Source organism: Coregonus clupeaformis, unplaced genomic scaffold, assembly GCF_020615455.1.
Source record: "Coregonus clupeaformis isolate EN_2021a unplaced genomic scaffold, ASM2061545v1 scaf2717, whole genome shotgun sequence".
NCBI classification, from domain to species: Eukaryota; Metazoa; Chordata; class Actinopteri; order Salmoniformes; family Salmonidae; genus Coregonus; species Coregonus clupeaformis.
Window position 1 is genome coordinate 1 of NW_025536171.1, and position 66,900 is coordinate 66,900.

The 66,900-nt window shown below is 46.7% G+C and overlaps 2 protein-coding genes, 2 long non-coding RNA genes and 1 pseudogene across 6 annotated transcripts; 1 reads left to right on the forward strand and 4 right to left on the reverse strand.

Annotated features, from left to right (window-relative positions):
• Positions 1-211: 211 nt before the first annotated feature.
• LOC123489048 (vasoactive intestinal polypeptide receptor-like) lies at positions 212-8,485 on the forward strand. Its single transcript, XM_045219763.1, has 10 exons — positions 212-255; positions 427-536; positions 745-877; positions 2,826-2,979; positions 3,122-3,182; positions 3,286-3,355; positions 7,275-7,366; positions 7,614-7,752; positions 7,826-7,867; positions 8,016-8,485. Exons 2-10 carry the CDS (start codon positions 442-444, stop codon positions 8,166-8,168), a joined length of 939 nt encoding a protein of 312 aa, XP_045075698.1. The 5' UTR covers positions 212-255; positions 427-441; the 3' UTR covers positions 8,169-8,485.
• A 15,639-nt stretch (positions 8,486-24,124) lies between these two features.
• Positions 24,125-31,607, reverse strand: LOC121565592 (annotated as a pseudogene).
• Positions 31,608-42,351: 10,744 nt separating this feature from the next.
• LOC123481100 lies at positions 42,352-43,420 on the reverse strand. Its single transcript, XM_045219764.1, has 3 exons — positions 43,018-43,420; positions 42,641-42,760; positions 42,352-42,446 (listed from the first exon to the last, which is right to left on the reverse strand). Exons 1-3 carry the CDS (start codon positions 43,403-43,405, stop codon positions 42,352-42,354), a joined length of 603 nt encoding a protein of 200 aa, XP_045075699.1. The 5' UTR covers positions 43,406-43,420.
• Positions 43,421-57,206: 13,786 nt separating this feature from the next.
• Positions 57,207-59,943, reverse strand: LOC123489050. 2 transcript variants are annotated; one of them, XR_006660396.1, is made up of 4 exons: positions 59,659-59,943; positions 59,450-59,502; positions 58,990-59,061; positions 57,207-57,452 (listed from the first exon to the last, which is right to left on the reverse strand). It is a non-coding gene; the product is annotated as an uncharacterized LOC123489050 (long non-coding RNA). The 2 variants fall into 2 exon arrangements; XR_006660395.1 differs by lacking the exon at positions 58,990-59,061.
• Positions 59,944-61,456: 1,513 nt separating this feature from the next.
• On the reverse strand, positions 61,457-62,794 carry LOC123489049. Of its 2 annotated transcripts, XR_006660394.1 has the most exons (4): positions 62,426-62,794; positions 62,105-62,324; positions 61,715-61,829; positions 61,496-61,531 (listed from the first exon to the last, which is right to left on the reverse strand). It is a non-coding gene; the product is annotated as an uncharacterized LOC123489049 (long non-coding RNA). The 2 variants fall into 2 exon arrangements; XR_006660393.1 differs by having other exon boundaries at positions 61,457-61,829.
• Between the last annotated feature and the right edge of the window lie 4,106 nt (positions 62,795-66,900).

The following is a 66,900-nucleotide window of genomic DNA, read 5'->3' on the forward strand; positions in this document are numbered from 1 at the left end:
ATGTAGGTCTGTGTGTCTAATAAAATATTTGGTCTGTTCCACGTTGCTCTGCATGGTCAAGTTTTTTTACTCTGATGCCGACTATTTTGATGGCCATAATTCATTTATTTGAACAGAACAGTAAGTAAGTATTGATGAGACTGTATGATTTTCCAGGTAAAGTGTACCGGAACTGCACAGACACGGGCTGGATCGGACCCATTCTCTCCTTACGAGCATGCATGTTTCAACGAAACCTTACACTTACTTGGAGAGGTGGGTACATGTGCAATCTTAGTATATGCTACATCAATGGTTTTGTCTTTGATTCAGGACAAATACATAAAAATAAGGAAAGCCATAGAAGTGTTGAGCAGTGATTTAAAAATACATGGACAATTTTCATAAAAATATATTCTTACACCAGGCCACTTTTTCCTCCCCTAGTCACATGACTCCCACATGTACTTCCCCTACGTGAAGACCATGTACACTGCAGGCTACACTCTCTCTCTAATCTCTCTCACCATCGCCATCACCATCCTCTGTCTCTTTAGGTGAGAAACAGAGAATCAAGTCTAAGAATTATTATGATAAAAATATATGATAATCCATTTGGATACCCAATAAACCAGACTGTAACCAACATGCTTATCTTAATATTGTGTCTCAGTGGGGGATTAAACATATTGCAACATTGGGTGTCAAAAGCATGTTGGTCAAGGAGGACATTTACAGCTGCTTTACACTTTTCCTGTTGTCTAGGAAACTGCACTGCACCAGAAACTACATCCACATCCAACTCTTTGTCTCCTTCATCCTGCGTGCTTCCTTCATCTTCATCAAAGACTCTGTGCTCTTCACCGATGAAGACTTCTACCATTGTGACGACTACCCAGTACGTATCTACTGTACTTTGTAGTGACTGTCAATGCATGTGTAAATGGATGAACAGATTGATAGAGAGAAATTAGTAATTTAGTGTGTGAAAGCAGAATAACTCACTTTTCTAACTCTTCAAAAAATCCTGGTTTTGATAGTTATTAATCTTTCAACATGATATGAACATACTAAAATACCCCTCTACTTTCCAGTGCATTCGGAAAGTATTCGGACCCCCTTGACTTTTCCAAATTTTGTTACGTTACAGCCTTATTCTAAAATGGATTACATTGTTTTTTTCCCTCATCAATCTACACACAATACCCCATAATGACAAAGCAAAAACAGGTTTTTAGAAATGTTTGCAAATGTATGAAACATAAAAAAACGGAAATATCACATTTACATAAGTATTCAGACCCTTCACTCAATAGTTTGTTGAAGCACCTTTGGCAGCGATTACAGCCTCAAGTCTTCTTGGGTATGACGCTAGGAAGCGTGGCACACCTGTATTTGGGAATTTCTCCCATTCTTCTCTGCAGATCCTCTCAAGCTCTGTCAGGTTGGATGGGGAGCATTGCTGCACACCTATTTTCAAGTCTCTCCAGAGATGTTCGATGGGGTTCAAGTCCAGGCTCTGGCTGGGCCACTCAAGGACATTCAGAGACTTGTCCCGAAGCCACTCCTGCGTTGTCTTGGCTGTGTGCTTAGGGTCGTTGTCCTGTTGGAAGGTGAACCTTCGCCTAAGTCTAAGGTCCTGAGCGCACTGGAGCAGGTTTTCATCAAGGATCTCTCTGTACTTTGCTCTGTTCATATTTCCCTAAATCCTGACTAGTCTCCCAGTCCCTGCCGTTGAAAAACATCCCCACAGCATGATGCTGCCACCACCATGCTTCACCGTAGGGATGGTGCCAGGTTTCATCAGACCAGAGAATCTTGTTTCTCATGGTCTGAGAGTCCTTTAGCCAAACTCCAAGCGGGCTGTCACGTGCCTTTTACTGAGGAGTGGCTTCTCGTCTGGCCACTTTACTATAAAGGCCTGATTGGTGGAGTGCTGCAGAGATGGTTGTCCTTCTGGAAGGTTCTCCCATCTCCACAGAGGAACTCTGAAGCTCTGTCAGAGTGACCATCGGGTTCTTGGTCAACTCCCTGACCAAGGCCCTTCTCCCCCGATTGCTAAGTTTGGCCGGGCAGCCAGCTCTAGGAAGAGTCTTGGTGGTTCCAAACCAAACTTCTTCCGTTTAAGAATGATGGAGCCCACTGTGTTCTTGGGGACCTTCAATGCTGCAGACATTGCTGTACCCTTCCCCAGATCTGTGCCTCAACACAATCCTGTCTCGGAGCTCTACGGACAATTCCTTCGACCTCATGGCTTGGTTTTTCCTCTGACATGCACTGTCAACTGTGGTACCTTATATAGACAGGTGTGTGCCTTTCCAAATCATGTCCAATCAATTGAATTTACCACTGGTGGACTCCAATCAAGTTGTAGAAACATCTCAAGGATGAACAATGGAAACAGGATGCACCTGAGCTCAATTTCGAGTCTCATAGCAAAGGGTCTGAATACTTATGTAAATAAGGTGTTTTTAGTTTTCGCTTTGTCATTATGGGGTATTGTGTGTAGATTGATGAGTAAATATAACTTGACTGGCCTGCACAGATCCCTGACCTCAACCCCATCGAACACCTTTGGGATAAATTGGACCGCCGACTGCGAGCCAGGCCTAATCGCCCAACATCAGTGCCCGACCTCACTTATACTCGTGGCTGAATGGAAGCAAGTCCCCGCGGCAATGTTCCAACATCTAGTGGAAAGACTTCCCAGAAGTGGAGGCTGTTATAGCAGCAAAGGGGGGACAAACTCCATATGAATGCCCATGATTTTGGAATGAGACGTTTGACAAGCAGGTGTCCACATACTTTTGGTCATGTAGTGTATCTTTTCTCATCATATCCTGTAGGTGGTGTGTAAGTTAGTGGTGATGTTCTCCAACTACTGCATCATGGCTAACTACAGCTGGCTGCTGGTGGAGGGACACTACCTCCACACCCTGGTCAGCGTCTCCTTCTTCTCCAAGAAGAAACCCCTGTGGTGGTACATCATCCAGGGCTGGGGTACGGACACCTGTCCCCTCTACATTACAACAACACTACACATGCCATGTCATTGATGTCATCTAGCAATGTCATGTCATAGTGAACTGTTCACTGAAAAGAGGGATTGAATTTAACTAAACAGTTTTTGTTTTTCACATAGGTTTGCCAATGATTGTCATTGTATCCTGGGGCTTGGCAAAATACTTCTATGAGGATGAAGGGTAAGATACAGATGAATGGGATGTCATAGACCATTTTAAACAGATGACAATTGCATCATCATCATAGTTCACATACATTAATAGGTTTCTCTTTCTCCTCAAGCTGCTGGGAGACAAGGGTACATGACTGGGTTTGGTGGATTCTCAGAGTACCAGTCCTACTCTTCATAGTTGTAAGTGCATCAATCTCTGTTGATAACTAATGATTAGGCCTATGCATTGTTCAAGATTCTTCAAGACAGAATACCAGGGCACATTCTCAGAGCATGCGCAGACCAGCTGGCAAGTGTCTTCACGGACATGTTCAATCTCTCCTTGTACCAGATTGTAATCCCTAACATGTTTCAAGCTGACCACCATTGTACCTGTTCCCAAGAACTCCAAGGTAAACTGCCTAAATGACTATCGCCCTGTAGCACTCGCATCTTTAATTATTAAGTGCTTTGGAAGGCTGGTCAAGTCACACATCAACACCATTATCCCAGACACCCTGGAACCACTCCCAATTCACATACTGCCCCAACAGATCCACAGATGATGCTATCTCAATTGCATTTCACACCGCCCTCTCCCACCTGGACAAGAGGGGAAATCACTATGTGAGATTGCTGTTCATAGACTACAGCGCAGCATTCAACACCATATTCCCCTCCAAGCTCCTCACCAAGCTCGGGACCCTGGGACTGAACCTCTGTAACTGGATCCTGGACTTCCTGACGGGCCGGCCCCAGATGGTGAGGGTAGGCAACAACACCTCCGCCACGCTGACCATCAACACAGGGGCCCCTCAGGGTGTGTGCCTAGTCCCCTCCTGTACTCCCTGTTCACCCACGACTCCAGCACCATCAAGTTTGCTGACGACAACGGTGGTAGGCCTGATCACTGATGGTGATGAGACAGCCTACAGGGAGGAGGTCAGAGACTTGGCAGTGTGGTGGCAGGACATCAGCCTCTCCTCAACATCAGTAAGACCAAGGAGCTGAGTGTGGACTACAGGAGAAAGAGGGGGAGAGCATGTCCCGATCCACATCGATGGGGCTGTAGTGGAGCAGGTCGAAAGCTTCAAGTTCCTCGGCGTCCACATCACTAAGGACTTAACATGGTGTACACACACCCGCACAGTCGTGAAGAGGGCACGAAAGTGTCTCTTCCCCTCAGGGCCGAAAAGATTTGGCATGGGCCCTTGGATCGTCAAAAAGTTACACAGCTGCATCGAGAGCATTTTGATTGGGTGCATCACCGCTTGGTATGGAAAATGCACCGCCCTCGACCGCAAAGCGCTACAGTGCTGCCATCCAGGACCTCTATATCAGGCAATGTCAGAGGAAGGCCTGAAAATGTGTCAAAGACACCCACCCAAGTTCACTGTTCACTCTGCTACCGTCCGGCAAATGGTACCGGAGCATCAGCTCTCGGCCCAACAGGTTCCGAGACAGCTTCTACCCCCAAGCCGTAAGACTGCTAATAGCCATAAATAGTTAATTAAATGGTTACCCGGACTATCTGCATTGACCCTATCTTGCACTGACTAGCCCTCTCTATACATTTTATATATATATATATATATATATATATATATATATATATATATATATATATACAGTGGGGAAAAAAAGTATTTAGTCAGCCACCAATTGTGCAAGTTCTCCCACTTAAAAAAGATGAGAGAGGCCTGTAATTTTCATCATAGGTACACGTCAACTATGACAGACAAAATTAGAAAAAAAAATCCAGAAAATCACATTGTAGGATTTTTAATGAATTTATTGGCAAATAATGGTGGAAAATAAGTATTTGGTCAATAACAAAAGTTTCTCAATACTTTGTTATATACCCTTTGTTGGCAATGACACAGGTCAAACGTTTTCTGTAAGTCTTCACAAGGTTTTCACACACTGTTGCTGGTATTTTGGCCCATTCCTCCATGCAGATCTCCTCTAGAGCAGTAATGTTTTGGGGCTGTCGCTGGGCAACACAGACTTTCAACTCCCTCCAAAGATTTTCTATGGGGTTGAGATCTGGAGACTGGCTAGGCCACTCCAGGACCGTGAAATGCTTCTTACGAAGCCACTCCTTCGTTGCCCGGGCGGTGTGTTTGGGATCATTGTCATGCGGAAAGACCCAGCCACGAATTCATCTTCAATGCCCTTGCTGATGGAAGGAGGGTTTCACTCAAAATCTCACGATACATGGCCCCCTTTCATTCTTTCCTTTACACGGATCAGTCGTCCTGGTCCCTTTGCAGAAAAACAGCCCCAAAGCATGATGTTTCCACCCCCATGCTTCACAGTAGGTATGGTGTTCTTTGGATGCAACTCAGCATTCTTTGTCCTCCAAACATGACGAGTTGAGTTTTTACCAAAAAGTTATATTTTGGTTTCATCTATGACATTCTCCCAATCCTCTTCTGGATCATCCAAATGCGACTTCAGACGGGCCTGGACATGTACTGGCTTAAGCAGGGGGACACGTCTCGCACTGCAGGATTTGAGTCCCGGCGGCGTAGTGTGTTACTGATGGTTGGCTTTGTTACTTTGGTCCCAGCTCTCTGCAGGTCATTCACTAGGTCCCCCCGTGTGGCTCTGGGATTTTTGCTCACCGTTCTTGTGATCATTTTGACCCCATGGGGTGAGATCTTGTGTGGAGCCCCAGATCGGAGGGAGATTATCAGTGGTCTTGTATGTCTTCCATTTCCTAATAATTGCTCCCACAGTTGATTTCTTCAAACCAAGCTGCTTACCTATTGCAGATTCAGTCTTCCCAGCCTGGTGCAGGTCTACAATTTTGTTTTGGTGTCCTTTGACAGCTCTTTGGTCTTGGCCATTGTGAAGTTTGGAGTGTGACTGTTTGAGGTTGTGGACAGGTGTATTTTATACTGATAACAAGTTCAAACAGGTGCCATTAATACAGGTAACGAGTGGAGGACAGAGGAGCCTCTTAAAGAAGAAGTTACAGGTCTGTGAGAGCCAGAAATCTTGCTTGTTTGTAGGTGACCAAATACTTATTTTCCACCATAATTTGCAAATAAATTCATTAAAAATCCTACAATGGGATTTTCTGGATTTTTTTTCCTCAATTTGTCTGTCATAGTTGGCGTGTACCTATGATGAAAATTACAGGCCTCTCTCATCTTTTTAAGTGGGAGAACTTGCACAATTGGTGGCTGACTAAATACTTTTTTTCCCCACTGTATATACACACATACATACACACACACACACACTGAGTGTACAAAACATTACGAACACCTTCCTAATATTGAGTTGCACCCCCTTTTGCCCTCAGAATAGCCTCAATTCATCAGGGCATGGACTACAAGGTGTCGAAAGCGTTCCACAGGGATGCTGGCCCACGTTGACTTCAATGCTTCCCACAGTTGTGTCAAGTTGGCTGGATGTCCTTTGGGTGGTGGAGCATTCTTGATACACACAGGAAACTGTTGAGCGTGAAAAACCCAGCAGCGTTGCATTTCTTGAAACATTCAAACCGGTGTACCTGGCACCTACTACCATTCCCTATTCAAAAGCACTTAAATCTTTTGTCTTTCCCATTCACCCTCTGAATGGCACACACACACAATCCATGTCTCAAGGATTAAACATCCTTCTTTAACCTGTCTCCTCCCCTTCATCTACACTGATTGGAGTAGATTTAACAGGTGACATCAATAAGGGACCATAGCTTTCACCTGGTCAGTCTGTCATGGAAAGAGCAGGTGTTCTTAATGTTTTGTATACAAAAAAGAAACACACACATGCTGCTGCTGCTACTCTGTGCTTTATTTTACTTATATTTTTATCTATCCTGATGCCTAGTCCCTTTACCCTGACTTCATGTACTTATCTACCTCAAATAGTGTACCCCATACCCATGCACATTGATCTGGTACTCCCTGTATACAGCTTCATTCTTGTATATATGTTTTTACTGCATTGTTGTAAAGGGCTCGTAAGCAAGCGTTTCACTGTCAGTTAACACCCTTTGTATTCGGTGTATGTGACAAATACAATTTGATGTTTGTTTTTATATAACTGAGAATGTAAATATTTGTTTTACTCCCTACGGTAATCATTTGTTGCCATTTCATTGCAGATTAATTTTATATTTTTTCGGAGTATCATACGAATTCTGGTGGGGAAACTGCGGATGCCAGACATGCATGGAACTGAATTCAGCCAATACAAGTGAGTTGTCAAAATCACCAGAATATACTATTACCAAAGCATTTCAAGGATGTTTATTCTGTAGGGTATAAAAAAAAACTTAAAACAGTGTTACAGTACCTGTGCTAACTTTCTGTAAGCGTTGCCCAGTCAAACCTGAAAGACCAGCACAACGGCAAACTAATGGAATCTCTCCAAACATGTGTACAGTATTGATTTATGTATTTTGTGTATTGTAAAATTGCATATTTTCCTTGTATCTTTTCAGGAGACTTACCAAATCTACTTTTCTTTTGGTGACCCTCTTTGGTTTGTACTACATCCTCTTTGCCTTCTTACCCATCAAAGTCAGTGGTTTAACTTACAAAATATGGACCTTTGTTGAGCTGGCTCTTCCATCAACACAGGTAATTTTGATTTTTACTTTTTACTTTGCAGGAATACTATTTGATGTCTAAATTCCCCTTTCTTCCTTTCCAGGGCTTTGGAGTTGCTGTTCTTTACTGTTTTCTAAATGGGGAGGTAGGTTTTTTGTCCATTTCTCAAAACTATGATGTAAAATGAAGTTGAAATAAGTGGTATAAATGTGCTATTGCTAATATTAGGCAGCTAGCCCTGATTAACTAGTGCTCGATGATACACTTTCTCCATCCCCTCCCCCCACACACAGGTACAGTACGAGGTACAGAGGAGATGGCGAAGGTGGAGGCTGAAGCAGCATCTACACGGGGCGCCAAGACACCATGGCTCCATGAGCCAAAGCGGCTCTCCCCTTACCCAGGTCTCCTTGCTTCCCTGTTCCGGACCGGCCAGCCTGGCATGACCTTTGACCCCACCCACCAACCAACCCACCAACCAACCAATCACTGGAGATCTCCTAGACATGCCAGATAAAAACACTCATACAGAGGGACTCTCTCAAGACATCAAGGGTACTTAAGTTACATAACTTTCTTTAACTTGAGGAATGGTCCACAGAATCACTTGGCCACTCTTGAAGACTTGGACATTGCATGGGAAACAGCACTGTTATTTTGTGTCATTCCCTCAAGCAACATTTCTACGACTATGGACCAGGCCTGAAGATCTAGGACATTTTAGGTTCAGTGGAAATCCTAAGAAACAGGAAGATATTCAAAAAACAAGAAGTAGGCCTCAGCTCTTCATCATCAACATGTGAAAGATAAATCCTGGAAAGGGGTCTGGTTATGGCCAGCCTCTTGTCCAGAGAATGTATCGACATGATTGAAAATTCTCACTTTTTATTATACTTCAAAGACATATCTTTTAAGAAACATAATTTACTGTTCTTTTGCATCAATGTACTGTATTTTCTCACAATTTGACATTTTCTGAAATAAATACCCAGATCAAAAGGCTGCACTTTTTCAAGAGGATAACAAATTGCTGGTGAGTTGTCTAATAAACGGTCATCTTGGTTGTCTCAACACTTCACCCATGTAAAATGACAGATTTGGTCCCTTTTCTTCTTGCTCATGGTAATTTATTATAAACTGGATGGTTCAAGCCCTGAATGCGGATTTGGCTGACAGCCGTGGTATATCAGACCTTATACCACGGGTATGACAAAACATTTATTTTTACTGATCTAATGACATTGGTAACCAGTTTATAATAGCAATAAGGCACCTCTGGGATTTGTGGTAGATGGTCAATATACCATGGCTAAGGGCTGTTCTTAGGCACGCACGACGCAAAGCAGAGTGCCTTGATACAGCCCTTAACCGTGGTATATTGGCCATATACCACACCCCTCGTGCCTTATTGCTTTATTATAAAATGGTTCTTAGAAAAAATATGTGCACTAATGTCCTAAAGATAACCTCTACATTGGATACTTTGCTTTCATTTCTTCCACAAAGGCAATATATTATTTTATGGCATCTTCTTTGGACTTTCCTATTGGATTGAAAATAGAAACAGGACACATTGAAGATTTGTGTTACATTCAAAACAGAGAGAGTGGAAAGGCAGAATAATACATTGTCCAAAATACTTACCTTCCTGTGCTTTCCAACCATCCCATTTAGATTTTCCTTACATTTTACATTACATTTTAGTCATTTAGCAGACGCTCTTATCCAGAGCGACTTACAGTTAGTGAATACATTTTTATACTGGCCCCCCGTGGGAATCAAACCCACAACCCTGGCGTTGCAAACGCCATGCTCTATCAACTGAGCTACATCCCTACCGGCCATTCCCTCCCCTACCCTGGACGACGCTGGGCCAATTGTGCACCGCCCATGAGTCTCCCGGTCGCGGCCGGCTGCGACAGAGCCTGGATTCGAACCAGGATCTCTAGTGGCACAGTTAGCACTGCGATGCAGTGCCTTAGACCACTGCGCCACTCCTTGGAAGTCAAATATTCCCGGACGCTCTGTGGACACAACACATACATTTTCAAAGTTACTCTTACATCAACAAAAATATTACTTTAACTGGCAGGTATTGACAAAGTCTGAATACACTTGCCCATCGGGTAAGTCAGGATTATTTTTTGGTTACCCGAAGATTATGATCGCTTTCCCGATAATGTAAAAATAAACTACACTGAACCAAAATATAAAACGCAACATGCAACAATTTTACAGTTCATATAAATAAATACATTAGGCCCTAATCTATGGATCTCACATGACTGGGAATACAGATTTGCCTCATGCAGCCCGACATCTTCGCATTGAGTTGATCAGGCTGTTGATTGTGGCCTGTGGAATGTTGTCTCACTCCTCTTCGATGGCTGTGTGAAGTTGCTGGATATTGGCGGGAACTGGAACACGCTGTCGGAAACATCAATCCAGAGCATCCCAAACATGTTCAATGGTTGACATGTCTAGGTATGCAGGCCATCGAAGAACTGGGACATTTTCAGCTTCCAGGAATGGTGTACAGATCCTTGCGACATCGGGCCGTGCATTATCATACTGAAACATGAGGTGATGGTGGCGGATGAATGGCACAACAATGGGCCTCAGGGTATCGTCACTGTATCTCTGTGCATTCAAATTGACATCAATAAAATGCAACTGTGTTCGTTGTCCATAACTTCTGCCTGCACTACCATAACCCCACAGCCACCATGGGGCACTCTATTCACAACGTTAAGATCAGCAAATCGCTCACCCACATGACATCATACACGCTGTCTGCCATCTGCCCAGTACAGTTGAAACCAGAACTCATCCATGAAGAGCATACTTCTCCAGTGTGCCAGTGGCCATCGAAGGTGAGCATTTGCCCACTGAAGTCCATTATAACGTCGAACTGCAGTCAGGTCAAGATCCTGTTGAGGACAATGAGCACACAGATGACATTCCCTGAGATGGTTTCTGACAGTTTGTGCAGAAATTCTTCAGTTGTGCATACCCACAGTTTCATCAGCTGTCCGGGTGGCTTGTCTCAGACCATCCTGCAGGTGAAGATGCCAGATGTGGAGGTCCTGGGCTGGCATGGTTACACGTGGTCTGCGGTTGTGAGGCCAGTTGGACGTACTGCCAAATTCTCTAAAACGTTCAGTTCTGGCAACAGCTCTGGTGGACATTCCTGCAGTCAGCATGCAAATTGCACACACCCTCAACTTGAGGGACATTTTAGAGTGGCCTTTTATTGTCCCCAGCACAAGGTGAACCTAGGTAATGATCATGCTGTTTATTCAGCTTATTGATATGCCACACCTGTCAGGTGGATATATTATCTTGGCAAAGGAGAAATGCTCACCAACAGGGATGTAAACAAATGTGTACACACAATGAGAGAAATAAGCTTTTTGTGCATATGGAACATTTCTGGGATATTTTTCAGCTTTTGAAACATGGGACCAACACTTTACATGTTGCATTTATATTTGTTTGTTCAGTATATTTTACACGCAATAGTGCCATATATTGCCTGCCTTTCACATACACAGGGGAGGAATCTGAAAAAGAAGAACTGGAATTCTTTGTATTTTGGTTGTTCTCAGAGCAGACTCAACTTGCCCGACTGCCAAACATCGTCTGTCTTTCACAAAGATCAGTTTTAGGCTAGGCCTACTGGAAGTATTCACTTTTAAATCACCTGCCCAACGGGGCAACATCAGAGCATGTTCAGGTCACCGGCCTAAATGTCCGTCCCTGAATGGTTTACTTACAGACAAAAAGGCAGCTAAACAATTGATAAGTCAAGACATTTAACTCTTGAGAAATGCATATAGAGACAAAATTATAAGCCTTGGTCTCACGAGTGGCGCAGTGGTCTAAGGCGCATTGCCTTTAAAATTGTAACTACAGACCCGGGTTCAATCCCAGGCTGTGTCACAACCGGCTGTGATCGGGAGTCCCATTTGGCGGCGCACTATTGGCTCAACGTCGTCCGGGTTAGGTGAGGGTTTGGCCGGTGAGGCTTTACTTGGCTCATCGCGCTCTAGCGACTCCTTGTGGCACGCCGGACGCCTGCAGGCTGACCTCGGTAGTCAGTTGAACAGTGTTTCCTACGACACATTGGTGCGGCTGGCTTCCGGGTTAAGCAGGTGGGTGTAAGAAGCGCGGTTTGGCGGGTCATGTTTCGAAGGACGCATGACTGGACCTTCGCCTCCCGAGCCCGTTGGGGAGTTGCAGCGATGAGAAGATCGAAAAAAGGGGGTAAAAAATAACAAATAATTATATATACAGTTGAAGTCGGAAGCTTACATACATCTTAGCCAAATACATTTAAACTCAGTTTTTCACAATTCCTGACATTTAATCCTAGTAAAAATTCCCCGTCTTATTTTAAGAATGTGAAATGTCAAAATAATAGTAGAGAGAATGATTTATTTCAGCTTTTATTTCTTTCATCACATTCCTAGTGGGTCAGAAGTTTTACATACTAATTGAGTGTATTTGGTAGCATTGCCTTTAAATTGTTTAACTTGGGTCAAACATTTCGGGTTGCCTTCCACAAGCTTCCCACAATAAGTTGGGTGAATTTTGGCCCATTCCTCCTGACAGAGCTGGTGTAACTGAGTCAGGTTTGTAGGCCTCCTTACTCGCACACGCTTTTTCAGTTCTGCCCACAAATGTTCTATAGGATTGAGGTCAGGGCTTTGTGATGGCCACTCCAATACCTTGACTTTGTTGTCCTTAAGCCATTTTGCCACAACTTTGGAAGTATGCTTGGGGTCATTGTCCATTTGGAAGACCCATTTGCGACCAAGCTTTAACTTCCTGACTGATGTCTTGAGATGTTGCTTCAATATATCCACATAATGTTCCTTCCTCATGATGCCATCTATTTTGTGAAGTGCACCAGTCCCTCCTGCAGCAAAGCACCCCCACAGCATGATGCTGCCACCCCCGTGCTTCACGGTTGGGATGGTGTTCTTCGGCTTGCAAGCGTTCCCCCTTTTTCCTCAAAACATAACGATGGTCATTATGGCCAAACAGTTCTATTTTTGTTTCATCAGACCAGAGGACATTTCTACAAAGAGTACGATCTTTATCCCCATGTGCAGTTGCAAACCGTAGTCTGGCTTTTTTATGGCGGTTTTGGAGCAGTGGCTTCTTCCTTGCTGAGCAGCCTTTCAGGTTATGTCGATATAGGACTAGTTTCACTGTGGATATAGATACTTTTGTACCCGTTTCTTCCAGCATCTTCACAAGGTCTGTTGCTGTTGTTCTGGGATTGATTTGCACTTTTCGCACCAAAGTACCTTAATCTCTTGGAGACAGAACGCGTCTCCTTCCTGAGCGGTATGAAGGCTGCGTGGTCCCATGGTGTTTATACTGCGTACTATTGTTTGTACAGATGAACGTGGTACCTTCAGGCATTTGGAAATTGCTCCCAAGGATGAACCAGACTTGTGGAGGTCTACTATTTTTTTCCTGAGGTCTTGGCTGATTTCTTTTGATTTTCCCATGATGTCAAGCAAAGAGGCACTGAGTTTGAAGGTAGGCCTTGAAATACATCCACAGGTACACCTCCAATTGACTCAAATGATGTCAATTATCCTATCAGAAGCTTCTAAAGCCAAGACATCATTTTCTGGAATTTTCCAAGCTGTTTAAAAGGCACAGTGAACTTAGTGTATGTAAACTTCTGACCCACTGGAATTGTGATACAGTGAATTATAAGTGAAATAATCTGTCTGTAAACTATTGTTGGAAAAATGACTTGTGTCATGCACAAAGTAGATGTCCTAACCGACTTGCCAAAACTATATTCTGTTAACAAGAAATGTGTGGAGTGGTGGAAAAACAAGTTAACGACTCCAACCTAAGTGTATGTAAACTTCCGACTTCAACTGTTATATATATATATATATATATATATGCCTTGTAATAAGACACTATAGGCTGATACCTGTTTATAAGTAGGACCAGGGGTTTTGGGGCACTGAGACACTACTTTTATTGGTATTACCTGCATCATCCACTAGCGCTGCAGCAGGTAGGAAATGTTCTGGAATTGACACAAGCTGTCTCCAATCAATCCATATCCAGTTGTGCGTGTGTGTTTGGCAGGGGGATTGCCTAAGCCAGGGGATGAGTAGCTCTGCTAATCTTAAATCGCACAAAATCTATTATTTGGCAAGGAATACCATTTGTAGATCAGTGATTCTAAACCTCACTTTACTCAAACTGATCCTCCCCAACGGAGTCCAAAGTTGTAGCTAAAAAAGGGTAAATTAGGGGCAGTTTAAGGGGAGAGTCAATGAAACCAACCATGGATGTACTGTATGTTGTAGAAAACTTGGGGGGTAGCCCCAACCGGGACTTGAACCTGTGTCCAGTGACTGTCAAGCCAACACATGAACCGTTACGCCAAGAGGTCCGAACCTCTTGGTGTACAGTCGTGGTCAAAAGTTTAGAATGACACAAATATTAATTTTCACAAAGTCTGCTGCCTCAGTTTTTATAATGCCAATTTGCATATACTCCAGAATGTTATGAAGAGTGATCAGATGACTTGCAATTAATTGCAAAGAATTAATTAATTGCCATGAAAATGAACTTAATCCCCCCAAAAAAACATTTCCACTGCATTTCAGCCCTGCCACAAGAGGACCAGCTGACATCATGTCAGTTATTCTCTTGTTAACACAGGTGAGAGTGTTGACGAGGACAAGGCTGGAGATCACTCTGTCATGCTGATTGAGTTAGAATAACAGACTGGAAGCTTTAAAAGGAGGTTGGTGCTTGAAATCATTGTTCTTCCTCTGTTAACCATGGTTACCTGCAAGGAAACACGTGCCATCATCATTGCTTTGCACAAAAAGGGCTTCACAGGCAAGGACATTGCTGCTAGTAAGATTGCACCTAAATCAACCATTTATCAGATCATCAATGAAGGCTTCAGGGCACCCAAGAAAGTCCAGCAAGCACCAGGACCGTCTCCTAAAGTTGATTTAGCTGCGGGATCGGGGCACCACCAGTGCAGAACTTGCTCAGGAATGGCAGCAGGCAGGTGTGAGTGCATCTGCACGCACAGTGAGGCGAAGACTTTTGGAGGATGGCCTGGTGTCAAGAAGGGCAGAGAGGAGGCCACTTCTCTCCAGGAAAAACATCAGGGACAGACTGATATTCTGCAAAAGGTACAGGGATTGGACTGCTGAGGACTGGGGTAAAGTCATTTTCTCTGATGAATCCCCTTTCCGATTGTTTGGGGCATCCGGAAAAAAGCTTGTCCGGAGAAGACAAGGTGAGCGCTACCATCAGTCCTGTGTCATGCCAACAGTAAAGCATCCTGAGACCATTCATGTGTGGGGTTGCTTCTCAGCCAAGGGAGTGGGTTCACTCACAATTTTGCCTAAAAACACAGCCATGAATAAAGAATGGTACCAACACATCCTCCGAGAGCAACTTCTCCCAACCATCCAAGAACAGTTTGGTGACGACCAATGCCTTTTCAAGCATGATGGAGCACCTTGCCATAAGGCAAAAGTGATAACTAAGTGGCTCGGGGAACAAAACATCAACATTTTGGGTCCATGGCCAGGAAACTCCCCAGACCTTAATCCCGTTGAGAAATTGTGGTCGATCCTCAAGAGGCGGGTGGACAAACAATAACCCACAAATTCTGACAAACTCCAAGCATTGATTATGCAAGAATGGGCTGCCATCAGTCAGGATGTGGCCCATAAGTTAATTGACAGCATGCCAGGGCGGATTGCAGAGGTCTTGAAAAAGAAGGGTCAACACTGCAAATATTGACTCTCTGCATAAACGTAATGTAATTGTCAATAAAAGCCTTTGACACTTATGGAATGCTTGTAATTATACTTCAGTATACCATAGTAACATCTGACAAATATCTAAAAACACTGAAGCAGCAAACTTTGTGAAGACCAATACTTTGTCATTCTCAAAACTTGACCACGACTGTACGGTTAAGGTGTTGGTTTAACAGTCGCAGGACCCGTGTTCGAGTCCTATTCGGGGCTACTCACCGAATTCACTAAAATATACTTTCATGGTTGGTTTCATTGACTCTCCACATTAACTGCCCTTAATTGACAATTTTTTTGCTACAACTTCCGAGTCCGTTAGAGGATCAGTTTGAGAAAAGTGAGGTGTACAAATAGTATTCCCTGCCAAATAATAGGCTTTGTACGATTAAGATTCACAGAGCTATGCCTCCCTTGCTTTAAGCGATACCCCCGCCAACCAGACATGGATTGATTGAGTGGAGACAGCTTGCGTCAATTACAGAACATTTCCTACCTGCAGCAGCACTAGCTGACAATGCTGGAAATACCGGTAAAAGCACAGTGCCTCAAAGTGCCCCAAAACTCCTGGCCATACTTATAAGAAGTTGTATGTCATTATCTTGATGCTTGAAGTGGTACCAGAAAGATTAGACAATAATCAGGGATTTGGCTTTAAGAATGAGCTGCAGCCTGTAGGACAGGTTGAACAGAATGACTCACCCGTGTTGACGTTGCCAATTGTCGCCTGCTTGTACAAACCATATACCACTCCTAGTTCTATATCGTGGAGCTCCGCCCCATAGGGGAGCTCTGCTCCTAGTGGTTTACCCTCTGCCCTAAGGCAGCAACAGCCTGAGACAAAATTATGCACACACCTACAGCCAATAGGAGTACAGGTGTCCCTATAAGAGGGGATGCCTCCCCTCAATCAGCCTCCCTTTTTCTTCAGCGACTGGATGACTAGACTGAAGAGCCAAGAAGAGACAAAGCACAAGACTCAGGACGAAAACGCCGTTGATATTCCAGTCATCAACGTCGTCTAAATGAGCACACCGGGAGATTTTCCACCCCCAAAAGCTATTTTCAGAGCTCAGTGCAGATGCACTTCCATGGCGGCCGGTGACCACCACGACCTGTGCTTCGTGTGTTTGGGATCCCAGCATGCCAAGGAAGGCGTCTGCAGTCCCCCGAATTGCGCCTCCTGCGCCCTCCTTTCTTTAAAGGAGAGGAAGCAGCGTTGGGCGTTTTTCAGGGAGGACATCCCCCTTGAGGACGTGCTGTCGATACTAGCCTCTGCTTCAGAGGCGTCGTCCGACGGCGCAGACTCGGGGAAGATAGGGACTTTGAGGGGGTCTGGCATTCCAATGGAACAGTCGGACCCCATCCCTCATACTTTCAAGCCCCCCTTTCCTTTGGAGAGCGAGAGGGCTTGTAGTCCCTATAGTGAAGGGGATACAAGCTCTGAGAGATCAGAAGCTCTCTCTTTCGCTGCAGCCTCTCTGAGATCTGATTTTCCGGGTCTCATTGAGAGAGCTGCTCAACGGCTGGTGATAAGGCTGCCCCCTCTTCCCTCCGCACCGGAGGTTGATATGATGGAGGGCGGTCCTTATTCCAGGCCAAGGAAGGCAGCAGAGCCAGTGGCTCCTGCCATGCCTTCTTTGGCTAGGTACGTTGAGGGCTCGTGGGAGGCACCTTTAGCGGCGCGTTCGCCGGTAAAAGCGTATCTCCCATTCACGAGAGTGGAAGGAAGGTTTCAGGGTCAGGGAATCCCCAGGTTAGAGAGCGCCATGGCGGCGTATCTTGTACCGGGTTCGAGCCCTTGGCCCTCTTCCAAGAAGGCCACGTTGCCATCCCAGAAGGACCGACTCACAGCGTCGCTGTTAGAGAAGTCCTTTGGGTTGGGAGCCCAAGCTGTAGCAGCAGCTAACAATATTGCCCTCTTGGTGGCCTCTCTGTCCCGTTTAACCACGGGCAAGACAGAGCTGGCACCGGAGGAGGTGGAGGAGGCGTCCAGAATTTCTGGCGCCATACTCCACCTGACACAGGCGTCCGCAGTCTGCGCGGGGAGGTCCATGGCCACTTCGGTGGTCGGGGAACGACACCTCTGGTTGTCCTTGACATCCATGAAAGAGGCAGACAGGACGTCTCTCTTGAACGCCCCCCTCTCTGACGACGGCCTCTTTGGGGTCGCAGTCAAAGAGGCGACGGAGCGCTTTTCCAAGCTGGAGGAGGAGAAGAAGCAGCTGGCCAAGCACCTGCCGTTGGCAGGACGACTCGGCCCCCCTCCATCCCAAAGGCCATCTACCTCCGCCCCTCTAAGTAGACCGGGGTCTACGGCGAGGCGGCGTAATCGGCGTCATCCGGCGGCCACGAGCAGCAAGGGAACGGGCCCCGCCCTTCCAGCAGCTACGGTAGCCCCACTACAGCTGGCGAGGGAGGTGACGAGGACGCCGACCTGGCCCTCCAAGGGAGGCAAGAGGAGGCGTACGTGACGGGACGCGGGGGAGAGGATGGAGGACGCATCGATGGTGTCGAACGTGCCCACTGTTCCCCCCACCCTTCGGTTGAAGGGATGGGTGTTGATGTAAATGCCTTTGTTGATGTATTTAATAAAGAGTTGGCTCCACCTGACTTTGTCAAAAAATAGCCTCTTTTCCATAATACGTCCGAGAGCGTTCAAATCTCACCCTCTCTTCCTTACCATTCTAAGAGCCGTTCAGCCCACCGAGGGTGCGTTGCTGAACAGGCACTTAGAGTAGGTATCCGTAAGACCTCAATCAGGTCGTCACATCACACTTCACGTATAAGAAGTGCTTTACATAGAAGGCAGCAGTCCCGGTCAGATTCTGACATGAGGACGCAGCCGCTATTTGGGGATGGCGCACTAGCACAGACTAAGGTCTCCGCTAGTACGAGCCAGACCCATGCTGCGTTCACGGAGGGCCCGATTACCGCGGTCACTAAGGTGTCCAGAGTATCGGCGCCCCCAGGCATTGTAACACAGCAGCTATCTGGGGACGGCGCATTATTGCAGACTAAGGTCTCGGTTAATGCGATTCAGACCCATGCTACGTTCACGGAGGGCTGGATTACTAGGGTTATGGGTATAACCAAAGTATCAGCTCCCCTGACAGAACGAGCCAGTACTCACCACACTGAGCGTGAATCAACCCACCAGGGGTGCAGAGTTGAACACACACAGAAGGTGAAAGTTAAGAAGGTATCAAGGCGCCGCCTTGTTTTACCTCATAGAGACCTCATACTACAGACTTCTAGGAGTACTGTAGTGAAGGGCTCTGATAGCGAATTGCAGTCACCTAAGATGACGCAATCGCTTGCTGGGGATGGTGCCCTGCCGCAGGCTGTGACCTCGGTCAGTGCAATTCAGACCCGCGATGCGTTCAAGGAGGGCAGGAATACGACGGTTACGGGTTTAACCGACGTCCCTGCTCCTCTTTCTTTCTCAGAACACATTGATGATTCCTCTCCCTTTCACGGGAGGCCCACCTTGGGCTGTTCCACCACTTCAATGTTGGGGAACAGTGGCGGTAAGGGCCATAGAGGAATACAGGTCCTTCCTACTGAATGCACCACAGCTTCGTGCTCAGCCACTTTCTCTGCATTGCTGGCAGTGGCGAAGAAGCTGCACCCTCTCACGCTGGCTAGAACAGACGTTGCAGAAGGGTTATGCTCTCCAATTCCACCGGACCCCACCCCGTTCAGGGGAGTGGTGGAGACGGTGATGAAAACGCCAGACAAAGTGGCCGCTCTGATGACAGAGATTACGGAACTTTTGGCGAAGGAGGCGGTGACAGTAGTTCCCCGGGAGCAAAGGGCTATATTCGCCTTATTTCCTAGTGCCCAAAAAGACGGGGGGAGTGAGGCCGATTTTGGACTTACGCATTCTCAACGAGAGCATAACCAAACGGCCCTTCCGAATGCTAACGACAAAACGTCTGCTGGAATGTGTCCAGAGAGGGGACTTTTGTACGAGCATAGACCTAAAGGACGTGTACTTTCATGTGCCGGTTCAGCCACGTCACAGGAAGTTTCTGCGGTTCGCCTTTCAAGGGGTGGCGTACGAATACACGAGGATGCCATTTGGGTACGCCCTGGCACCTCGCACATTTTCCAAGTGTGTGGAGGCGGCATTGGAACCGTTGCGTCGTCAGGGAATATGGCTACTAGCCTACCTGGACGACCTACTGGTTCTCGCCCGTCAGCAGAGCTGGCGATCACTCACACAACACAGACAGTGATGCATCTCACAAGTCTGGGGTTTGCTGTGAATTGGAAAAGAGCGCGCCCTGGCCCACTCATCAGATTGTCTACCTGGGGATACAGCTAGACACTGTGAGGATGAGGGCTCGAATTTCGGACCCCGAAGGGTAGCCTTGTTGCTAGCCCTGAGGAAGTGTCGTCCGAATCACACGGTGACGGCGCTGTCGATCATGTCACTTTTGGGTCTCATGTCGTCAGCCCACTCTGTGGTTCCGCTGGGACTCCTGCATATGCGCAGGATGCAGCGATGGTTCGCCCAACTAAGACTAGACCCATTGCGTCAACGTCATCGGTTGGTGGTGGTTCCACTCTCGCTCAGTGCAGATCTGAACTATTGGAGAAACCCGCGCGTTCTCACGCACGGAGTCCCGATAGGAAAGGTGTCCTCTCACATCCCAGTATTCACGGATGCGTCCCTGACGGGATGGGGAGGGACATGTCAGACCCAAGCGATAGGAGGTGTGTGGCCTCAATCAGGTCGTCATATCAACCTCTTGGAGTTGGAAACGGTTCGACTGGTTCTGACCCACTTGCGATGTGCTGGTCTGGTCAGACAACCGGACCACAGTAGCTCACATAAATCGCCAGGGAGGAGTCAGGTCTCCTGCTCTCCATCGGGCGGCAGAGGAATTGTGGCTGTGGGCTCACGAGCACCTTCGCTCATTGAGAGCAGCACACATTCCGGGCTACTTGAACGTAGGAGCAGACCTCATGTCAAGAGGGGGTCCTCGAGGCGACGAGTGGTGTCTGCATCCGGACATTGTTCTTCAGATTTGGGAACAATTCGGGAGAGCCGAGGTGGACCTATTCGCGTCACGTGTGAACGCGCAATGTCCTCTGTGGTTCTCTCCGAGGGAACAGGACGAACCGCCACTGGGAAGGGACGCCTTTGCGCACCAACCGTGGCCGAGAGTTCTCCTGTATGCATTCCCTCCGCTGTCCTGCATTCTCCCACTGCTAGCCAGGGTGAGGTCAGGGGGGCTGTCAGTGATACTGATAGCGCCCGATCGCCCGGGGGCTCCTTGGTTTGCAGAGATGAGTCAGATGTTGATTGCGCCACCTTGGCCAATTCCACATCGACGGGACGCGTTGTCTCAGGCGGGAGGCACGATAGGGAAATTGCCCATAATCGGCCAACCACTGAAGGCCTGGCTGCTGAGAGGGACAGGCTAGAGCGCCGTGGGTTATCTGATGCAGTGATCAGGACCATACAGGGTTCACGTGCCAGTTCCACTTCTAAGATGTATGCCAGTAGATGGAACGTGTTTTCACGATGGTGTGTCACACAAGGTGTAGACCCCATGAGCTGTCAGGTGGAGAGTATTCTCTCTTTTCTACAGCTCATGTTTGATAAGCAAAAATCGCCTGCCACTATTAGGGTGTTTGCAGCAGCGATTTCAGCTTGTCATGAGGGGTTTGGCAGAGACAATGTCTTTAGCCACCCTCTAGTGAAACGCTTCCTATTAGGAACGCGGCGACTTAGGCCAACACCTAGAGTCACGCTTCCTCAGTGGGATTTGGCTTTGGTACTCGAAGCGCTATGTAAGTCGCCGTTCGAGCCATTGAATCAAATACCCCTCAAGATGCTGTCTATTAAGACAGCACTGTTGCTCGCTTTGACTACAGCTAAGCGGGTTAGTGATTTGTGTGCTCTTTCGACGAGACCTGACTGCCTGGCCATCAATGGTGACCTGAGCAGAGCAGTGTTACGTCCTAACCCGGCATTTGTGCCGAAGGTTATTAAGAGTTCATATAGGTCACAGACCGTGGAGCTGTGGGCTTTTTCTCCTCCTCCTCATAGAGAGAGGAGTGAGGAAAAGCTCCATCGCCTGTGCCCGGTACGCGCTTTGGCGTGTTACGTCGAGTTGTTTGTGTGTCACGGTGCGGCTGCACTAGGTAGACCACTTTCAAAACAGCGGTTGTCTCACTGGCTTTGTGAAGGCATTGAGACAGCTTATGAGGCAGCAGGGCAGCAATTGCCTCAGGGTATCAGAGCTCACTCCACTCGTGGAGTAGCGGCTTCTACTGCCCTTTTCAGAGGAACAGGGGTAGAGGATATCTGTAGAGCAGCATCCTGGTCGACGCCGTCTCCATTTATCCGTTTCTATCTCTTAGAATGTCTTCTAACTCTTGGGGGGACGAGCAGATAGAGAGGAGAAGGACTGTGGAAAGATCAGGTCCGGGGTATATGTGTAACTCTTTGGTGGTCTGTACTCAGCATAGCTGAAGGGAGATCTTGAGCTAGGAAGAGAGGGAAAAGCAGGACTATGGACAAGGTTTGGATAAGAAAACATATTTTGTGGCATGAATCCTGACTGACAGGTTCAGTACAGTAGAGGCATGCGTTGATTGACAGAAGGTGAGGTCATCTATCTGCTTGTTCAGTTTAGTATGACTCATGTTTTGTTCCTGCCCACTAATCTCTGGGATTCCATTGAGTGAGTGAGGCGGTCTACCGCGTTTACAATGTAGAGTGACACTTGGTGTCATTCCATTAGTGGTTGGTAGTGTTTTCACAGGATATTGAGGCACATCTATCTGCTAGTACAGATTAGTATGGCTTCTATTCTGGTGATCTGCCCACTAGTCATTGGCATTGCCATTGGACTAGGTGGTGCGGGTCTTTAACCGATGACGCGGTATATTGTGACGCCCGTAGGGGTTTTTAGTTGCAGTACTGCGGGACTCGGTTGCAGCCATTGCTAGGCCTGACCTTCTCGTTTCGATGGGAAGTGTTAGGCTCGGCAGGGGAGTACATTTGGGAGCGCTACGCTCCGCCTTAAACCACTAGGAGCAGAGCTCCCCCTATGGGGCGGAGCTCCACGATATAGAACGATTAGTTACGGAGTGTAACTCCAGTTCTATGAGTGGAGCGGAGCCCCATAGGACTTAAGGCCCTGCCGACCCTCTCTAGTCTCGCTGAAGAAAAATATCTCGGGAGGCTGATTGAGGGGAGGCATCCCCTCTTATAGGGACACCTGTACTCCTATTGGCTGTAGGTGTGTGCATAATTTTGTCTCAGGCTGTCGCTGCCTTAGGGCAGAGGGTAAACCACTAGGAGCAGAGCTCCCCTATGGGGCTCCGCTCCACTCATAGAACTGGAGTTACACTCCGGTAACTAATCGTTCAGCGTAGCTAGGTTGTACGGTCAGCCTCCTCACCTCATCCGCAGCCTTTTCAAATTCAGCCTCGAGAAGAGAAAAAAAAGTTTTGTATTGCGCTCCTTGTGGGGACCAAAGAATCGATTCCCATCCAAAATCCTATTTTCCTTAACCCTAAATCTAACCCTTAACCTAACATTAACCCAAACCCTAACCCTAATTGTAACCCTAAACCTAAAATAGTATTTAGTCCCCACTTGTCAAAATGTTCTTGTTTTACTATCCTTGTGAGGACTTCTGGTACCACAAGGTCAGTTAAACAAAACCACACACATAATTTCCCCTATATACTGAGAATAATATGTAAATCAGCGGATGCTGAAAATACTTCCACACCACATTGTGTCAAAATATTTGTATCCGACTTAAAAATAAGTTGAATACCTTAACACCCCAAAAATTCTCCCTATGACAAAATCAGTCCTATATGCCACACACATCAGTTAAAATGCATGTGTCTACACGAAGCTATTTGCAGTAGCGTCATAATAGATTCGCTGCAAAAAAACTGTTTTAAAAAGAAATGCATGACACCTAGAAGGTATCTAACATTTTAAACAGATGATTGTTAGTTACTGCACATAAAAACAAAAAATAACGAGGTTTCTGTTTACCATAGACATGTTGTTCCCCAGAAAAAGACCCAGCTACTCCTTACATGTGGGAATGCTCACTTCCGTGATTTCATATGGGAGTTGTCTTACCTTTAACCCTTGAGTAGGTGGTGGTGACATCTCAAATTCCATTGGAAAGCAATGAAATGAGAGGTGACAAATGCATTAGCCTATAGCTACCACAAGAGGACAGCATGTGTCCACAGTCTCTCTCCAGGTCAGTAAGGAGTGAGACAATAAAAATACATTCATGAACTTCTACATAACAATGAATTGGTAAGTTGTGGAAAATACTGTGTTTATTCTGAAAATAAGCACTATCAAAATATACATGTCTTTGATTTCATTTTGTGGATAAACCAATGGAAATTCAGTACATTTAACAGAACCACAAGTGACGCAAGAAAAAAATTTTAACAGTCAGAGAATATAAAATAGCTCTTACAATTTCAGATGTACCATTGAGTCACCATGACAGCAGGTTTATTTGATCATTCAATAAAATTAGTACATTTTATACAATGTCATATTTAAATTATACCTATATCACAGTGTAACTTCAACACAGAAACAAAACATGAGCCATCCTCGACTGGGTTTGGTGCCAGCAACAATTTGGGACTTGATAGTACATTTCTCCAATCTTTGACACACATTTGATCTTTGAAAGACTCTGACCAGGTAAAGTCTAAACATTATAGTGCATTCATTGACGCGTAAAAACAGTGCAACAATAATCTAAGGCAGAAAATATAAAGGTCTATTTTCTAAACACATCTCCGAGCAGTAAGAAGCGATTACACAGCAGAAGCAGGCATGACACCCCCAAACAACCGATGACATTGTTGTGAGTTGCAACATTTTGGCTCTGACTGACCTTAGCGTCAGGGCAGGCAAATCAGACAGCTGAGCCAGATTCAGCGCGAGCAGGACAGAGCTGAGGCATCTAACAGTACTACAAGTACAGCCTCAGATGCCCAGGCTTCGCTCACATTGAAGTGAAAGCCTGAGACAGAGGCTACTACAAGTACAATGTATTTTATTTTGATTTGTGTGATAGCATTGGATGCCCAGTATTTGACTGGCTAAGAGACTAGTAGGAAGACAATGACAATGTCTGGTTTCCAGTTTAGTTAAAGGGAGTAGCGGCAGCAAATTTAAAAGCAGCACTATAATAGCCATTTCCGAAATGCATAACTGTACATGTGCCGGAGGCTTAGTGAGCAATACAACCATAGTTCATTTCTCTTGATAAATATACCAAGGTAAACAGTAGTGCTATAGATGAAATGGCATCCAAACAAGTAGCATGTTCACTAGTAAAACAAAGGCCATTGAAATCCCTAAATTGTTTTTGATGCATAAGGCTACTGTTGGTGATATTCCATCCCTTATAATGACACGGTCAGTACTTCTCTCCCATCGCCACTTGCCTGTGTGTGTGTGTGTCTTCCATGCTTCCTTCATTCAACCCTGCATGTAAGACTAAACCAAGCATCTCTCTCAAACATTACTGATGTCATCCTGTGATGGCCCGTTACACTGCGTCCCTCAGGCAGTGTGAAGCGGATCGGCTCGGCTCTTCTCCCAACCCCTCCTGATACGACTCAGCCGGAGAGCCACACACGGCAGGGACAGAGCCAGCCTCCCCAGCAGCACAGCCAGCGGCAGGGCCAGCACCAGCAGGAAGGTGGTAGAAGCGATACTGCTCCGGGTCCAAGCCCCGGTCCCAGCCGTAGGTCAGCGTGTGGAGGGTGGCCATCACCAGGGCGGTGTAGCCAAGTCTGGACTAGAGGGGAGAAAACGTATTTGAATTGAACTGAATCTGGGTGATAGCCGGCTTCAGATGTACTCACTATAAGTTAATTTGGTTTGAAATCCAGTTTTTTTAAATTCAATACAATGTCAGGTCGTGAGATCCGATGGTGATGGCCCATTTTATATTGAACGTTTAAAAAAAATACACTTCTGAACTTATAAATCCCCAATACTCCATCCATACCCAATCAAACCCCTTTATGAAAGACTGTAAATGCAAACGAGGTTGGCCTACCCAGATGTACAGAACACCGGGGATCTGGCTGTTGACCTTTGAACCTTCTACATAACCTAATAACTCAACATCTTAGTGAGGTGAAAGGAAGTGGTGACTTGAGTGGTATATTATATGTGCAGTACAGTGTGGAAAAAAAGTATTTAGTCAGCCACCAATTGTGCAAGTTCTCCCACTTAAAAAGATGAGAGGCCTGTAATATTCATCATAGGTACACGTCAACTATGACAGACAAATTGAGAAAAAAAATTCCAGAAAATCCCATTGTAGGATTTTTAATGAATTTATTTGCAAATTATGGTGGAAAATAAGTATTTGGTCACCTACAAACAAGCAAGATTTCTGGCTCTCACAGACCTGTAACTTCTTCTTTAAGAGGCTCCTCTGTCCTCCACTAGTTACCTGTATTAATGGCACCTGTTTGAACTTGTTATCAGTATAAAAGACACCTGTCCACAACCTCAAACAGTCACACTCCAAACTCCACAATGGCCAAGACCAAAGAGCTGTCAAAGGACACCAGAAACAAAATTGTAGACTTGCACCAGGCTGGGAAGACTGAATCTGCAATAGGTAAGCAGCTTGGTTTGAAGAAATCAACTGTGGGAGCAATTATTAGGAAATGGAAGACATACAAGACCACTGATAATCTCCCTCAATCTGGGGCTCCACGCAAGATCTCACCCCGTGGGGTCAAAATGATCACAAGAACGGTGAGCAAAAATCCCAGAACCACACGGGGGACCTAGTGAATGACCTGCAGAGAGCTGGGACCAAAGTAACAAAGCCTACCATCAGTAACACACTACGCCGCCAGGGACTCAAATCCTGCAGTGCGAGACGTGTCCCCTGCTTAAGCCAGTACATGTCCAGGCCCGTCTTTAGTGCATTTGGATGATCCAGAAGAGGATTGGTAGAATGTCATATGGTCAGATGAAACCAAAATATAACTTTTTGGTAAAAACTCAACTCGTCATGTTTGGAGGACAAAGAATGCTGAGTTAACACCATACCTACTGTGAAGCATGGGGGTGGAAACATCATGCTTTTGGGCTGTTTTTCTGCAAAGGGACCAGGACGACTGATCCGTGTAAAGGAAAGAATGAATGGGGCCATGTATCGTGAGATTTTGAGTGAAAACCTCCTTCCATCAGCAAGGGCATTGAAGATGAAACGTGGCTGGGTCTTTCAGCATGACAATGATCCCAAACACACCGCCCGGGCAACGAAGGAGTGGCTTCGTAAGAAGCATTTCAAGGTCCTGGAGTGGCCTAGCCAGTCTCCAGATCTCAACCCCATAGAAAATCTTTGGAGGGAGTTGAAAGTCTGTGTTGCCCAGCGACAGCCCCCAAAACATCACTGCTCTAGAGGAGATCTGCATGGAGGAATGGGCCAAAATACAAGCAACAGTGTGTGAAAAACCTTGTGAAGACTTACAGAAAACGTTTGACCTGTGTCATTGCCAACAAAGGGTATATAACAAAGTAAAGTTGAGAAACTTTTGTTATTGACCAAATACTTATTTTCCACCATCGTTTGCAAATAAATTCATTAAAAATCCTACAAAGTGATTTTCTGGATTTTTTTTCTCATTTTGTCTGTCATAGTTGACGTGTACCTATGATGAAAATTACAGGCCTCTCTCATCTTTTTAAGTGGGAGAACTTGCACAATTGGTGGCTGACTAAATACTTTTTTCCCCCACTGTATATTAGCTCACGAGTGTAGTAAAGAGGCCCAAGGGGGACAGTATGACCTACAAGCTCAACATTTGTCCTTAATGAGCCCCTGTAGTCAGCGCGTGTGTGTGTCTGTGTGTGTGTTCCCTCTAATTATTAGCACAGTACAGGGCACTACAGAGAGCAGCTGAATTATAATTACCCTTGACAGGCGGGAAGGTTCACTGTCGTGACTCACCCATTTCATCCCCATCCCTAAGTATACTGAACAAAAATATAAACGCAACATGTAAAGTGTTGGTCCCATGTTTCATGAGCTGAAATAAAAAATCCCAGAAATGTTCCACAAGCACAAAAAGCTTATTTTTCTTACATTTTGTGCACAAATTTGTTTACATCCCTGTTAGTGAGCATTTCTCCTTTGCCAAGATAATCCATCCACTTGACAGGTGTGGCATATCAAGAAGCTGATTAAACAGCATGATCATCACACAGGTTCACGTTGTGCTGAGGACAATAAAAGGCCACTTTAAAATGTGCAGTTTTGTCACAACACAATGCCAGAGATGTCTCAAGTTTTGAGGGAGTGTACAATTGGCATGCTGACTGCAGGAATGTCCACCAGAGCTGTTGCCAGAGAATTGAATGTTCATTTCTCTACCATAAGCTGCCTCCAATAAAATTTTACAGAATTTGGCAGTACATCCAACTGGCCTCACAACCGCAGACCACATGTAACCACACCAGCCCAGGAACTCCACATCCGGCTTCTTCACCTGCGGGATCGTCAGAGGGAGGGTGGGGGTATGCTGAGGAGTATTTCTGTCCGTAATAAAGCCCTTTTGTGGGGGAAAAACTCATTCTGATTGGCTGGGCCTGGCTTCCCAGTGGGTGAGCCTATTCCCTCCAGGGCCCACCCATGGCTGCACTGCTGCCCAGTCATGTGAAATCCATAGATTAGGGCCTAATTTATTTATTTAAATTGACTATTTTCCTTATAAGAACTGTAACTCAGTAAAATCGTTGAGATTGTTGCATTTATACTTTTGTTCAGTATACATGTTTATTACTTTTATACTTAATGCATCTCATTTTACCAATAATTATACAAGGCTCTGTTAAGAAAGTCTGGGCAAGTTAACAGTTCCTAATACCAGCCTAACTCACTTAAAGCCATGTCCGTCTGTCGTCCGCACTATGAATCAGCAGGACTGAACTCACTACATTATGTCTGGCTGGCTGCAAGCTTAAGGGACTGCAAGACTGTAATCTTGATGGAGAATAATGCTCAAATGTTTTACTGCGGCTCCGGGCTGTTGGCAGACAGGCCATTCTGACAGGCCAAGCAGAACCCAGGCCTTTTATCACAGGGACTAGCAGCATGTGACTAATCTGGCGCCGACTGGATCAGCTTAACATACATATGAAGGGGAAGTTCTAAAAGCTCCAAAGAAGGACAAATCCCTGGAAAATGGAACCATTATAGTAAAGTTCCCCCTTTATGAATTCCGAGGCATGCGAGAAGAAGAGTTGACACGCATAGCTCAGAGGTTGTCTTTCTACAGTAGGCTACAATGTTAATGGGTTTTGCCAGTCTTCGACTGCTCCATTGACTTACTGCTCATGTACACAGAAAAGGTGTGTGTGTGCAAATGTGCTGACCTGTACGAAGCTGAACTCCCTCCAGTTGAGAGATTTGCCCACGGTGGGCAGTGAGGAGATAGCCAGCAGAGAGAGCAGGCCCAGGGCCAGGATGCCTATAGACAGATACAGCTCCATCCTTCACACCTTCTCCTCTACCCACGAGTCCTCCTGGCCTGCCTTCACCTGCACAGCAAACACACATTGTTGCTTACTGTGAGGTCAGGTGGTTACACTATAATATGCATAATCCATTACAAATGTTTTACCATATTGAAAACGTTATAAATGCTGATGAGTAGAAATGTTTTTAATGCTTATGTTTAGACCCATACATTTATACTTCAATACTAATTCATTTATAGTATGTAGGCTACACTATTCATAAATAGTTTGATGACGCTTTCTCACCTGTTTGAAGGCAGCATTGAGCAGACTGTAGCGTGCAGACCTGCGCATGGGCAAACACAGGCTATAGACGGCATGCAGGGCTGCGCAGAGGAAGGCACAGAGGCCCAACTGCTTCCGAAGCTGCAGCCAGCGATCCAACCAGTTGGGGAAGCGCCTGTACTTGGTGCCCCACGACAGCTGCAGGAAGGCAGCCACGAGGCCCGGCAGGTAGACCAGAGCCAGGGTCACCAAGGCCACCGAGGGGAGAGTCACGTTTACCACCTCCACCGGCATTTTGTAGAATGCGCTCTTCCCCGCCGTGGCGTATGGGTGGATGACGTCACGTAGGAAGTTGTAGGCGTAGAAGAAGAGGAAAAGGCAGAGGGTGGAGAGACAAGGGAGACGCCACGAAGGGAAGAGGTACAGGGGGTGTTCTCTATCTCCTGGGCAGAGGAGAGGCGGCCCATGTCAACAGGGATGAAGCCTAGACTGCGGCAGATCTGGAGTACAGCGCTCTTGGCCCTACTGCTGTCACTGCAAATCAGCACCTGGATAGTAAAGAGAAGAGTGTCAGCTAAGGGAAGGGAATCTTCACCAAGGAGAACCCAACTGAAGAGACACTATACTTCACCAATAGCCTACCCTACATCACATCGTTTAGCTACAGTGACATCGTATGACCAACACCTGTGAGAATATGGTTGCAAGATGAGAATGTGTGAAACATCTAACATTACATAAACTGCAGACATTGTCCGGTTTAGAGCAAAAAATATATAAAAACTGTACGTCCAAATGTCATTCAGAGTAGTAATGTCTGTCTGTCTGTCTCTTCTCTGGCACTGTTGTGTGTTCAGAGGACTTAGGCCTTACCTGTCTGCTGCCGTCCCCGTGGCCCCGTCTGCAGGCTCCAGGCCGAGATCACATTGAAGCCCTTCACCACACTGCTCTCTGGGAAGATATCGGCCAGCTGCTCCGCGTAGGGACTGCTTATCCCTGTTGATCTTAGTACCGTTACTAACATCCACCAGAATCTTCCCCACTAGCGGCTCCTCAGCCCAGCCAGGGTGGAGTAGTGCTCGGGGAAGAGGGCCACGAACACCAGGTCGGCCTGGGTGGCAGCCTGGTGCTGGGTGGTCACCTCAGCCTCCTCGGGAAAGAGGAGGCACAGCGCTTGGGGTTGCGGCTGCCCACCACCACCCGGTACCCGGAAGCTACCAGCCCGGTGGCTAAGGAGCGGGACAAGTCACCTGTGCCCAGGATGCCAACCAAGGGGGTACCTGGATCGGAAATTGAGGTTTTGAGGTGTCTGGGGCTGGGGCTGGCACCACCCCATATTAGAGGCTTCTTCATCTCCTCCTGGGGCATCCTGTCCTGCGCTGAAAAAAACAAAAGGTCACTAACAGTGTCACATGTCTATCAATAGACAATTGTGTCTGTGCAGCATTCAATGTAAAGATGATTTTGTTATTGACACAAATTAACACTGATGTACTACTTGATTCAACTGGCAAACTAGCTAGCTAGCTAATGCAACCTGCTTATAACTGCTATAGCTAGCTAGCTAGCTAACTAACTAACTAGCTAACTCTACTACTACTACTACTACTACTACTACTACTACTACTACTACTACTACTCCTCCTCCTCGCAGGCTAACGAAGTTACTAGCTAGACATCCTTTATTTGTGCACACCTCTTGCAGGTGTACTGCCTTCAATACTTAGACAATGAGGTATTGAAGCCAGGGCTACGCAAATTGATATTCTAGCTAGCTACTCCTACTCCAAAGGAGAACTCATGTTAGCTAGCTAACAGTTAGCTAGCTGAGCTGGCTACCTACCTGTCCTTGCTTGGTTGAACGCAATGCTAGCTAGCTAAGAAAGTTAGCTAGCTAACATTTGGGCAAAAATATAGAACACAGAAGTACCAACTATTTTCGACAAAATTGGTCAACTTCTATAAATGTCCTATGTATACTTTAACTAACTAGCTACAGCAAAACAGTAGACACAAATAACTTTTTAATTCATCTTGGTTGGCTCACCTCCTTTCTTGACGTCTGTGTATTTTTGTCCTATGCTCATAACTTTGTGACGCAGAAATCTGTCCCCACCCCAACCGCGCCTCTGTGTGAAGAAGATAAATTCCTCGCCAAACTGACATGAAAGCTGACCTACAGTAGGCTAGGACTGGCCCATTAAGTTAACAGTAGCTACAGTATAAGTTATTCCTAGCAAGAAGACAGTAGACAACCCATAATTAACATGGTTCGAAAAGCTCTGCTCTTATGTAAATTGATTGCAGTGTCTATGGGTATTTAGAATTTTTATTTCAAGATGTTCTCTGTGGTGCATTAATTTTACATTGGATGTTTGGCTTGCTGTATCACAAGTTTATTTTCCATGGGGATCTTAAATGCTGTTGTTAAAAGTCAGCCCTGGGATTTACTGTAAATTAAAAACATAGGCCCACTAAAAGTAAAAGGGAGATTTGACTGCAGGTCAGAGGCTGTCAACACAGCTGTAACAGTCTGCCTTTGCCAGCTGTAGAAGGTTAAATGTATCCTTCTGGCTTACATGGTTTTCTCTCTCTCTCTCTCTCTCTCTCTCTCTCTCTCTCTCTCTCTCTCTCTCCTCACATAACCTACATTTGTCGATTTTCCATCCATTTGTAAATTATGGTTATTGATGGCTAACACTTGGGATGTTGAAGTAAAGTAAAGCACTGGAATTGAAACTGTCATTTTGTGGCTATGACCTATGATGGAGATATTGTAATCTAATTTTGGAAGGTCATGTGACATTGATTGTGCAATTTGTTTGACATGAGTAGGTTACATCTGAATGTTATGTGACTCCAGTGCCATGCCACTCCTATGAAATGATAAGTGATCTAATGAGAATGAGATATGACAAGGTTTTGTCTCTATCCAGATTCAGGAGATTCAAGGCTACTTGATTCAAGGCTACAGTGCATAGGCCTACATAATGTAAGTAGGCTAAAGACAATTAACCAACGACTGTAGCAGTCCGTTCCATTTCATAAGATGGTTATGAAGACATTTCTGTCAGCCACCGCCTTATATTGCTGCAGCATTTTTAGGCCACTTTAAACTCTGACTTTACACTCCGAGATCCGTTATGGCATCAGTGTCTGTGGTTAACTTTAATCTCAGCAGACAGCTCTATCTGGGCTCATGTTGGATGCCAGGCATGTCCGAACTATTTCCCCGCCTGCCTTGCTCCCAAGCCCTGGCTGCTCCTCCGTATTACTGTAACCTTCCCGGCTCCGTCGGTCAAGATGAGCGTGGAAAGCTGGGATTTCTGTGGAAAGCCTCAGCCTTGATCACAGAATCACACAAATATATGACCATCAGCAGCCGTCCGTGACAGATTTGGAGTGTAATATCACACTGATCCATCTTGTAATCTATAAATCACAGAGCATTTAATGTGATTTATTGGAAATAAATGACTGTCTTTGATACAGGACCACATTTTTTTCATGAAGATTGTATACATATTTCATATACATTAGCCTATGTTTCAGTCTATTTTAACATCTAAGATTTCCCTTCATGCCAACAACTGTAAGAATGCATTTGCTGGCCTCCTGAGTGGCGCAGTGGTCTAAGGCACTGCATCGCAGTGCTAGAGGTGTCACTACAGACCTGGGTTCGATCCCAGGCTGTGTCGCAGTTGGCTGCGACCGGGAGACCCATGAGGTGGCGCACAATTGGCTCAGCGTCATCCTGGTTAGGGGAGGGTTTGGTCGGCCGGGATGTCCTTGTCCCGTTGTGCTCTAGCAACTCCTTGCGGCGGGCTGGGCGCATGCACGCTGACATCGGTCGCCAGTTGTACGGTGTTTCCCGCCGACACATTGGTGCGGCTGGCTTCTGGGTTAAGTGAGCAGTGTGTCAAGAAGCAGAGCGGCTTGGCGGGGTCGTGTTTCGGAGGATGTGTGGCAATGGACCTTCGTCTCTCTCTCCCGTACGGGAGTTGCAGCGATGGGACAAGACTGTAACTACCAATTGGGGAGAATAATGCATTTGCCTACCAGCAGCAGATAACCATTGTCACATTCAGTTTGCTTATAGTGAGGTGTTAAGTTATTTATCTTCTACAACATGTTTTAAGTTTTTAATGTAAAGATTTGATTTGTAACAGAACAAGGGACTACCGGTCACTCTGTGACCTCTAGGGTCAAAGGTCAACAGAAATCCAGCCAAGTCTAAAAACCTTCCTCCACGTCATCCACTGGCACCATGTCAACCACTGCCCAAATCTTTTCATTATGAGCTGGGCAGTGGGCACTAATGCAGCCCAGGGGACCATGACTCTGTGAGTCCAGACTTACTGCATCAGATAACGCAGACTGGGCTGGAGAACTGGGTCAGGCTAGAGTTGGAGCCTGGGAGCAGACATTTATAGCCAGCAGTAGCAACGCATGTTCAATGTGTAGACAATGGAACACTTTGGTGCTTCAAAATCGGACACATACACAGAGAGTGGCGCAGATCAATGTCAAATGCTGTGTTTAGCTGGGATTCGATCTTTAATTTTGCTGAAATTTTGCTGATGATATTTCAATGGGCATTGCTCATTTGAATCACATAATTTCAAAAAATGTATTGCATTGTACCAGTTATTATTATTCACCAACTACTTCTCAGATATAGTTCAATGTGTCAAATCGGAGGGCCTGTTGTCTGGACCTATGGCAGTCTCTATGGGGGTGCCAAAGGGTTCAATTCTTGGGCCGACTCTTTTCTCTGTGTATATCAATGATGTCGCTCTTGCTGCTGGTGACTCTCAGTTCCACCTCTACGCAGACGACACCATTTTGTATACATCTGGCCCTTCATTGGACACTGTGTTAACAAACCTCTAAATGAGCTTCAATGCCATACAACACTCCTTCAGTAGCCTCCAACTGCTCTTAAACACTAGTAAAACTAAATGCTTACTCTTCAATCGAACGCTGCTGGCACCCGCCCACCCGACTAGAATCACTACTCTCGACGGGTCTGACCTAGAGTATGTGGACAACTACAAATACCTAGGTGTCTGGTTAGACTGTAAACTCTCCTTCCAGACTCACATTAAGAATCTCCAATCCAAAGTTAAATCTAGAATCGCTTCCTATTTCGCAACAAAGCCTCCTTCACTCATGCTGCCAAACATGCCCTCGTAAAACTGACTATCCTACCGATCCTTGACTTCGGCTGTCACAAGCTGGGCTTGGACTCCGGTCTCAGATGTGGAGAGCTGGGGGTTCTACCCCTTAGCCACAGAGGAGGTATAGTTGGACCCAAATGAAACACCCAAGGCAATACTCCAGGCAAGTAGATTTAATGTAAAAACAAAGGTTCTTCGCACTTCAAAAATAGTCCAACAAAAGTTCTTCTCAGAAAGAGGTATATTAACAGAGGTAGAGTAACAAAACAGGAGGCAAAACAAAATAACTCCACGAGGGGAGAAAAACAAACTAAAGATAACTTAGAAAACCTTACTTGGAAAGACACGGTGGGACAAAGCAGGAGACACATAGCCAGGACTCAAAAACCAAGTGAGAAACAAGGGGAAAACACACAGCTAAAATACTCTAGGGGAAACAAGGCACAGGTGACCTGGATCAAGCTAATAAGGACACACGAGGAAGAACTAAGGCAGAGGGGAACACAGATGACCTCTAGAGGCCCGGGAGACAAACAGGAGGCAGGAAGCTGACAGGACCCCCTCCTCTAGGAACGACTCCTGACGTTCCTTCCAGAACACCCTGGCCTCAGGGTGCGAAAATCTCGGATCAAACCTGGGTCCAGGATGTCCCTGGCTGGAACCCAGGAGCGCTCCTCTGGCCCGTAGCCCTCCCAGTCCACCAGATACTGCAGAGAGTTCTGGACCCTCCGGGAGTCCAGTATCCGGCGGACTGTGTAGGCTGGCTGGCCGTCAATGATCCTGGGAGGTGGCGGGGGTCTGCGTGGGGGGGCAAAGGGAGAAGACAAGACAGGTTTAAGTAGTGAAACATGGAAAGTGGGGTTAATTCTAAGGGAGCGAGGGAGAACCAAACGATAAGAAACAGGGTTAACTTTTCTAGCTATGCGGAAAGGGCCAATGTATCTCTGGGAAAGCTTCTTGGATTCGACCCGGAGGGGCAGGTTCTTAGTGGCCAACCAAACTCTCTGACCAGCTCGGAAACTAGGGGCCGTCCGGCGGTGGCGATTAGCCTGACTTTGGTATCTCTGGGAGGTCCGAAGGAGGGTACACCTGGCCTTCTTCCAGGTCCGCCTACAGCGTTGGACAAAGCGCTGGGCCGAGGGAACACCAACTTGCGCCTCTTCCTCTGGAAATAATGGAGGGTTGTAACCGAACTGGCATTCGAAGGGGGACAATCCGGTGGCTGAGGACTGGAGGGTGTTGTGGGCATATTCAGCCCAAATGATATAGGTGGCCCAAGACGTGGGATTACTGGCCGCCATACACCGCAGGGTGGTCTCCAGATCCTGATTAATCCGTTCCGTTTGGCCATTAGACTCTGGATGGAACCCCGACGATAGGCTGGCTGTGGCCCCAATAAGCCTGCAGAAGGCCCCCCAAAACCGGGGACGAGAATTGGGGACCTCGGTCGGAGACCACGTCCAGGGGGAATACCAAATATCCGGAAGACATGGTTCATGAGGAGCTCAGCAGTCTCCTTAGCCGAGGGCAGCTTGGGCAGGGGAATAAACCGGGCAGCCTTAGAGAACCGGTCTACCACCACTAGGATGACGGTGTTGCCCTGGGATGGAGGAAGTCCCGTAACAAAGTCCAGAGAAAGGTGTGACCATGGCCTTCGAGGAACAGGTAAGGGATGGAGCAGTCCCTGGGGTCGCTGGCGTGTCGACTTTCCCTGGTTGCACACAGGGCAGGCCTCAACATAGACCTGCACGTCCTTCTTGATGGACGGCCACCAAAACCGCCGTCGGAGGAATTCCAGTGTGCGAGCACTGCCTGGATGGCATGTCAAGGGCGACTCATGACCCCACTGCAAGACACGGGCCCGAACAGAGAGAGGAACGTACAGGCGACCGGCAGGACCACCGCCTGGATCGGGCTCATGGACAAGGGCTTCTCGTACCCCTCTTTCTAGTTCCCACTGAAGAGGTGCGACGATCCTAGACCTCGGAATAATCGATGCCAAGGGCTTCTCTTGTACCTCGGGAGAATAGGCTCGAGACAGGGCATCCGGCTTGACGTTCTTGGTGCCAGGTCGGTAAGACAGGAGGAACTGGAATCGATTAAAGAAAAGGGACCATCGTGCTTGCCGAGGGTTCATCCGCTTAGCCTGTTGGAGATATTCCAGGTTCTTGTGGTCTGTGAGAACCTGGAAAGGGTGCTGAGCCCCCTCAAGCCAATGGCGCCACTCTTCCAAGGCCAGTTTTACCGCAAGCAACTCTCGATCCCCCACGTGGTAGTTGCGCTCGGCCTCAGACAGGCGGCGAGACATGAAGGCACAAGGGTGTAATCTCCCATCCTCACCCCTCTGTGACAGGACGGCTCCCACCCCCCACCTCTGAGGCGTCCACCTCCACCACGAAAGGTCTTTCTGGGTCAGGGATCACCAGAATCGGAGCAGAAGTGAAGCGGCGCTTGAGATCCTCGAAGGCCCCTGCTGCTTCCGGACCCCAGTGAATCTTGGTCCCTCCTCCCTTGGTAAGCGTCGTCAAGGGGGCTACCACCGAGCTGAAATTCTTAATGAACTTCCGATAGAAGTTAGAAAAGCCAATGAACCGTTGAACCTCCTTGACCGTGGCAGGTGTGGGCCAGCAGTGGACCGCTTTGACCTTCTTGGGATCCATCTCTAGGTGCCCGGGAGTGACAATAAACCCTGAGAAACTGAGTCTGAGAAACATGAAATTCACACTTCTCAGGTTTAACGTAGAGGTGATTGTCAAGGAGCCTCTGGAGAACCCTGCTAACATGCCCCTCATGCTCCTTCTGTGACCTCGAGAAGATGAGGATATCGTCCAGGTACACGAAGACGAACAGATTAAGCATATCCCGGAGAACATCATTAATCAGGGCTTGGAATACTGCGGGGGCATTGGTGAGCCCGAACGGCATCACCCGATATTCATAGTGCCCGTGGGCGTGTTGAAACGCCGTCTTCCATTCGTCTCCTTGCCGGATCCGCACGAGATGGTAAGCATTGCGGAGATCCAGTTTAGTAAAAATGGAAGCCCCTTGAAGCAGCTCAAAAGCAGTGGCCATGAGAGGAAGGGGGTATCGATTCGAACCGTGATCTTGTTGAGTCCCCCGGTAATCAATACAAGGCCTAAGACCCCCGTCTTTCTTTTCAACAAAAAAGAAGCCCGCCCCAGCCGGGGAAGTAGAGGCATAGATGAGGCCGGCTGCCAAGGACTCCTTAATGTAGGTGTCCATAGCTGCGTGCTCGGGGAGGACAAGGAAAAGATCCGACCTCTAGGAGGGCAGCACCCAGGGAGTAGATCAATGGCACAGTCATACGTGCGATGAGGCGGTAAGGAAGTAGCCCGGGCCTTGCTGAACACTGCCTTGAACCGATGGTAAACACTGGGGACTCGGGAGACGTCAACAGACTCTTGAAACTGGGTACTAGGGGCTGAGGGACTCTGAAGCATGCAGGTGAGTTGGCAAGTGGGACCCCAGCTTAGAATGGTGCCAGTAGGCCAGTCGATCTGGGGATTATGTCTGCATAGCCAAGGGTGACCCAGGATAATAGGATACTCGGGAGAGTCAATGAGATAGAAGGTCTCCTCCTGCTGGTGTTGAGAGATGGTAAGTCGCAGGGACTGAGTCGCCTCTGTAACCTTTCCTGGTTCCAGAGGTCTGCCATCTAAGGCTGTAACTGCCTGGGGTTGAGGAAGTAGTTGGGTAGGGATCTTAAGTTCCTTAGCCAAGGTTACATCCAGGAAATCACCTGCGGCACCGGAATCGATCATAGCCTGGACCCGATGCTGGTGGCCCTCCCAGGACAGAGTGGCTGGAATAGCCAGGACAGCGTTAGTAGGAGGAGCTCTAATTCTCCCCATCACAGCCCTCCTGTAGCTGGGCGGGGACAGGCGTTTCCCGAAAGCTCGGGGCAAGTGGAGCGGAAGTGGCCGGCAACCCCGCAGTAGAGGCACCGACGGCTCCCTCATGCGACGTTCCCTTTCGTTGGGAGAAAGCCTGGAACGGCCTAACTGCATGCTCTCCGGGGAATCCTGGAGCAGTTCAGGAGCCGGGGAAGCTCTGAATGACGGAGTCCAAACAGGAGAAACAGAGCTGCTCAGAGGAACTTGGGACTGAGACACCTGGCGGCGAGCCGTTCTCCGCTCTCTTAGACGATTGTCCAGGCGGATGGCCAAGGCTATGAGGGACTCGAGATCTCCAGCTGGTTCTCGGGTGGCTAACTCATCTTGAAGGGGCTCAGATAACCCTCCCTGAAAACAGACCCTCAGCGCTTCATCATTCCATCCGCTCCTTGCTGCTATGGTCCGGAAATCAATGGCAAAATCTGCCATGCTTCGGGGGCCCTGACGGAGAGACAGTAGGCGCTTGGAAGCCTCCCGCCCACTGACAGGATGATCGAACACCCGCTTGAACTCTTCTACAAATGCAGCGTGGGAGTCACAACAGGCCTCCTGGGACTGCCACACCGCAGAGGCCCAGGCGAGCGCCTTGTCTGAAAGGAGGGTAATGATGTAGGCAATCTTGGAATGGTCTGTGGGAAAACTTGAGGGTTGGAGCTCGAAGGTGAGGGAGCATTGGGTGAGGAAACCCTGGCAAGAGCTTGGATCCCCAGAAAAGGGCTTGGGAGGTGGTAGTCGGGGCTCCGCCACTAGAGAAGGCCTGTCGTCACTGGGGGGTGACCTGGGGGAAGGGAGAGGACCATGGAGGCGTTCAAAGAGCTGGCGGAGGGAACTCATCATTTTGGCCAGGAGTTGAGAATGACTAGCCATCAGCTCTTCTTGTCGGCTGAGAACGGCTTCATGGCGCTGGAAAGAAGCCTCATGTCGAGTGATCACCGCCAACAGGTCCTGGGAACTGAGTGTTTCTGGGTCCATGATTGACTTGGTTTTTCTGTCACAAGCTGGGCTTGGACTCCGGTCTCAGATGTGGAGAGCTGGGGGTTCTACCCCTTAGCCACAGAGGAGGTATAGTTGGACCCAAATGAAACACCCAAGGCAATACTCCAGGCAAGTAGATTTAATGTAAAAACAAAGGTTCTTCGCACTTCAAAAATAGTCCAACAAAAGTTCTTCTCAGAAAGAGGTATAAATTAACAGAGGTAGAGTAACAAAACAGGAGGCAAAACAAAATAACTCCACGAGGGGAGAAAAACAAACTAAAGATAACTTAGAAAACCTTACTTGGAAAGACACGGTGGGACAAAGCAGGAGACACATAGCCAGGACTCAAAAACCAAGTGAGAAACAAGGGGAAAACACACAGCTAAAATACTCTAGGGGAAACAAGGCACAGGTGACCTGGATCAAGCTAATAAGGACACACGAGGAAGAACTAAGGCAGAGGGGAACACAGATGACCTCTAGAGGCCCGGAGACAAACAGGAGGCAGGAAGCTGACATCGGCGATGTAATTTACAAAATAGCCTCCAACACTCTACTCAGCAAATTGGATGTAGTCTATCACAGTGCCATCCATTTTGGCACCAAAGCCCCATATACTACCCCCCACTGTGACCTGTACGCTCTTGTTGGCTGGTCCTCACTACATATTAGTCGCCAAACCCACTGGGTCCAGATCATCTATAAATCACTGCTAGGCAAATCCCCGCCTTATCTTAGCTCATTGGTCACCATAGCAACACCCACCCGTAGTATGCGCTCCAGCAGGTATATCTCACTGGTCATCCCCAAAGCCAACACCTCCTTTGGCCGCCATTCCTTCCAGTTCTCTGCTGCCAATGACTGGAACGAATTGCAAAAATCTCTGAAGCTGGAGACTCTTATCTCCCTCACTAACTTTAAGCATCAGTTGTCAGAGCACCTTACCGATCACTGCACCTGTACACAGCCCATCTGAAATGAGCCCACCCAACTACCTCATCCCTATATTGTTATTTATTTTGCTCATTTGCACCCCAGTATCTCTATTTGCACATCATCTCTTGCACATCTATCATTCCAGTGTTAATACTAATTGTAATTATTTTGCACTATAGCCTATTTATTGCCTTACCTCCATAACTTGCTACATTTGCACACACTGTATATATATTTTCTGTTGTATTTTTGACTTTATGTTTTGTTTTACCCCATATGTAACTCTGTTGTTGTTTTTATCGCACTGCTTTGCTTTATCTTGGCCAGTTCGCAGTTGTAAATGAGAACTTGTTCTCAACTGGCTTACCTGGTCAAATAAAGGTGAAATAAAAATTTTAAAAAATATTCTGCATGTTCCTAACTAAGGTTGGATATGCTGGGCTATGTGACGTTTGATTGAGTCCTATACCTCCATTGGCATCTGAAAACATAGCATCCTCCTGACGAGTTGTGTGATTAGGGACATTGTACCTAATGACTGTATCACAGGGCAGCAGTTCATTGCAATGACCTCCATAGCATGGATAGTGGTGCACCATCCCGTCCTCTTTCCCTTGTTTTGTTATCGCCCAAAGGTGTATTGTACAAATCCCTGGGAAAGGTCACATCAGCAGCCATGTGAGTAATGAGGCAGTAAGCATTTATCCTTTGTTGATGGAAACAAATGTGTTTCTACTGAACTGGATGGAGCACAGATAAGAGTTTGGTTTCACTTGTGCTAAATGAAACAGGTCCAACTTAATATACAATTGATCCTCAGATAAAAGCTCATACATTTTACTTGTATTCTTATGTGAGTGGTGTGGTGCATTTCTTTGATTGATTGAAATGTAATGGATGCTATATATAGAAAACAGAGGGGAGTTTTGAGATCCATTATACACATTGTGGATCGTACGAGAACCAGTGTACCGGAGATTCCTTTCCTTTTCAAACACAACAGCTTGCCATATCTTTGGCCACTCAGAAACTCTACATCGCCTTGAGTTATGCAGTTACTCTGATGTGGGTCAACCATGTCATGTTGTCCTTCTCTTTGAGGAACTGTTTGATCTGGACTTGAAATGACTCTAATGCAAACCTACATACTTTTATGACCACTAATCTCTTTATGTGTACGTTTTCAGTGACCTGTTACTATATCATTTTGGATTTCGAGATTAGCGAGATAATCCAGATAGCTAAAGTGATAACATGAGATTGAATCTGTCTTGGAGATAGCCAGGCCTGTTGCTGATGAAATGATAGCTCAAGTCCACCCACCTCCTAAGGGATATGTCTGGATCTGACATTGTGCCAGCAGCCAGCATCAGCTCACGTCCTCCACGTGTTAGTCTATCAACAATGGGACTCTGATAGTGTTAGGTTGAATCACTCTTTTCGTGTCTGAGATAGAGAGATTATGTTTTCACATGCAATGGTGGGAAAAGCAGGACATCAATTATATGGGCAATGTAATCTTGATATGGGATGTCCATCACCTTATTTGTGTGGCTTTATTCCTCTTAGAAAAACCTACCAATATCACAGAAATACAAACATTTAAACTGGCTACGGATTCACACATAATTTTGGTATCTTTGGTATCCAATGGACTGATAGTGTGGGAGTGCTGGTTTAACATCTACTGTAGTTACAATGAATAAATAACAGGCATAAGCAAACTTTGTCTCATTGGATTTTATAAGAAGTATTATAAGCACAAGATGCTTGAGTTTATTTATTTTTTCTAAGTATGCTATGCTCCACTGCATCCTTTTTTCTGGCAAAATAGCCTATGTGAGAAAGAGAAAATTAGTGACATCCCTTACCACAAACATAGTTTACTGTTGAAAAGGTGCACTTATATCAACCTCAGAATTACATTGACTAAAATAGATTAATTTGGATTGTTGTGGCAAAAAGGTGAGCTGGATTAAATAATGTAGTACCTAAAAAGCCTTAAAATGTCCAGGGGAAGAGTCAACACATGTAGAAGTCCCAGGGGTGGACATGTGATCCCAACCAGAGTCCCATTCACCATCATCTGAACACAAATCAGGAGAGTCTTAATCAATTGTTAACTAAATGTAAACCATGTGCTAGAGAAAAAAACATTAATTGAAGTCTGAACCCTGTTAGGATATAGAGTAGTCAATGGTGGACATTATTTTGCTCACCAGCCCAATCAGGCTTGTTACAAGAGTAGAGAGGATATTTACTATCCAAAAGGTCACTTACCTTCCGGCACACACATCGGTGAGAGAGGTCTGAGCATGTGAGCCAGGGCAGTGTCTGATATTCCAGGCCCAGCTTTGGTAGTTGTACCTGGATAACCTGAATATTTGCTAATTGGAGCACCTGTTACGAATGGAAATCAGTGTTATATAAGGTATATGACTAGCTGACAATTCTCTCTCTCTCTCTCTCTCTCTCTCTCTCTCTCTCTCTCTCTCTCTCTCTCTCTCTCTCTCTCTCTCTCTCTCTCTCTCTCTCTCTCTCTCTCTCTCTCTCTCTCTCTCTCTCTCTCTCTCTCTCTCTCTCTCTCTCTCTCTCTCTCTCTCTCTCTCTCTCTCTCTCTCTCTGTGTGAAATGTGAGCTAGCTAAAGCATAATCACCTGCTTTCACTGAATATGGGTTAACTCCATTTTGGGCTCTTTGGAAACCCTGTGGTGGAGGTGAATCTAAGAAATCCTTGGCCCTTTGGAAACCCTGTGGTGGAGGTGAATGGAAGACATTCTGGGCCCTTTGGCAACCCTGTGGTGGAGGTGAATCGAACCAATTCTGGGCCCTTTGGCAACCCTGTGGTGGAGGGAAATAATCCGATAGGCAGGGAGGAGGTGGAGTACTTTTGGTCTGTGGAACTGAAGTTTCCATGTCTTTTTGTCTTTTTTTATGTTGCTTCAGCAGACCCTTCAGCTCAAACATGACATGCTTCATAATTGGAGCGATGGGCAGCTCAGCCACGATGAGCTTCACTGGTGGAGAGATGGGAAGCTCAAACATGATGGGCTTCACTAGTGGAGAGATGGGCAGCTCAGCTACGATGGGCTTCACTGGTGGAGAGATGGGAAACTCAACCATGATGGGCTTCACTGGTGGAAAGATGGGAAGCTCAACCATGATTGGCTTCACTGGTGGAGAGATGGGAAGCTCAACCACGATGGGCTTCACTGGTGGAGAGATGGGAAGCTCAACCATGATTGGCTTCACTGGTGGAGAGATGGGCAGCTCAACCACAATGGGCTTCACTGGTGGAGAGATGGGAAGCTCAACCACAATGGGCTTCACTGGTGGAGAGATGGGAAGCTCAACCATGATGGGCTTCACTGGTGGAGAGATGGGCAGCTCAGCCACGATGGGCTTCACTGGTGGAGAGATGGGAAGCTCAACCAAGATGGGCTTCACTGGTGGAGAGATGGGAAGCTCAGCCACGATGGGCTTCACTGGTGGAGAGATGGGCAGCTCAACCACAATGGGCTTCACTGGTGGAGAGATGGGAAGCTCAACCATGATGGGCTTCACTGGTGGAGAGATGGGCAGCTCAGCCACGATGGGCTTCACTGGTGGAGAGATGGGCAGCTCAACCACAATGGGCTTCACTGGTGGAGAGATGGGAAGCTCAACCATGATGGGCTTCACTGGTGGAGAGATGGGCAGCTCAGCCACGATGGGCTTCACTGGTGGAGAGATGGGAAGCTCATCCATGATGGGCTTCACTGGTGGAGAGATGGGCAGCTCAGCCACGATGGGCTTCACTGGTGGAGAGATGGGAAGCTCAACCAAGATGGGCTTCACTGGTGGAGAGATGGGAAGCTCAGCCACGATGGGCTTCACTGGTGGAGAGATGGGCAGCTCAACCACAATGGGCTTCACTGGTGGAGAGATGGGAAGCTCAACCATGATGGGCTTCACTGGTGGAGAGATGGGCAGCTCAGCCACGATGGGCTTCACTGGTGGAGAGATGGGCAGCTCAACCACAATGGGCTTCACTGGTGGAGAGATGGGAAGCTCAACCATGATGGGCTTCACTGGTGGAGAGATGGGCAGCTCAGCCACGATGGGCTTCACTGGTGGAGAGATGGGCAGCTCAGCCACGATGGGCTTCACTGGTGGAGAGATGGGCTATAGATAGTGGTATAGAAAGAGAAGTTTAGTCCAGAAACAACATATAATCAATTACAATGTAATAGACGCATGGCCTAAAACATATCTGTTTGCTTACTTATGAATATGCAAACCATAATAATCATCCCCTCCCTCATCATCCATTCTAACTCTGCTGTCTCATCCAACGAATAAACATACCTGTGCCCTACTCTGTGAGAACAACAGGGTAACACAATACCACATGAAGAACTTAGATTGGTACTCCTGACACTTCTGCCATGCAATCTCAATCATCTCCTCAAGAGTCCCAACGCTACAGGAGAGGAAACACACCAGGTTGTTTAGAATGTGTGGAAAGAGGCTTCATACCGTGGATACGAAACAGTCTTTATATTTCAGATCTGAACTCAATCTAGGTACTCTGGGTAAACCAGGTAATCTGAAACTCCATTACATTGGTCCAACATCTCAATCAACTTCACTGTAAAGGCAGTGTAATCATAGCACTCCAATTCCCAAAATGAATGTATCTGGTGGATTGTGTAGCTGTGCAGATGTCAATGCTGTGTTAACGAACAAAGTGCTTACTTTGCAAGAGGCCAAGGGGATGCTGCGAGGAATCCAGGCTGCTCCTGTGGGCTCTGCTGAGGGAGATCAGAGGAAGTAGGGAGGGGGAGATGGGCAGGAGCATCGACAATCTGAGAAGAACCAGCCTCTATTTCCCATTTGGCCCCTTGACCAGGTTGATCCTGGTCATACTTGTCGCATACTCATAGTTGTACTCGTTGTTGTTTAGGGTCCACCTCTCTGTAAAAAGAATGAGAGCAGAAGCTTGATCCTCTCATTTCCATAAAGGAATGGTAATACAATGATTAAACCAAGACCCAACAGAGGTGTGAAATGCTTACCCCAATGGCCATGTTCTTCATTCCAGTGGAAATATCCATAATCATCGCCCACGTAAAACCCGTCTGCATCAGCCTTAACAACATAATCAACATGGAGACAGTCAGGTGAGAACAACTTTAAAGAGCAAAACCTGTTATCAAAGCAAAAAAGCTGGAAGGTACAGTATAAATTGAATCCCTTTTTAATGTTCTCAGAATGTATTGGAGAAAACATTGTACCGAGACCTTTTAAAGCTAGAATCCTTAATTGAAACAATAACAAAGCGGACACCCCACCTCTCTTTTGGTAAAAAACTAAGGGATGGGCCTGGAGAAATATAACCACTCTCAAATTCAGACAGAGCTGGCCATCCATGATATCAAAATTACAGTTTTAACCATGTTTTAAGGTTATACAGTGTTGTTTTCATTACATTTACATTGTTTACACATTGGAGTAAAACAAGCTTCTATTTTGGGTTCTGATGGGGTACATATGACAGTTGAATTAAGATCATGAGGCATTTATAATTATATTCTTCAAGAATCAAATGGGTATATATCATTAACCTCTTAAGGATCGTACACTTTCTTTTGCCTAAAATGACATACCCAAATCTAAATGCCTGTAGCTCAGGACCTGAAGCAAGGATATGCATATTCTTGATACCATTTTAAAGGAAACACTTTGAAGTTTGTGAAAATGTGAAATGAATGTAGGAGAATATAACACATTAGATCTGGTAAAAGATAATACAAACAAAAAAACATGTGTTTTCTATATATTTTTTTGTTCCATCATCTTTGAAATGCAAGAGAAAGGCCACAATATAATAATGCTGTTTAGGCACAATTTAGATTAATCAGAGCAAGATTACTGAATGTAACGCACATTATTTACCTTCAGAGAGGTGAATGTATCAAACCAGTTGCCGTAGAGGTTAATTAATAAGTCCAACAATGGATGTAGCAACTAAGGGTTCTAGTTTTAAGGAACCAAACAGCTAATGTTGGGAATATCTTGAAAAACTTCCAGTCCTAGACCTATGTCCCTGGAATCTTCTGACTGTAACATCATACTACTGACATTCCATGGACCAAAAGAAAACGTATTGAATGTTGCCAGAACTTCCTGGAGAAATACGTTACATAAAGAACATTATAAACTGGGTGGTTTGAGCCCTGAATGCTGATTGGCTGATAGCCGTGGTATATCAGACCGTATACCATGGGTATGACAAAACACTTATTTTTTCTACTCTAATTACGTTGGTAACCAGTTTATAATAGCAATAAGGCACCTCTGGGGTTTGTGATACCATGGCTGAGGGCTGTGTCCACTGTCCAGGCACTCCACGTTGCGTTTTGCCTTTGCATCGTGCATAAGAACAGCCCTTAGCCTTGGTATATTGGCCATATACCAGACCCCCTCTGGCCTTATTGCTTAAGTAACCCACTGGGCACAGACATAATTTCAACATCTAGTTTGGAATTCAGTTTGGTTGAGTTGTCAACTAAGGTGAATTCAACTTGAAATCAACAACAACAAAAATCACTGGGTACTTGCTAACTCTGGTCAATGGTGATAGTGTGGAGAAACTCACACTACCGCCCTGAACCAGAGCTAAATATGCTACTCGCTACCGCCCTGCTCCAGAGTGAGGTGTTTGATTACTCACATTATATGGATCCATAGTTGCTGGATCCATGGTTACTTATCTTCAACACAGACGCACCATCCAACATCTCCGGTAAAATTTACGGTAAGGTCTCCAACATCCGGAACAACAGACCGTAATGGTTTCAAAGAGTGATCCAAGTAGTAGTCTCCAGAAACAATTCGTTGCTACTAATAAACGAAAATCGATTGCTCGGGGTTATTTATAGGCTAGATAACGTCACAATACTAATCGTCAGATTGGAACTCACAGAGATTCTGTAGCTCATTCTGTAAATGTTTTAACTCTACTTTGAGTCATAATGTAAGTAATTACACTGCACGCGACCACTATTGACATGGGACGGGTTGTTCATTTGAGTCAAATATTTGGCTACTTCCTTGTGTTTGTTTATAATTGAAAATCAATAAACAATTTATCGTAAAGTTTTGGTCACTCACATTTGTCTCGATTGATTGTTTCTAAATATTTCCCGCAAATGTTCCACTAGTAGCCTAGGCCTAGCCAACAAGACAAAATAGGTTTCAAGGGAACACACAGCAACACATTAAATTACTATTCTGTTCTATTTATGGGAACACCTATAGGGAACACGCATAGGGAACGTGCATAGGAAATGTTTAGTCTGTCTGCATTACCAGTGTCTATTGGTAGCTTATAATGACAGACTCAATCACAAGGGATGACCGCGAATAAATGTTAGCTTTGCTGTTAGCTGATTGCTTATCTGCTGAGACAGGGTGGTAGATGTTAAACCCCAGCTCTAGAACATAAGGATTAACAGATTTGTTTCAGACATGAAGCCGTCACTTTCTTAGAGATTGAAGACAGAATACAAGAATGTGTGAATGTAAATGTAGGTTGACTTGGATGGTGTGGGGTATGCCATTTGTTACAAAGGGGAGGTGACGAACTAATGAACTAATGACGAACTAATTAATTAAACAAATATTAGATAGGCCTACAGCAAAATTACTAAATTGTTATGTTGCTTTTAAAGCGCATTGATACATAGGCTAAATGTTTTGATGCATGTGGATTTCCAGTTGGGCGCCAGCGTCCTAATGATTGGGAGTGGTGCTGAAAGGACAGCTACTGCACCATACACAGAGCCTTTCGTTTCAGCAAAATAATGGCTATTCTGTTCTATTTAATTATATGGGGACACGTTCTGTACAACCACATGGTGTGCATGTTTCAAAATATAAATGGATCAAAAGTGTTTAATGCTTTCTAATTCCATATGCTCCTTGTTGTAACACCCACCCGTAGTATGCGCTCCAGCAAGTATATCTCACTGGTCATCCCCAAAGCCAACACCTCCTTTGGCCGCAATTCCTTCCAGTTCTCTGCTGCCAATGACTGGAACGAATTGCAAAAATCTCTGAAGCTGGAGACTCTTATCTCCCTCACTAACTTTAAGCATCAGTTGTCAGAGCACCTTACCGATCACTGCACCTGTACACAGCCCATCTGAAATTAGCCCACCCAACTACCTCATCCCCATATTGTTATTTATTTTGCTCATTTGCACCCCAGTATCTCTATTTGCACATCATCTCTTGCACATCTATCATTCCGTGTGTTAATACTAATTGTAATTATTTTGCACTATAGCCTATTTATTGCCTTACCTCCATAACTTGCTACATTTGCACACACTGTATATATATTTTCTGTTGTATTTTTGACTTTATGTTTTGTTTTACCCCATATGTAACTCTGTGTTGTTGTTTTTATCGCACTGCTTTGCTTTATCTTGGCCAGTTCGCAGTTGTAAATGAGAACTTGTTCTCAACTGGCTTACCTGGTTAAATAAAGGTGAAATAAAATTGTAAAAAAATATTCTGCATGTTCCTAACTAAGGTTGGATATGCTGGGCTATGTGACGTTTGATTGAGTCCTCTACCTCCATTGGCCTCTGAAAACATAGCATCCTCCTGACGAGTTGTGTGATTAGGGACATTTTACCTAATGACTCTATCACAGGGCAGCAGTTCATTGCAATGACCTCCATAGCATGGATAGTGGTGCACCATCCCGTCCTCTTTCCCTTGTTTTGTTATCGCCCAAAGGTGTATTGTACAAATCCCTGGGAAAGGTCACATCAGCAGCCATGTGAGTAATGATGTAACGATCCCGGCAGTCTGAGTCGGGTCCTGTCTGTGGACTAGTTTTTCTGTTCGTGATCTCCAGTTTCCCGAGGGTTCGGGAACGCTCCGGGGAGCTCTCTTGATTTCCGCACCTGCATCCCATCAGCAATCTGCACACCTGGTCCTGATCATCACCCTTCTTAGGCTCTGGCCTAACATCCATTCCCTGCCGGATCGTTAGCCATGAACAGTAGGTTTACCAGAGTATCAGTCTTAGAGCCTAGCGTTAGTTTTGTTGTTTTTGCACCTTGTTGGTTTGTTGCTTACTTACCCCCGTTTTGTTCCATCTGCAGTCACCCGTCCGGAACCTTCATCCAACCTCTGCCTGGTGGTCGGCGGCTGCCGACCAGGATGGGATCAACCACTGCACCCCCCAACAACTAATCAACGCCGCCCGCTCTGTTCCCTGGATTATTCAGCATCACTCTTGAATTTGTAAATAAACACTCACCTTCGTTTCAACTTACCTTGTCCTGGTCTGCTTCTGGGTTCTGGCTTAGCAACTCGTGACAGAACGATCCGGCCAGTAATGAACCCAGCGGACCTGGACTCTGTTCGCCATGCCATTACCCAGCAGGAGAAGATGTTGGGCCATCATAGCACGGTACTACAGGAGATCGCGTTGTCAGTTCGGAACCTTTCTACCGGTCTGACGGAGGTCCAGAACCAACGCAAGTGTCCGGTGGAGGATCCACTACCGGTTTCACCCATCTCGCCTGCCGCTTCTGAAGCTGTGTCCTTCCGTGAGCCCAAGGTTCCGACGCCGGATAAATATGAGGGGGAGCTGGGAAGATGCCGTTCCTTCCTTATGCAGTGTGGATTAGTGTTCGATCTACAGCCCTACTCTTATGCCACAGACAAGGCTAGGATAGCCTTTGTGATTGAGTTGCTGCGTGGTCGGCGCTGGAGTGGGCTTCAGCCGTTTGGGAACGACAGGATCCCTGCATGGCTTCATACCAGGGGTTCACGGCCGAGATGAGGAAGCTCTTCGACCATTCCGTCCGAGGGAGGGACGCAGCTAGGCGCCTGTTTTCGCTTCGCCAAGGAACTCGCAGCGTGGCCGACTTCGTGATCGAGTTCAAGACGTTGGCTGTGGAGAGTGGGTGGAATGAGGAGGCTCTGCAAGCGGCCTTTTACCAGGGTCTGTCGGAGCAGCTCAAGGATGAGTTGATCTCCTATCCGGAGCCTAGTGACCTGGACAGCTTGGTAGCCTTGTCTATTCGGGTGGATAATCGAGTCCGAGAGCGAAGGAGGGAGAAGCAATGGGTTCCGTCCAACCGATCAGCTTCTCAGGTTCCAGTCGGGTCGTCAAACTGCGCGGCTCGCTAAAGTTGGGAGGACTTTTAGCGAGCCAGTTTCGACCCTCTCAATACCTCTGTCAGACCCCGTTTCCCGGCTACCCTTATGAACAGGAATCAGAGCTTAGCGATTAACGCTTTTCTCGATTCAGGTGCCGATGGAAGCTTTCTAGATGCCGAGTTGGTGGAACAGCTGGGGCTTTCCAAGGAGCAATTGCCGGAAGCCATTGAAGCTACCACTCTGGACGGCAGTAGTCTGCGCACGTATCACGATGAGGACTGAACCGGTTAAGATGCGGTTGTCGGGGAATCATTCTGAGATGATTTCATTCTTCATTCTGCCGTCTTCCCATGTTCCTCTGGTCCTTGGATACCCCCTGGCTGAAGGAACACAATCCCACGTTCGATTGGGTGACGGGCAAGGTAACGAGTTGGAGCCTTGATTGTCATGCTAACTGTCTCAAGACTGCCTGCCCCCATTCGGTTCCCAGTCAGGTGATTGAGGCTAAACCCCCCAGATTTGTCCCTGGTTCCCGAGACATATCACGATTTGGGGGAAGTTTTCAGTAAGCAGAAGGCTCTGTCACTCCCCTCCCCACCGACCATATGATTGTGCCATCAACCTGTTCCCTGGAGCTGTCTACCCCAAGGGAAGGTTATACAGTATCTCCCGACCTGAACGTGAGGCTTTGGAGACCTACATCAAGGAGTCCCTAGCTGCTGGTCTCGTTCGTCCCTCGTCATCACCCCTGGGGGCAGGGATTCTTCTTTGTGGGTAAGAAGGATGGCTCTCTTCGACCGTGTATTGATTATCGGGGGTTGAATGACATCACGGTCAAGAACAAGTATCCCCTGCCCTTGATGAGTTCTGCCTTCGACTCCTTACAGGGTGCTACGGTGTTCACCAAGCTAGACCTACGCAATGCGTATCACATGGTCCGGATCAGAGAGGGGGACGAGTGGTTGACGGGTTTCAATACACCGATGGGTCACTCGGTATCAGGTGATGCCGTTTGGACTGACCAATGCTCCAGCGGTATTCCAGAGTATGGTGAACGACGTCCTGAGAGATATGATCGGTCTCTTTGTGTTTGTTTACCTGGATGACATTCTGATCTTCTCGAAGGAACCTTCCGACCACGTCCAGCATGTCCGGCAGGTTCTGCAGCGATTGTTGGAGAATCGCCTGTTCGTGAAGGCCGAGAAGTGCGAGTTTCACGCCCACACGACATCCTTTCTCGGGTACATCATCTCCAGGGGAGAGATTAGGATGGACCAGGAGAAGGTTAGAGCGGTTCTGGAATGGGCCCAGCCCGGTACGAGATTGCAGCTCCAGAGATTTTTGGGGTTTGCGAATTTCTACCGCAGATTCATCCGGGATTACAGCCGTGTGGCCGCTCCGTTAACTGCCTTGACTTCCAGTATCAGGACCTTCAAGTGGAATCCGGAGGCGGATCGAGCGTTTCTGGATTTGAAGAGGCGATTCACCAACGCACCGATTCTCTCTCAACCGGACACGGCCCGTCAGTTCGTCGTTGAAGTGGGCGACGCGTCTGATGTGGGAGTTGGCGCCATCCTGTCGCAGCGATGCTCCACGGACAGTAAACTCCATCCCTGCGCCTACTACTCTCGTCGCCTTTCGCCTGCGGAGAGGAATTACGATGTGGGTAACCGGGAGCTTCTCGCGGTGAAACTTGCCTTGGAGGAGTGGCGCCACTGGTTGAGGGGGCGGAGCAACCGTTTATTGTCTGGACTGACCACAAGAATCTTGCTTACGTGCAATCGGCTAAACGTCTCAACTCCCGTCAGGCCAGGTGGGCGTTGTTTTTCGGACGATTCAAGTTTTCCCCTGACGTTCCGACCTGGATCTAAGAACGGCAAGGCGGACGCCTTGTCCCGGATGTTCTCCAAGACGGAGGAGAGTGGGTCCAAGACCGAGACAATTCTCCCCCGGAACTGCGTCGTGGGAGCAGTTATGTGGAAGATTGAGGAGGAGGTGCTGGCGGCCCTTCGGACTCAGCCCGGTCCCGGTAACGGTCCACCCGGTCGGTTGTTTGTGCCTGAGTCGGTTTGTCCTGCTGTCCTCAAATGGTCCCACGCCAGCAAGATGGCTTGTCACCCTGGCGTGGCTCGGACAATGGCGTTTCTTCGCAGACGTTTTTGGTGGCCTGCCATGGCCGAGGATACTCGGGGTTTTGTTGCTGCCTGTCCAGTGTGTGCGCAGAATAAGAGTACCAATCGGCCCAGCTCTGGACTACTTCACCCCCTTCCTATTCCCCGGCGACCATGGTCGCATCTGGCCCTGGACTTCGTCACTGGGTTGCCCGCTTCTGAGGGGAACACGGTCGTTCTGACTATCGTGGACAGATTCAGCAAGTTCGCCCACTTTGTGCCAATTGCCAAGCTTCCCTCTGCCTCGGAGACGTCCGAGATCCTGGTTAGGGAGGTTTTCAGGGTCCACGGTTTGCCCAGTGATATCGTTTCCGACCGTGGCCCTCAGTTTACCTCTGCTGTCTGGAAGTCCTTCTGTTTGGCCATTGGAGCTACAGTCAGTCTCACATCTGGTTTTCACCCCCAATCCAATGGTCAGGCGGAGAGAGCCAACCAGAAGATGGAATCCACGCTACGCTGCCTGGTCTCTTCCAACCCCACCTCCTGGGTCTCTCAGTTGCCTTGGGTTGAGTATGCCCACAATACTCTCCCCTACATCTGCCACTGGGATGTCTCCCCTTCCAGTGCCTGTATGGCTACCAACCTCCCCTGTTCCCTTCTCAGGAGAAGGGAGCTCTCAGTGCCTTCTGTTCAGGCCCATATTCGTCGTTGCCACCGGACCTGGCATCGGGCCAGAAAGGCACTCCTTAGAGTTTCGGACCGGTATCAGCTCCAGGCGAATCGTCGCCGGATCCCCGCTCCCACCTATACCATCGGAGATAGGGTCTGGTTGGCACACGGGATCTCCCGTTACGGACTGAGTCTAGGAAGTTGTTACCGAAGTTCATTGGTCCGTTTGTGGTGGAGAAGGTGATCAATCCAGTGGCAGTTCGACTCAAACTACCGAGGACGCTCAGAGTCCATCCCACCTTTCATGTCTCCTGCCTCAAGCCTGTTTTCCTCAGTCCTCTGTTGCCTCCTCCGCCTCCTCCTCCTCCTCCTCGGATGATCGGAGGTGGTCCTGCCTACACGGTGCGACGCATCATGGATTCCAGACGGCGGGGCCGGGGTTTCCAGTATCTCGTGGACTGGGAGGGGTATGGTCCTGAAGAGAGGAGTTGGATTCGCGGCGACAGATCCTAGATGCTGACCTCATCCGTGACTTCTACCGCCTCCATCCTGGCGCTCCGGGAGTCCGCCCGGTGGCGTTCGTCGGAGGGGGGTACTGTAACGATCCCGGCAGTCTGAGTCGGGTCCTGTCTGTGGACTAGTTTTCTGTTCGTGATCTCCAGTTTCCCGAGGGTTCGGGGAACGCTCCGGGGAGCTCTCTTGATTTCCGCACCTGCATCCCATCAGCAATCTGCACACCTGGTCCTGATCATCACCCTTCTTAGGCTCTGGCCTAACATCCATTCCCTGCCGGATGCGTTAGCCATGAACAGTAGGTTTACCAGAGTATCAGTCTTAGAGCCTAGCGTTAGTTTTGTTGTTTTTGCACCTTGTTGGTTTGTTGCTTACTTACCCCCGTTTGTTCCATCTGCAGTCACCCGTCCGGAACCTTCATCCAACCTCTGCCTGGTGGTCGGCGGCTGCCGACCCAGGATGGGATCAACCACTGCACCCCCAACAACTAATCAACGCCGCCCGCTCTGTTCCCTGGATTATTCAGCATCACTCTTGAATTTGTAAATAAACACTCACCTTCGTTTCAACTTACCTTGTCCTGGTCTGCTTCTGGGTTCTGGCTTAGCAACTCGTGACAAATGAGGCAGTAAGCATTTATCCTTTGTTGATGGAAACAAATGTGTTTCTACTGAACTGGATGGAGCACAGATAAGAGTTTGGTTTCACTTGTGCTAAATGAAACAGGTCCAACTTAATATACAATTGATCCTCAGATAAAAGCTCATACATTTTACTTGTATTCTTATGTGAGTGGTGTGGTGTATTTCTTTGATTGATTGAAATGTAATGGATGCTATATATAGAAAACAGAGGGGAGTTTTGAGATCCATTATACACATTGTGGATCGTACGAGAACCAGTGTACCGGAGATTCCTTTCCTTTTCAAACACAACAGCTTGCCATGTCTTTGGCCACTCAGAAACTCTACATCGCCTTGAGTTATGCAGTTACTCTGATGTGGGTCAACCATGTCATGTTGTCCTTCTCTTTGAGGAACTGTTTGATCTGGACTTGAAATTACTCTAATGCAAACCTACATACTTTGATGACCACTAATCTCTTTATGTGTACGTTTTCAGTGACCTGTTACTATATCATTTTGGATTTCGAGATTAGCGAGATAATCCAGATAGCTAAAGTGATAACATGAGTTTGAATCTGTCTTGGAGATAGCCAGGCCTGTTGCTGATGAAATGATAGCTCAAGTCCACCCACCTCCTAAGGGATATGTCTGGATCTGACATTGTGCCAGCAGCCAGCATCAGCTCACGTCCTCCACGTGTTAGTCTATCAACAATGGGACTCTGATAGTGTTAGGTTGAATCATTCTTTTCGTGTCTGAGATAGAGAGATTATGTTTTCACATGCAATGGTGGGAAAAGCAGGACATCAATTATGTGGGCAATGTAATCTTGATATGGGATGTCCATCACCTTATTTGTGTGGGTTTATTCCTCTTAGAAAAACCTACCAATATCACAGAAATACAAACATTTAAACTGGCTACGGATTCACACATACTTTTGGTATCTTTGGTATCCAATGGACTGATAGTGTGGGAGCGCTGGTTTAACATCTACTGTAGTTACAATGAATAAATAACAGGCATAAGCAAACTTTGTCTCATTGGATTTTATAAGAAGTATTATAAGCACAAGATGCTTGAGTTTATTTATTTTTTCTAAGTATGCTATGCTCCACTGCATCCTTTTTTTCTGGCAAAATAGCCTATGTGAGAAAGAGAAAATTAGTGACATCCCTTACCACAAACATAGTTTACTGTTGAAAAGGTGCACTTATATCAACCTCAGAATTACATTGACTAAAATAGATTAATTTGGATTGTTTTGGCAAAAAGGTGAGCTGGATTAAATCATGTAGTACCTAAAAAAGCCTTAAAATGTCCAGGGGAAGAGTCAACACATGTAGAAGTCCCAGGGGTGGACATGTGATCCCAACCAGAGTCCCATTCACCATCATCTGAACACAATTCAGGAGAGTCTTAATCAATTGTTAAATAAATGTAAACCATGTGCTAGAGAAAAAAAACATTAATTGAAGTCTGAACCCCGTTAGGATATAGAGTAGTCAATGGTGGACATTATTTTGCTCACCAGCCCAATCAGGCTTGTTACAAGAGTAGAGAGGATATTTACTATCCAAAAGGTCACTTACCTTCCGGCACACACATCGGTGAGAGAGGTCTGAGCATGTGAGCCAGGGCAGTGTCTGATATTCCAGGCCCAGCTTTGGTAGTTGTACCTGGATAACCTGAATATTTGCTAATTGGAGCACCTGTTACGAATGGAAATCAGTGTTATATAAGGTATATGACTAGCTGACAATTCTCTCTCTCTCTCTGTCTCTCTCTCTCTCTCTCTCTGTGTGTGTGTGTGTGAAATGTGAGCTAGCTAAAGCATAATCACCTACTTTCATTGAATATGGGTTAACTCCATTTTGGGCTCTTTGGAAACCCTGTGGTGGAGGTAAATCGAATAAATTCTGGGCCCTTTGGCAACCCTGTGGTGGAGGTAAATTGAAGAAATCCTGGGCCCTTTGGCATCCCTGTGGTGGAGGTGAATTGAAGAAATCCTGGGCCCTTTGGCATCCCTGTGGTGGAGGTGAATTGAAGAAATCCTGTGCCCTTTGGCATCCCTGTGGTGGAGGTGAATTGAAGAAATCCTTTGGCCATTGGCATCCCTGTGGTGGAGGTGAATTGAAGAAATCCTGGGCCCCTTGGCCTCCCTGTGGTGGAGGGAAATAATCCGATAGGCAGGGAGGAGGTGGAGTAGTTTTGGTCTGTGGAACTGAAGTTTCCATGTCTTTTTGTCCTTTTTATGTTGCTGTTTCAGACCCTTCAGCTGCTTATTTTTCTGCGGTAGTGGGGCAAACCGGGAAAGGACATAAACAAGAAATATAAACATGAGAATTGCTGGTTGCAGTTAAAATAGGACTATGATTTACAAATTAAAAGGGACTGTTTGGAGTGAGTAGCCTACCTCAAATCTCTGAAGAGACTCAGCAACCACTGGAGCGATGGGCAGCTCAAACATGACAGGCTTCACTGGTGGAGAGATGGGCCGTTCAACCACGATGGGTTTCACTGGTGAAGAGATGGGCAGCTCAAACATGACAGGCTTCACTGGTGGAGAGATGGGCAGCTCAGCCACGATGGGCTTCACTGGAGGTGGAGGGAAGAAATCCTGGGTCCTTTGGCATCTCTGTGGTGGAGGTGAATTGAAGAAATCCTGGGCCCTTCGGGCGGAGGTGAATTGAAGAAATCCTGGGCCCTTTGGCATCCCTGTGGTGGAGGTGAATTGAAGAAATCCTGTGCCCTTTGGCATCCCTGTGGTGGAGGTGAATTGAAGAAATCCTTTGGCCATTGGCATCCCTGTGGTGGAGGTGAATTGAAGAAATCCTGGGCCCTTTGGCATCTCTGTGGTGTAGGTGAAGGGAAATAATCCGATAGGCAGGGAGGAGGTGGAGTAGGTCTGGCCTGTGGAACTGAAGTTTCTATGTCTTTCTGGGGTTTTTTATGTCGCTGTGTTAGATCCTTCAGTGGCTTATTTTTCCGTGGTGGTGGGGCAAACTGGGAAAGGACATAAACAAATAAAATAAAATCTATTAATTGTATTTGTCAAATGCACCGAATACAACAGGTGCTGACCTTACCGTGAAATGCTTGCTCACAAGCCCTGAACAAACAATTACGTTTTAAGAAAATAAGTGTTAAGAAAATATTTACTAAATAAGCTAAAGTAAAAAAACAACAACATATAAACGTGAGAATTGCTGATTGCAGTTAAAATACGACCGTGATGTACAAATGAAAAGGGACAGTTTGGAGTGAGTAGCCTACGTCAAATCTCTGAAGAGACTCAGCTACCACTGGAGAGATGGGCCGTTCATCTCTATTTGCACATCATCTCTTGCACATCTATCATTCCAGTGTTAATACTAATTGTAATTATTTTGCACTATAGCCTATTTATTGCCTTACCTCCATAACTTGCTACATTTGCACACACTGTATATATATTTTCTGTTGTAGTTTTGACTTTATGTTTTGTTTTACCCCATATGTAACTCTGTTGTTGTTTTTATCGCACTGCTTTGCTTTATCTTGGCCAGTTCGCAGTTGTAAATGAGAACTTGTTCTCAACTGGCTTACCTGGTTAAATAAAGGTGAAATAAAATTGTAAAAAAATATTCTGCATGTTCCTAACTAAGGTTGGTTAGCTGGGCTATGTGACGTTTGATTGATTCCTCTACCTCCATTGGCCTCTGAAAACATAGCATCCTGCTGACGAGTTGTGTGATTAGGGAAATTTTACCTAATGACTCTATAACAGGGCAGCAGTTCATTGCAATGACCTCCATAGCATGGATAGTGGTGCACCATCCCGTCCTCTTTCCCTTGTTTTGTTATCGCCCAAAGGTGTATTGTACAAATCCCTGGGAAAGGTCACATCAGCAGCCATGTGAGTAATGAGGCAGTAAGCATTTATCCTTTGTTGATGGAAACAAATGTGTTTCTACTGAACTGGATGGAGCACAGATAAGAGTTTGGTTTCACTTGTGCTAAATGAAACAGGTCCAACTTAATATACAATTGATCCTCAGATAAAAGCTCATACATTTTACTTGTATTCTTATGTGAGTGGTTTGGTGTATTTCTTTGATTGATTGAAATGTAATGGATGCTATATATAGAAAACAGAGGGGAGTTTTGAGATCCATTATACACATTGTGGATCATACGAGAACCAGTGTACCGGAGATTCCTTTCCTTTTCAAACACAACAGCTTGCCATGTCTTTGGCCACTCAGAAACTCTACATCGCCTTGAGTTATGCAGTTACTCTGATGTGGGTCAACCATGTCATGTTGTCCTTCTCTTTGAGGAACTGTTTGATCTGGACTTGAAATTACTCTAATGCAAACCTACATACTTTGATGACCACTAATCTCTTTATGTGCACGTTTTCAGTGACCTGTTACTATATAATTTTGGATTTCGAGATTAGTGAGATAATCCAGATAGCTAAAGTGATAACATGAGATTGAATCTGTCTTGGAGATAGCCAGGCCTGTTGCTGATGAAATGATAGCTCAAGTCCACCCACCTCCTAAGGGATATGTCTGGATCTGACATTGTGCCAGCAGCCAGCATCAGCTCACGTCCTCCACGTGTTAGTCTATCAACAATGGGACTCTGATAGTGTTAGGTTGAATCACTCTTTTCGTGTCTGAGATAGAGAAATTATGTTTTCACATGCAATGGTGGGAAAAGCAGGACATCAATTATGTGGGCAATGTAATCTTGATATGGGATGTCCATCACCTTATTTGTGTGGGTTTATTCCTCTTAGAAAAACCTACCAATATCACAGAAATACAAACATTTAAACTGGCTACGGATTCACACATAATTTTGGTATCTTTGGTATCCAATGGACTGATAGTGTGGGAGCGCTGGTTTAACATCTACTGTAGTTACAATGAATAAATAACAGGCATAAGCAAACTTTGTCTCATTGGATTTTATAAGAAGTATTATAAGCACAAGATGCTTGAGTTTATTACTTTTTTCTAAGTATGCTATGCTCCACTGCATCCTTTTTTTCTGGCAAAATAGCCTATGTGAGAAAGAGAAAATTAGTGACATCCCTTACCACAAACATAGTTTACTGTTGAAAAGGTGCACTTATATCAACCTCAGAATTACATTGACTAAAATAGATTAATTTGGATTGTTGTGGCAAAAAGGTGAGCTGGATAAAATCATGTAGTACCTAAAAAAAGCCTTAAAATGTCCAGGGGAAGAGTCAACAAACGTAGAAGTCCCAGGGGTGGACATGTGATCCCAACAGAGTCCCATTCACCATAATCTGAACACAATTCAGGAGAGTCTTAATCAATTGTTAACTAAATGTAAACCCTGTGCTAGAGAAAAAAAACATTAATTGAAGTCTGAACCCTGTTAGGATATAGAGTAGTCAATGGTGGACATTATTTTGCTCACCAGCCCAATCAGGCTTGTTACAAGAGTAGAGAGGATATTTACTATCCAAAAGGTCACTTACCTTCCGGCACACACATCGGTGAGAGAGGTCTGAGAATGTGAGCCAGGGCAGTGTCTGATATTCCAGGCCCAGCTTTGGTAGTTGTACCTGGATAACCTGAATATTTGAAATCCTTGGCCCTTTGGAAACCCTGTGGTGGAGGTGAATGGAAGACTTTCTGGGCCCTTTGGCAACCCTGTGGTGGAGGTGAATCGAACCAATTCTGGGCCCTTTGGCAACCCTGTGGTGGAGGGAAATCATCCGATAGGCAGGGAGGAGGTGGAGTAGTTTTGGTCTGTGGAACTGAAGTTTCCATGTCTTTTTGTCTTTTTTTATGTTGCTTCAGCAGACCCTTCAGCTCAAACATGACATGCTTCATAATTGGAGAGATGGGCAGCTCAGCCACGATGGGCTTCACTGGTGGAGAGATGGGAAGCTCAAACATGACGGGCTTCACTAGTGGAGAGATGGGCAGCTCAGCTACGATGGGCTTCACTGGTGGAGAGATGGGAAGCTCAACCATGACGGGCTTCACTGGTGGAGAGATGGGAAGCTCAACCATGATTGGCTTCACTGGTGGAGAGATGGGAAGCTCAACTTCGATGGGCTTCACTGATGGAGAGATGGGAAGCTCAACCATGATTGGCTTCACTGGTGGAGAGATGGGCAGCTCAACCACAATGGGCTTCACTGGTGGAGAGATGGGAAGCTCAACCATGATGGGCTTCACTGGTGGAGAGATGGGCAGCTCAGCCACGATGGGCTTCACTGGTGGAGAGATGGGCAGCTCAACCACAATGGGCTTCACTGGTGGAGAGATGGGAAGCTCAACCATGATGGGCTTCACTGGTGGAGAGATGGGCAGCTCAGCCACGATGGGCTTCACTGGTGGAGAGATGGGAAGCTCAACCAAGATGGGCTTCACTGGTGGAGAGATGGGAAGCTCAACCATGATGGGCTTCACTGGTGGAGAGATGGGCAGCTCAGCCACGATGGGCTTCACTGGTGGAGAGATGGGAAGCTCAGCCACGATGGGCTTCACTGGTGGAGAGATGGGCAGCTCAACCACAATGGGCTTCACTGGTGGAGAGATGGGAAGTTCAACCATGACAGGCTTCACTGGTGGAGAGATGGGCAGCTCAGCCACGATGGGCTTCACTGGTGGAGAGATGGGAAGCTCAAATATGACAGGCTTCACTAGTGGAGAGATGGGCAGCTCAGCCACGATGGGCTTCACTGGTGGAGAGATGGGCAGCTCAGCCACGATGGGCTTCACTGGTGGAGAGATGGGAAGCTCAACCATGATGGGCTTCACTGGTGGAGAGATGTGCAGCTCAGCCACGATGGGCTTCACTGGTGGAGAGATGGGAAGCTCAACCATGATGGGCTTCACTGGTGGAGAGATGTGCAGCTCAGCCACGATGGGCTTCACTGGTGGAGAGATGGGCAGCTCAACCACAATGGGCTTCACTGGTGGAGAGATGGGAAGCTCAACCATGATGGGCTTCACTGGTGGAGAGATGGGCAGCTCAGCCACGATGGGCTTCACTGGTGGAGAGATGGTTAGCTCAGCCACGATGGGCTTCACTGGTGGAGAGATGGGCTATAGATAGTGGTATAGAAAGAGAAGTTTAGTCCAGAAACAACATATAATCAATTACAATGTAATAGACGCATGGCCTAAAACATATCTGTTTGCTTACTTATGAATATGCAAACCATAATAATCATCCCCTCCCTCATCATTCATTCTAACTCTGCTGTCTCATCCAACGAATAAACGTACCTGTGCCCTACTCTGTGTGCACAACAGGGTAACACAATACCACATGAAGAACTTAGATTGGTACTCCTGACACTTCTGCCATGCAATCTCAATCATCTCCTCAAGAGTCCCAACGCTACAGGAGAGGAAACACACCAGGTTGTTTAGAATGTGTGGAAAGAGGCTTCATACCGTGGATACGAAACAGTCTTTATATTTCAGATCTGAACTCAATCTAGGTACTCTGGGTAATCCAGGTAATCTGAAACTCCATTACATTGGTCCAACATCTCAATCAACTTCACTGTAAAGGCAGTGTAATCATAGCACTCCAAATCCCAAAATGAATGTATCTGGTGGATTGTGTAGCTGTGCAGATGTCAATGCTGTGTTAACGAACAAAGTGCTTACTTTGCAAGAGGCCAAGGGGATGCTGCGAGGAATCCAGGCTGCTCCTGTGGGCTCTGCTGAGGGAGATCAGAGGAAGTAGGGAGGGGGAGATGGGCAGGAGCATCGACAATCTGAGAAGAACCAGCCTCTATTTCCCATTTGGCCCCTTGACCAGGTTGATCCTGGTCATACTTGTACGCATACTCATAGTTGTACTCGTTGTTGTTTAGGGTCCACCTCTCTGTAAAAAGAATGAGAGCAGAAGCTTGATCCTCTCATTTCCATAAAGGAATGGTAATACAATGATTAAACCAAGACCCAACAGAGGTGTGAAATGCTTACCCCAATGGCCATGTTCTTCATTCCAGTGGAAATATCCATAATCATCGCCCACGTAAAACCCGTCTGCATCAGCCTTAACAACATAATCAACATGGAGACAGTCAGGTGAGAACAACTTTAAAGAGCAAAACCTGTTATCAAAGCAAAAAAGCTGGAAGGTACAGTATAAATTGAATCCCTTTTAATGTTCTCAGAATGTATTGGAGAAAACATTATACCGAGACCTTTTAAAGCTAGAATCCTTAATTGAAACAATAACAAAGCGGACACCCCACCTCTCTTTTGGTAAAAAACTAAGGGATGGGCCTGGAGAAATATAACCACTCTCAAATTCAGACAGAGCTGGCCATCCATGATATCAAAATTACAGTTTTAACCATGTTTTAAGGTTATACAATGTTGTTTTCATTACATTTACATTGTTTACACACATTGGAGTAAAACAAGCTTCTATTTTGGGTTCTGATGGGGTACATATGACAGTTGAATTAAGATCATGAGGCATTTATAATTATATTCTTCAAGAATCAAATGGGTATATATCATTAACCTCTTAAGGATCATACACTTTCTTTTGCCTAAAATGACATACCCAAATCTAAATGCCTGTAGCTCAGGACCTGAAGCAAGGATATGCATATTCTTGATACCATTTTAAAGGAAACACTTTTAAGTTTGTGAAAATGTGAAATGAATGTAGGAGAATATAACACATTAGATCTGGGAAAAGATAATACAAACAAAAAATCATGTGTTTTCTATATATTCTTTTGTTCCATCATCTTTGAAATGCAAGAGAAAGGCCACAATATAATAATGCTGTTTAGGCGCAATTTAGATGTTGGCCACTAGATGGCAGCAGTGTGTATGCAAAGTTTCAGATTGATCCAGTGAAGCGTTGCAATACGCTTAGTCTGCTAAATGTCTGCTAAATGAACTGGAGTGAGTTTCTTAAAAGCCTTGTAGCTACCATTGTAGTTTATTTCTAGCATGACTCTATATCTGTGTAGCTGGGTTTTCAAGATAAATAAGGTGTGATGTTAGCTAGAAGGCTTTCTGGAAATACACATTCACATTCACATTTACATCATTTAGCAGACGCTCTTATCCAGAGCGACTTACAAATTGGTGCATTCACCCTATAGCCAGTGGGATAACCACTTTACAATTTTTTTTATTTTTTTAAATTTTTTTAGGGGGGGTAGAAGGATTACTTTATCCTATCCCAGGTATTCCTTAAAGAGGTGGGGTTTCAAATGTCTCCGGAAGGTGGTGAGCGACTCCGCCGTCCTGGCGCCGTGAGGGAGCTTGTTCCACCATTGGGGTGCCAGAGCAGCGAACAGTTTTGACTGGGCTGAGCGGGAACTATGCTTCCGCAGAGGAAGGGGAGCCAGCAGGCCAGAGGTGGATGAACGCAATGCCCTCGTTTGGGTGTAGGGACTGATCAGAGCCTGAAGGTACGGAGGTGCCGTTCCCCTCACAGCTCCATAGGCAAGCACCATGGTCTTGTAACAGATGCGAGCTTCAACTGGAAGCCAGTGGAGTGTGTGGAGGAGCGGGGTGACGTGAGAGAACTTGGGAAGGTTGAACACCAGACGGGCAGCGGCATTCTGGATGAGTTGTAGGGGTTTAATGGCACAGGCAGGGAGCCCAGCCAACAGCGAGTTGCAGTAATCCAGACGGGAGATGACAAGTGCCTGGATTAGGTCCTGTGCCGCTTCCTGTGTAAGGCAGGGTCGTACTCTCCGAATGTTGTAGAGCATGAACCTGCAGGATCGGGTCACCGCCTTGATGTTAGCGGATAACGACACGGTGTTGTCCAGGGTCACGCCAAGGCTCTTCGCACTCTGGGAGGAGGACACAACGGAGTTGTCAACCGTGATGGCGAGATCATGGAACGGGCAGTCCTTCCCCGGGAGGAAGAGCAGCTCCGTCTTGCCAAGGTTCAGCTTGAGGTGGTGATCCGTCATCCATACTGATATGTCTGCCAGACATGCAGAGATGCGATTCGCCACCTGGTTATCAGAAGGGGGAAAGGAGAAGATTAGTTGTGTATCGTCAGCGTAGCAATGATAGGAGAGGCCATGTGAGGATATGACAGAGCCAAGTGACTTGGTGTATAGCGAGAATAGGAGAGGGCCTAGAACTGAGCCCTGGGGGACACCAGTGGTGAGAGCACGTGGTGCGGAGACAGCTTCTCGCCACGCCACTTGGTAGGAGCGACCGGTCAGGTAGGACGCAATCCAAGAGTGAGCCGCGCCGGAGATGCCCAGCTCGGAGAGGGTGGAGAGGAGGATCTGATGGTTCACAGTATCAAAGGCAGCAGACAGGTCTAGAAGGACAAGAGCAGAGGAGAGAGAGTTAGCTTTAGCAGTGCGGAGAGCCTCCGTGACACAGAGAAGAGCAGTCTCAGTTGAATGACCAGTCCTGAAACCTGACTGGTTTGGGTCAAGAAGGTCATTCTGAGAGAGATAGCAAGAGAGTTGGCTAAAGACGGCACGCTCAATAGTTTTGGAAAGAAAAGAAAGAAGGGATACTGGTCTGTAGTTGTTGACATCAGAGGGATCAAGTGTTGGTTTTTTTGAGAAGGGGTGCAACTCTCGCTCTCTTGAAGACGGAAGGGACATAGCCAGCGGTCAAGGATGAGTTGATCAGCGAGGTGAGGTAGGGGAGAAGGTCACCGGAGATGGTCTGGAGAAGAGAGGAGGGGATGGGGTCAAGCGGGCAGGTTGTTGGGCGGCCTGCAGTCACAAGTCGCGAGATTTTATCTGGAGAGAGAGGGGAGAAAGAAGTCAAAGCATAGGGTAGGGCAGTGTGAGCAGGACCAGCAGTGTCATTAGACTTAACAAACGAGGATCGGATGTCGTCAACCTTCTTTTCAAAGTGGTTGACGAAGTCATCCACAGAGAGGGAGGGAAGGGCAAAGGGAGGGGGTAGGGAGTCTAGTTTTCTTCCATTTCCGCTCAGCTGCCCGGAGCTCTGTTCTGTGAGCTCGCAATGAGTCATCAAGCCACGGAGCTGGAGGGGAGGACCGAGCCGGCCGGGAGGATAGGGGACACAGAGAGTCAAAGGATGCAGAAAGGGAGGAGAGGAGGGTTGAGGAGGCAGAATCAGGAGATTGGAGGGAGAAGGATTGAGCAGAGGGAAGAGATGATAGGATGGAAGAGTAGAGAGTAGTGGGAGAGAGAGAGCGAAGGTTGCGGCGGCGCATTACCATCTGTGTAGGGGCAGAGTGAGTAGTGTTGGAGGAGAGCGAGAGAGAAAAGGATACAAAGTAGTGGTCGGAGACATGGAGGGGAGTTGCAGTGAGATTAGTAGAAGAGCAGCATCTAGTAAAGATGAGGTCAAGCGTATTGCCTGCCTTGTGAGTAGGGGGGGACGGTGAGAGGGTGAGGTCAAAAGAGGTGAGGAGTGGAAAGAAGGAGGCAGAGAGAAATGAGTCAAATGTAGATGTAGGGAGGTTGAAATCCCCCAAAACTGTGAGGGGTGAGCCATCCTCAGGAAAGGAACTTATCAAGGCGTCGAGCTCATTGATGAACTCTCCAAGGGAACCTGGAGGGCGATAGATGACAAGGATATTAAGCTTAAATGGGCTAGTGACTGTGACAGCATGGAATTCAAATGAGGAGATAGACAGATGGGTTAGGGGAAAAATTGAGAATGTCCACTTGGGAGAGATGAGGATTCCTGTGCCACCACCCCTCTGACCAGATGCTCTCGGGGTATGCGAGAACACATGGTCAGACGAGGAGAGAGCAGTAGGAGTAGCAGTGTTTTCAGTGGTAATCCATGTTTCCGTCAGCGCCAGGAAGTCGAGGGACTGGAGGGTAGCATAGGCTGGGATGAAGTCAGCCTTGTTGGCAGCAGAACGGCAGTTCCAGAGGCTGCCTGAGACCTGGAACTCCAGGTGTGTGGTGCGTGCAGGGACCACCAGGTTAGAGAGGCAGCAGCCACGCGGTGTGAGGCGTTTGTGTAGCCTGTGCGGAGAGGAGAGAACAGGGATAGGCAGAGGCATAGTTGACAGGCTGTAGCAAATGGCTACAATAATGCAGAGGAGATCGGAATGAAATGAACTAAACATCTGGGAAAGGAGAGAGTAGGGCCTCCCTTACCACAACTCCCAAATATAACTCTCCCAACTTCCACCTCAGAAACTATAATTGTTTCACTGAAACACCCGAATAAAACTCTCCCAACTTCCACTTTAGAAATTAGAATTGTTGCAAACTACAGCGGTTCAATGTTTCAAGGAATAGACTCAACTTACTTTATTCAGCTAGCTAACTATGATGCCATAGCTAACTAGCATGCTAGCATCCAATAAAGTAAGTTCTTTCCATCTGGCTACCACTAACCCGGCCACCAACTCTGCACCCTCTGCTGCAACTTGCCTATGCCCCCCCCGCTTCTCCTTCACACAAATTCAGACAGCTGATGTTTTGAAAGCGCTGCAAAATCTGGACCCCTACAATTCA

What these genes read in the sequence shown, in the direction of transcription:
- LOC123489048 (XM_045219763.1), top strand. Translation starts at nt 442, where the DNA reads ATGTACTTCCCCTACGTGAAGACCATGTACACTGCAGGCTACACTCTC. An exon ending in CAGTCCTACTCTTCATAGTT is followed by an intron (nt 3,356 to 7,274) that starts GTAAGTGCATCA and finishes ATTTCATTGCAG; the next exon opens with ATTAATTTTATATTTTTTCG. An exon ending in TGGCTCTTCCATCAACACAG is followed by an intron (nt 7,753 to 7,825) that starts GTAATTTTGATT and finishes CTTCCTTTCCAG; the next exon opens with GGCTTTGGAGTTGCTGTTCT.
- LOC123481100 (XM_045219764.1), bottom strand. Translation starts at nt 43,405, where the DNA reads ATGTTTGAGCTTCCCATCTCTCCACCAGTGAAGCTCATCGTGGCTGAG. An exon ending in CCCATATTCAGTGAAAGCAG is followed by an intron (nt 42,761 to 43,017) that starts GTGATTATGCTT and finishes CATTCGTAACAG; the next exon opens with GTGCTCCAATTAGCAAATAT. An exon ending in ACCGATGTGTGTGCCGGAAG is followed by an intron (nt 42,447 to 42,640) that starts GTAAGTGACCTT and finishes ATTTGTGTTCAG; the next exon opens with ATGATGGTGAATGGGACTCT.